General features: G+C 36.0%; 1 pseudogene; it reads right to left on the reverse strand.

Moving 5' to 3' along the window:
• Positions 1–12,700: 12,700 nt before the first annotated feature.
• Positions 12,701–60,519, reverse strand: LOC129053219 (deleted in azoospermia protein 1-like; annotated as a pseudogene).
• Positions 60,520–60,948: the final 429 nt, after the last annotated feature.

Consider the following 60,948-nt stretch of genomic DNA (forward strand, 5'->3'; position numbering starts at 1 on the left):
CAAATCCAGAGAAGGACACAACAAAAAAAAACAAAACTATAGACCAGTATCTCTGATTAACATAAACGCAAAAAACCTCAACCAAATACTAAGAAACTGAAACCAAATACTAAGCACATTAAAAAGATCATTCCCCATGACCTCAAGTGGGATTTATCCCAGAGATGCAAGGGATTCATCCCAATAGAGCAGATATACAAGGGAGAAAGGAAAAAGAATCAAACTTTGTCACCACAGGAAAATACTAAACTGCAATGATAAACAATAAGAAAGAAATCAACAAACGTTATACAAAACAACCAGAAAATAATTAACAAAATGACAGGATATTTCAACATATGCAAGCCACCTTAAATATGATACATCACATTGACAGAGTGAAGAACAAAAACCATTTGATCATCTCAATAGATGCAGAAAATGCATTTGATAAAATTCAACAGGACTTCATGATAAAAACTCTCCACAGGTCAGAGGTAAAAGGAATATATCTGAACACAATAAAGGCCATATATAACAAACCCACAACCAACATCACACTGAACAGGGAAAAATTCAAAGGTTTTCCTCTAACATATGGAACAGACAAAAATATCCACTTTCACAACTTTTATTCAGCATAGTACCAGAAGTTCTAGCCACAGCAATTAGGCAAGGGAAAAAAAAAAAAAAAAGAGCATCCAAATTGGAAAGGAAGAAGTCAAATTGTCCCTGTTTGCAGATGACATTATCTTATACACACAAAACCCTTAAAACTCTACCAAAACACTTTCAGAGGTGATAAATGAATTCTGTAAATTTGCAGTACACAAAATTAATATACAAAACCAGTAGAATTTCTGTGTACCAACAACAAGCCAGCAGGAAAAAATAATCAAGAAAGCGATCCCATTTACAATAGGTACAAAAAATAAAATAAAGTATCTGGGAATAAATTTAACCAATGAGATAAAAACCTCTACAAGGAAAACTATTTAAAAAACTTATGAAATAAATTAAAGATTACACAAAAAAGAAGAAAGACACCCCAACCTCATGTTCACAGGTTGGAAGAATTAATATTGTTAAAATAACCAATTCTGCCAAAAGTGATCTACAGATTTCATGCAATCCCCGTGAAAATACCAAATACTTCTTCATAGAAATTAGAACAAAAAAAAACTCATAAAATTCTATGGAACCACAAAAGACTCCAAGCAGTGAAAGCGATCCTGAGTCAAAAGAATAAAGCTGAAGGCATCACACTAGCAAATTTCAAAATGTACTGCAAAACTGTAGGAGTAACCAAAACAGCATGGCGTGTTGAAGGGATCTCTGCACTCTCATGTTCATCGCAGTACTATTCACAATATCCAAGATTTGGAACCAACCTAAGTATCCATCAACAGATGAATGGATAAAGAAAATGTGGTACATCTACACAATGGAGTACTACTGAGCCATTAAAAAGGATGAGATCCTGTCATTTGCAGCAACATGGATGGAACCGAGGACATTATTTTAAGAGAAATAAACCAGGCACAGAAAGACAAATGTCGTTATTCTCACACATATGTGGGAGCCAAAATAATTGATCTCATGGAGGTAAAGTGTAGAACAGTAGTTAACAGAGCCTATAGAGAGGGAGTGTTGGGGTTGGGGGAGGGGAATTAAGAGAGGTTGTTTACTGGATACAAAAATACAGTTAGAAGGAATAAGTTCTAGTGTTTGACAGCACAGGAGGGTGACTATAGTTAACAATAATTTATTGTGTAGTTCCAAATAGGTAGAAAATGCTCCCCACACAAAGAAATGATAAATGTTTGAGGTGATGGATATCCCAATTACCCTGTTTTGATCACCACACATTGTATGGAAGTATGAAATTGTCAGAGATATCCCATAAATGTGTATAATTATTATGTATTAGTGAAAATATTTCTGTATTTTGATTTGGAGAGTCTGCTATCTATGAGATAGTATAAAAAGCAATGGCCCAGATGTAAAGTCTCAGTTTCTTATTTATCTGAATCCCAGGGTATGAAAATTTAAGAAAATCACACCTAAAACCTAGACATGTCAAGCACTTCAAAGGAGTTGACGAAGACTGAACAAAATCATATATACGAAGCAGCTCTGAAAACCCTAAAATCCTATACAAATATCAGGGAGTATGCATGTGATAAGAAGAATGGGATATGAAATCCTGCCTGCCACCTCCAGCATTCCATGAAGGAAAAACAGAAATTGTGCTTAGGGAATGCTGGCCTATGTACCATTATTTCACTCATTTGTTAGTGTTCTACTCATTCAAGGCCCTCTCAGAAAAAGGGAACTATTCTAGAAAATATCCTGAAGAGCCTAGCATAATGAGCTCCTTCCTACCACCAAAGAAGATACACAAAAGACTACATTTCAGGACACAGTCATTCACCAAACCATGGCTGCTCTGTACATAGACCACTTGTGAAGTTCTAGTTACTGAAATGTAAAGGCTACAGAAAACTTAGGTGGGTTTGAGTGGGAGGCAGGTGGGTAGATTTGTGGATGGCAAGCTAACCACATTGATGCGTTGCCCAATATAATCTCATAGTAACACTATGAAGTAGATATTAGTATCGTTGTTTTAAAAAGGAGGAAACCAAGACTCAGTGAGAAGCTCATCCAAGCTTACTCAGGAAGTATTTGGGGCTGGGATTTAAAGTTCACTCTTTATTGTGACATTCAAGTACCTAAGTGATCAGAGGCATTTAACAATGTTCGTAGGAGCATAGTTTGTAACAGCAATCAACGAATCAACACAATTTACATTTAAAATTTTAAAATGAAGAATAAAATTCAATTGTCCCCCAGCAAGGGAAATAATAAGCCATAAAATATTCAACTGATACAACTAAAAAGCAGTGAAAATAAATACAACCTCCAAGTCAACACGGATGAGTCTAACAATGTGCCAAAAAAAAAAAAAAAAATTCAGTATATGTTCTCTTAAATTTCAAAATCTTGTGAAAAGAAACATTTTATTCAGTTGATGATTAAACCAAAATTCAATTTAGTGGTTTCTTCTTCTTGGGGAGGAAGAGGGTGTGATCAGGGAGGGCACTTTTTTTAATTAATGAAATTTTCTATTTCTCAAGCCAACTTGGGTATTTATTATTCTTTAAATAAATATTTTTATACTTTTGAGTGAATTAAATGTGAAATTTTAAAACACAAAGACACATACAAAAAGAATATGGGTATCAAATGCCTAAGGCTGTCTTTGGAACTTGATCTCAACATATTTTTTGATATTGATTTGTTATTATCATTCTTGCTTAAAGATGTAAAAGGTAGTAGTTAATTCCACAGCAGGAAAAGGAGCAATGTCAGGCCATACTTTTCTAAGAACCATGGGTAATACTATTTGTAAAGTTTGTCAAGTGAGTCAAAGGCATAGTTCTTCACTCCAGGAGGCAAACACAGTGTTTCTGTCCTCACGATATCCACTCTGCCCCCTCCCACTGGAGCCTAGTCCCTCACCCTTGGCTTGCCTGCTCTTGGCCTTGGAACCCAGCTTTGCCTCTGTAGTCACTCCCTCCTGTCACTGATTTCTGGCCACAAGTCTTGATTTTCAAACTTTTTGTTCCATCTATTTCAGCCCACTCATGAATTACTCTTGCCTGTGGACAGATGGCATTCCCAGGCACGGGCTTGGCAGGGAAAGATGAATTCGGTGAATTAAGCCAACGGAATCCTTTCTGAAAGTCATAATTGACCTGACAGGGCCGTTTCTATCCTAAATCCAGGGGTAGCTTGAGATGATATAATGAGAGCTCCACAACTGAGGCCATATTTCTCAAAGTATGTTACACTGGTCAGAATCACCTGGGGCACATGTTAAAAATGCAGATTACTGGGCCCATCCAGAGCATTAGCACAGGAGCATCTGAGAATGGGGCCCAGGACTTGGCCTCTGAAAAACACCCCTTATGATAGCTCTGATGCTCTTTGACTTCCCTGTAAAATTGGTATCTTGAGGAAACCTGCCCTATCAAATATTGAACTGATCTAAACATGGACACAACTTTGGATGGTGAGCATATGGGTTTGTGAAAAACACATCACCAACCAAAATGATGAGCAACAACCAAGTCATGTTCAGGGAAAAAAAAATAAAAAGTGCAGGTCACACTTTTCTCAATATAGCCATTTTACTGCTTAAACACTGTTCAGATTTTACTCACAATGAAGCTGCTCCAACACTAGGTAGGGGATCAGCATAGGTAAAAACGAAGAGAAAATGTCTTCTGCCTTTTAAATTACCTCTCTCCATTCTTATTGGCCTAGTCAGATTTATGGAGGGTGTGAAGGAGGTGGGAAGAGTCATATCAAAATTTTTAAACAAATGTAGAAGGGCAGAGGGGACATGTCCACTTAAACAGCTGGCCTGGTTGTATCATTATCAACTGCCTTTCTTCTGAAGTTTCATCTAAGATTGAGCCAGAACGGAGTGTGTCTCTATCCATTTTATTTTGGGCAAAGATAATAGATGTGATTAGAACCTTAGTGTATTTTTGCTAGATTTTTCTATAAAAAGATCTGATTGAGGATTATGAAACCTCCAGTTTTCCAAAGTGCTTAAAATGTTATACTATTGCTTCAAATTTATAAGGAGTGTTCATGACCTGAATATCCCAGTCATGCAAGTATTTCTTCTATTGTTAAAGACCTAGTGAACTGGTTGGTATCTTGAAGTTTCATGTGGAAAAAGGCACATTCCTGGCATGCAGCATTAATGAAGGTGCACATAAGATACAAAGCCTTGTCTTGGGAAAATGAACTAGAGACTTTAACTAGAAAACTGTTTCAGATCAGTTAAAAATGTAAAATATAGCGACCATAGAGTTTAATTGTACAGTGGTAGTTTCAACTTCTGTACCAAGAGACAATTTTTTTTTTTTTTTTTTGCATTTTCTTGGGATTGGCCCACAGCTACAGCCATATTGGACAGATGTTTTTAACTCTAAATGCAATGTTGAATTACCTATTATTTATTTGCTATGCAGACTGAATATTTTGCATGAGCATTCAAAAACATCTGTTCATAGTTTGAACTTATGTCTATTGTTTTCTACTACAAAATGTACTGTCTAAAGATGGAAAGTCCTGTCTTTGATGAGTGGTAAGGAATTGCTCACAACCACCAGTTACATACACAGACATACTACCCATGTTGGGAAGGGATAGATTACAGTTATCAAAATATGTACAGGAGCAATCCTTATCTAGGGACTCCAAATGATCATACTCAATAGCTGGCCCATTCGCAAGACGTGGTCAAGGGAAAATAATGCTACTTTTCTCTCCCTTATGTTTCCCCACTTTCTCTATTGGCATCTTTGTGAAAGCAAGGTGGCATGCTGCCTTATCGTTGCTGCTCCTTATTACCCTCAACTGACAGCAAGGGAAGTAGGCAAGGCGATTAAGCAATGTGGCAGCCCATTTTTATCAGTTTACCTTTTAAAAAAGCCAAGAAAAATTTCGTGAAGAAGGGCTAGAGGTGCTTTATAACGAGGGAAGTGCTGTGGAGTATTTATTTTTAAGAGTCAATGACTTCCCTGCAAGACAGGTACTATCAATTTTGAAGTTATTTTCCATTAAAGGTAATCTGATTTTACATGAAGAAAAAACCAACATGCAGAATACACTCTTGGAGGTGACCAACCTTTTTAGAGCTGATTTCGCCATAACTTGAACTTTTTACAAAAAAGTGCTCAACTGTTGTTTTTCAATTCCAAAGATTTTTGTGTTAATAATTTAATATGAAACTAGAAACAAGCTGGTGTAAAGCAACTATCTTAACGCATATGTAATCTAGTTTTGGGGTTTGAAAATACTGAAAACTTACTAGCTTCATCAGCTAGAACCAAATATTCTGGATAATCGGTAGTATGTATGTAACCACAGATACATGCAATCATAGATACATGCATATATAGACACATGTATACATATATACACATATGCACATAAAAGAATTACCAATTTTTAGCCTATTATTGGACACTAAACATCACAATTTAATCTTTGGTGACACACAAAGCACTGTTTGCTATCCTGCAGATCCTTGGAGTCAACTTTATGGTTATGAATCAGCAAGCTTACTAAGTAATGAAATACAAGAGTGTCTGAGGAGAGTTTCCTCTCCATTGGACTCAGCTTATAGAACTGAGTACCAACACTAGAGCTAGAAGAAGTGGTACTGATTTTTTTGATTGTATCCACATGAAGTACATGCAATATAAAAAATTTAAGCTCCATTAGGCAACTGCAATACCCCAAAATAAATGATCTAGAGACTAGGCCCAAAGTGTACAGTACACAAAATGCTTCATAGCATCCAAAATGTGAGGGACCTTAGCCGTGAGATAGCAGAGTTGGATGCGTTCATCAGCATTCCTATTCCGCACTGCTGTGGATGCACCTCTTAAATTTATCTTTGTACCTACATTTGATTTTATGGGCTAACTCAGACAGATTAGTAAATTGAACTTTATACTTCTGCATTTTGAGAATCTAAAGCTTGTTATACGAATTTACACCTTGTTACACAGTTCCCACACAACTCCCCACCATTTTACATTATTACATCAGAAAGCCAGAAACACTTTTGAAGAAAAAAAGTTTATTTTTATTCATTTATGCAAAGACAGTATCAGCAACAGGTAGCAGAAACATTTTTCTAAGTTCAGAATTAATTTTCCATTTTGAAAGGTTTAGGACTTAATATCTCTTTTACCTTACGCTTTTAAATACTTCACTCCAACAAAGACAAAAATTTATTCCCTTACTTTTCCTTAAGGTCATATCGGAATAATCCGAATTAGCTCTTTAGAATATAGGTATCATTTATAGAAATCTGGAGATTTAATCACAGAATGATGTACATCAGAATGTTAAAGCACTAAAAAAACTATGGGTGATTTTTAATGGACAAATTCATGGTGCTTTTGATTTCTGAGGTGTAATAAAGCCCTCTTGAGAATTCTAAAGTTAAAATACTCTCTCCTTCAGATTCAGAATGAAAATTTTGAGAAATCATAGACCCCAGTGGGCATTACTAATATGGCCCATAGTAACTACATTAACTTAAGAGTCTCCATGTTTTAGGGAAGAAGCCATTGAAAGAAGGGCCAGAAAGCCACTTTAAACTCATGTCCATGGCAGATCAAATGATACTGATACAAATGTTTCCCTCAGAAAGGTATTATATCCCATTGCTACCATTCCACGGCTTGGCCCTTGAACTGCTCATACAGCTACTTCCATTCTTTACATCACCAGTCCTAAGAGCAAACCTCCTGAAAGACTAGTAAAAAAGGCTGGGAAAAAAAGACTGTGAGTATAGCAAAAGGGTTCCGGTGCTCTAGCTGTGTGGTCACAATATAAAATGAGGACACTACCTAATCTAGAAACAACGTTAACTTTAACTCTAGCAGATTCTTAAGATATACTTACTAAACAACTTTCGTGATTTAGAAATATCAAAACTACCTATTTTGTCTCCTCTGGACATATTTTATTTTACAAAATGAAATATAACAGGCTAAACAACAAAAATAAAAATCTATTTATAGCAAGTAACTAATACTTCAATGTTTTTATAAAAGCAATTCCTGATTAATCTTTGAGTGACATAAAAAAGTTGCAGCGTTCTTTAATACCAGTTATTTTGCAAATTTCACATACAGCCATTAAGTTTAGCATTTCAAGGAACAATTTTTTTTTAATAAAAACGAAGAATGGTAACTCATTGAGAAGGTTATATACCTAGTAAAGTTTAGTTTGCCTTGGATTCTTTAAAAAATTAGGCCCAGAATTTTAGTTACCTAATTACTATCCCAATCGAATTGGATATATATATATATATATATATATATGTATGTGTGGATTCTAGATAAAAGATAACATACTTTGAACAAACATTATGATTCACTGACTGGACTGTTTGCTTAGAATCTGTTTTACTGGGTTTGGATAAGAAGACTTCAATAAAGCTAATTATACATTGAGTTCCACTGATTAAAAATGCAGTTTTAAAAATTCTGCTTTTCAGGTAAATTTCTAGATAAATCATAAATGCAAAGCTCAATACTGAAATACTGTACTGTTCACAGGTACTTCTTGGAGAAGTGAAATGCTTGTGTTCGGACTATCAAAATTCTTAGCTTTCAAATCAGGTTTTAAAAACTTGTTTTTGAAAATCAGTATTTGCTTTTAAACACTTAAAATGCAAATTTCATTTTTTTAAAAATCCTTGCAGATAAATCTTAACATTCTTTCAGTCTCAATTATTTTTTACTTTAAACTATATATTAAACACAGAACCAGGTTCTAAATAAACATCTAAGGAAGAACAGTTTCAATGTAAGATAAAACTAGAGAGTCTAATAATACAACTTATACAGAAAGTTTCAGTGTGATTTACCAAAATTCAGAATTTCTGGAACAGCGGAAAACTTTTAGCTTAATATTCAAAACCACCAACTTCCCACAGAACTAGACAGCTGAGAGGATCAAACAGATTTAAATACTGTCAAACTTCTTCTGAAGCGATGCACTCTTTTATCCTGGAAAAGACAGAAATAGTCCTTTTATTTTACCGAAAATTTCTGATGACTACTATGGGTCTGAAAGTCGTCAAAACTTAAACCGTTTGTTTTGAGTTTAAACATTACAAATAATAAGAAAAAAAGATGATTCTTTTCAGGAAGCATATTTGAACACTGGGATGATAAATGTACCAAGATGGCTAGTTTTATTAAACAGTTAAAAAAGAAATCAATAATTAAAGAAAACAAATTCCAGTAAACTCAGAAATAACAGGACTTAAACTCAGTATCATTTTATGTACTTCTTAGTTAATAATTTTGCAGTGATGTCCCAAAGACAGCTGGTAGAAAATGTAATTGTAAAAAATACTTTTTTTCACTAATTGAACTGCATTTAATAGCAACTACAGCTTGCGAACAGCTCTCCAATCTGAAAGTTCATGTTTTTAGATTAAAATATGTAAGTTTTGGCATTTAAAGACGTATCATTAACCTGTGAAGACATGCCATTCTTTAGAAAGGAAGATAAAACTTTAAAATACATGCAAAACTTTATTTTCACTCTATGTTGCCTACAGACATGCAAAGAGAAGTGAGAGGCCTTACAAGGAGGAATGGGAATGAGTAAATGAGTAATAACATTTCCTTTTCTACAAAGCTGTGCCCTTTTTTTAAGACTTCAGTTTCATTTTCAGCCTTCATTTTTAAGGCTTCAGTTTCATTTCAAGCCATAAAAGTGGCTTCTGGAAGTTACCTCATCTGTCAAAAGAGTGATAATCTATTTAGGTTAAAATCTAGAAAACTGGACACCAACATGTATCTTCAGAGGTCATGTAGGAAGCAAGATTGTGAAAGGGCTGGATAATTAAGACAATGAAGAGTGAAATCAGCTATGGAAATTGTAAATACATTCAAAAATATCTCAGGCATTCTAATTCAATATAACAACATGCAGTCAATCAAAATAGGTCTAGATGTTAGACAACTGCAGGATGCCAACTTCTGATTCCTCTCCCAAATAAGCAGAAAACTCTGCAAGTTTCAAAGGGAGTCTTTTGTCTAACACCAGACTTGAGTTCTCAAGTTTTAAACTTGAGAACTCAAGTTTAAAAAAATATTTTCTGGGCCGGACATGGTGGCACACGCCTGTAATCCCAGCACTTCGGGAGGCTGAGGCAGGAGGATCACTTGAGCCCAGGAGTTGGGCACGGTGGCTCACGCCTGTAATCCCAGCACTTTTGGAGGCCAAGGCAGGCATGTCACAAGGTCAGAAGATCGAGACCATCCTGGCTAACAGGATGGAACCCCATCTTTACTAAAAACACAAAAAATTAGTTGGGCGTGGTGGCAGGTCCTTGTATTCCCAGCTACTCACGAGGCTGAGGCAGGAGAACGGCGTGAACCTGGGAGGGAGCAGAGCTTGCAGTGAGCGAAGATCGCACCACTGCACTCCAGCCTGGGTGACAGAGTGGGACTCTATCTCAAAAACAAAAACAAACAAACAAAAAAACCTTTTTAACTAGCTAAGTGTGGTGGTGCATGTCTGTAGTCCTAACTATTCGGGACGCTGAGGCAGAAGGATCCCTTGAGTGCAGGAGTTTGAGGTTGTAGTAAGCTGTGATTGCGACACTGCACTCCAGCCTGGATGACCAAATGAGGTCACCTCAAAAAAAAAAAAAAAAAAAAAAGAAAACAATCTTTTTAACCAGCTAAGTGTGGTGGTGCAAGTCTGCAGTCCTAACTATTTGGGACGCTGAGGCAGAAGGATCCCTTGAGTGCAGGAGTTTGAGGTTGTAGTAAGCTGTGATTGCGACACTGCACTCCAGCCTGGATGACCAAATGAGGTCAACTCAAAAAACAAAACAAAACAAAACAAAAAAACAAAAACAAAACAAAACAAAACAAAAACACACGAAAGACTGTCTTCTGCTTTGAACATCATTTAAGTACTACTGCAGACACCAATGTAATCAGAACTTTGGGCAAGGTAAGCTGATGTACAATTCCAGTTCTTTCTTTTCTAAATTATACTATCTATGTAAAATGAAGCAACAAGAGAACAAATGTCAAATTTAAATATGTTTACTCCCTGTTGCAAAGATGTTAAGAACTTAATTCTGCTATGTGCCTCTACTCTTCTACATTATACAGATGATCCATAATACAACCTTTTAAAAAGTCTTAAGCTTCATCCCATATCCATTCACAGATGAAAAAAAGCTGGTTGTGTTTTAAGACACAAAGCGATGGTTAAACATTTTCTTTCTAATGTAAAGTGTGTAGCCAGTTTTGACAAATCTGGCAGTTCCACTAAAGGTTGAATATGACTTAGCAATTCCATTCCCAAGTATATACGCAAGAGAAGCAAGCACGTATGTCCACACAATAACTTGTACGTGAATGTTCACAGCATTATTTATAACAGCTAAAAAATGGAAATAATCCAAATGTCTTTAACAGATGAACACATAAACAGAATAAAGTAATATCTACAAATGAAAAGAAATGATGAAGTTCTGATAAGTGCTAGAATACTGACGAACCTTACAAACATTAAGCTGAGTGAAAACATCCAGTCACAAAATGCCACATCATTATGTGTGATTCCATATACAAGAAATGTCCGCCACAGGAAAATCCTTAGAGGAAGAAAGTAAATTAGTGGTTGCCTGGGGATACACAAGTTCTGGGAAAATAGCAGGTGACTGCTAAGGTAGTGGGGTGATTTTTGGGGTGATTTAAATATTCTAAAATTGATTGTGGACATGGTTGCACAACCTTGAATATACGAAAAAACAGTGAAGTGCACACTTTAAATACATAAATTGTATTACTGCTATTATTTCAATAAAATTGTTACTTAAAAAACACCTTCCCTTTATTAACCATAGTATTTTTCTCCCACTGGGCTGACCAGGTTAGTTCTTTTTCATATTTATAGACTTAAAACCACAAGAACCCAGAAACCTTTAGTCCTGTACCTTCTCATTCTAGACTTGTAAAAACTAGAACCTTAATAAAAGATTTATCTATCCAACATGGATAGAAAGTGGGAGCAGAAATCAGATCTTTCTGGAATTCAACTAGCCACATTCTCTTCCACTTCACCAACTCTGAATCAACCTTTCTTTCTTTCTACTGAACTTTTTACTGCTTCATTTTACCCCTTTTCTCCCTTCACACTGTTCAGGTGTATCATCTGAATAAACCATTTCTTTTCTTCTCTTTAGTCCAATACGCACGTGTTAAGTTCTACTTTTCTTTTCTTTTTTTTATTTTTATTTTTTTTGAGAGAAAGGTCTCTCACTCTGTTGCCCAGGCTGGACTACAATGGCACGATCACGGCTCGGTGCAGCCTCAACTTTCCAGGCTCAAGCAATCCTCCTGCCTCAGACTCCTCTGGAGTAGTTGGGACTACAGGCATGTACTATCACAACTGGATGATTTTTGTATTTTTTTGTAGAGATGGTGTTTTGCCATGTTACCCAGGGTGGTCTCAAACTCCTGAGCTCAAGCAATCCACCCACCTCAGCCCCCAAGTGTTGGGATTACAGGCGTGAGCCACTGTACCCGGCCAAGATCTGCTTTCTGCATCTAAAATTTTCTTTTACTATTTGGTCATGGTAGTCAACTAACTCTCTTCTCTAGTAAACCCTTTCAATTACAAATTTCTGCTGCAGGGTTCTTCCCTAAATTCGACTACATATATATATCAAGGTTTGGCAGCAGAAAATATACTGCCAAGTAAAACCCACACTGGTTTATTGGGTTACAGTCAAATGCCAACAGTTCAATTAAATGCTCTAGGCCGAGCGCGGTGGCTCACGCCTGTAATCCCAGCACTTTGGGAGGCTGAGGCGGGCAGATCACGAGGTCAGGAGATAGAGAACATCCTGGCTAACACGGTGAAACCCCGTCTCTACTAAAAATAGAAAAAAATTAGCTGGGCGTGGTGGTGGGCGCCTGTAGCCCCAGCTACTTGGAAGGCTGAGGCAGGAGAATGGCATTAAGTAAACCCAGGAGGTTGAGCTTGCAGCTTGCAGTGAGCCTAGATGGTGCCACCGCACTCCAGCCTGGGTGACAGAACGAGACTCCGTCTCAAAAAAAAAAAAAATTCCTCTAAGAAATCTCAAAATACATGTACCACAAGGAAAACAGCTAACTTGAGAGGGAACAAGTGGGCTTTTTAATTATGCATACCATTCCTTTCATACCTTGAAGTAGTCATCTTGAGTAACAACAGAATTTATCAGTCTGCTCTCTGGATTAAACAGACAAGATACCACCATCTGTATGCTTCGGTCCACAGATTTCTGAAACACACAAGTTTTCAGTAATGTAAAGACAACTCGTTCTTTCACTCGCTCTTAATAAGGGTGTGTGTTTCTTTTATTTTGATGGTTTACTGAACATATTAGTTTATTTCTAAAGAAACGCAAAAAATGCTAAAAGAGGCTGGCAACAGTGGCTCACACCTGTAATGCCAGCATTTTGGGAGGCCGAGGCAGACAGATCACCTGAGATCAGGAGTTCAAGACCATCCTGGCCAACACGGCGAAACCCCTTCTCCACTAAAAAATACAAAAATTAGCTGGGTGGCGGGCGCCTGTAATTCCACCTATTCAGGAGGCTGAGGTAGGGAGAATTACTGGAACCTAGGAGACGGAAGTTGCAGTGAGCCGAGATCACATCACTGCACTCCCAGCCTGGGTGACACCGGAAGACCCTGTCTCAAAAAAAAAAAAAAAAAAAAAATTCATAAAAATGTGATTTGTAATTCCTACCACATATCCTCAGTATGTAAGTTTTCTGACAAATCAAAGAATTATTTTAGAAACTTAGCGATACAATACTGGTTTAAAAAGCTCAGTTTGTTAAATCCCTAAGTGAACTCCAATGTTTCAAGAAAAAAAAAAAAAAAAAAAAAAACTCAGGACAAAACCTGCCAATTACACTGTAAGAGTATGTTTTAATATTTATTCACTATTTAAAATCCAATATCAAATCAAGGAATTTACACTCCAATGGGATTTCTTGGGTATTATACCTATTACCAGTATATCAACTACTTCCACACTCCCACCTATTTAACAGAACATATGTGATGCAAGAGTGACAGTACTGTTATTACAGAAATTTGCAGTAATGATAAAAAACAGAAACAACGCTATTTCAGTATTTGAATAATTACTCCTGACTTCACCACTGTTGGAAACTTCTGCCACATATAATGTTATGGAGAGAATGCTTATTTAAATAATATTTTTCACTGCTTAAGATCAAAACTGTGGTAAAAGAAAAGGGACATATAATTCATACGAATTCTTCTTTTGAGTAGAATTCTAGAGGAAACCCTCCCATAGCATTCTTCCAAATCATATTAATACAGTATTTATTAAAGAATGGCTTTTTAAATTTAGTGGAACTGAAATACAGGAAACGACTGCTGAATCAGAACCTTTATGTATATACTGAATATTTGGGGTATCTGAAATTTCAACAACCTTCACATTAACTTCTGAGTATCGGTCCATTATTTAAGCTCCATGATTTATGGCTAACATCTTAAAATTTGGGCAAAAATGTTTGCTTCTCAAAAAAAGTTATTAAAACTAGAAAAAAACACAAAATACATATTTTTAAAAAATTCAAAGTTAGATGTTTGCCTTCTGTGGGCCATTTCCAGAGGGTGTGGTAGCTTCATGAATTGAGCATTCATTTGGCACAACATCACCTCCTGTATCAACTTCTCCACAGTGATAGTTAAGAGCTGAATAAGGCCTATATTTAAAATAATGAAAGTGTAATTAAACAGATACACAGATACGTTTAAAAGCTACTTATTTATTCCTCAAAAAGGTGAGCTGGTATCAAAAGTTTCAACGTAGGTTGTGTTGAAACTCAATTGTGCTACTTCAGAAACCTTGTTTTAAACGAAATGTCGAAATACATTAAGGCAGCCTTTGGTTTTAAAATCTCTTCCAGGCATCAACATAATCAGAGGTAGAAGGATTCTAAGAAACAAAGGTAGTACGGGAGTGTTTGAGAATTTTAACACTTATTATATCCTTCAAATATCCAGTCGTGATGTAAGACAGCAGCTCTGGTGTATTCGAGGTAATACTCTAATTCCTCTTTAAGAGGAATTAATAGCAAAACATTTTATTCCGATTCCTCTTTAAGAGAAATTAATAGCAAAACATTTCGGTTTCTCTTCAACAAATTTTTTATGGCTAGTAAAGCCAGAGGCATATTCTAGGCAGATACATGCCAATTCTAAAGCCAAGTTAATACTACCATTCCTGGATTATATGGTCTATCAACAAGTAACTGAACACTTATCATTATGTGGACCAGCTACTGTTTCAGCACACAAAAACCTGAGAGACAAAAAGGCACTGTTGCTCCCATGGGAGTTTACAATTGGGTTAAAGTAACAAAACATAAAACATTAATATAAAGAACCATTTAAAAATATCTATAGGCATATATGGCATAGAAAAAAAAGTCAAGAAAGATGAGGAAGTATATGTTTCATTAATTTCACTTTACTCCATAACCCCTTTTGCTCCCCAACAGGCCACTGTGGTGGCATCTTAAAAAAAAAAAAAAAGAAGGAAACCAAAACTATTAAAATATTCTTACACATTTTAAAACACTCATGAGATACACAATATTGAAGCACTTATCATGCTGGCTCCTTTGTTACTAAAATGAAAGAAACAGAGTAGAAAAAAGAAGTACTTTATGTTTCTAACCCCTGACGTTCTTGTTACTTTTATATGTAAAACCTCGCCATTTTCCCAATTTTCTGGAGTTGGCATTGTGGAAATCTCAAGGATACGAGTTCTTTCAATTTATTACTTATCACCATAGATATGATTATGGGTCACAGATATAGTCACATCTATGAAAAGAGGCCCAGAGAACTACTATCATGAAGCAGCAAGCTAAAATAGAAATATAATTGGAATTCTGTGCTCTAAGAATGCGATGATAATTTTATTTCACTCTATCTCCCTAAACAATTGATGAAAGTCAGTCTGGATGTTTCAGCTATTTGACAGTGAAGATGAAAAACTACATGCTGAAATACAGAAGGGGACAATGAATCTCAGAAAACTGTTTTACAGAGAATCTCAGAAAACTGTTTTACAGAAAAGTTATCGCTAACTATATTCCTGTCACAATGTTAATCCATTACTTCTAAATAATACAGACGGCTTCATTCCAGACCAATTGCAAGTGTTTTCCTAAATTTTAGGTACACTTCACTAGTTTAAAATGACACACTATTCAGGAAATTTGTATAAACAACTTAAAGGGCTCAACAGTATCTGAAAATAAATCATTTTACTCCCTCTTCAGTTACCTGATAATTATATACAGGCAACTGATACCCAGTGGTGACCTGACCTGGTGAATCTGGGTAAGATATGTCTGAAAGTAAGTTTACAGAAAGAATGAATACGGTAAAACATCTTTTTAAATTAGAAAGAAATATTATTCCCAAAATTTAAAAAAAAAATGAAAAACTTTAAAATATTTGTTACTTTTCTAAATACAACAATGCGGAATTCTAAACGAATGAATCACTTTAGGAAGAAAGAAATATTCTCTATCAAGTGCTAAGCCCCTTTGGGTGGGGCAGGGGAACACACAAATGACAAAAGTAGTGACTATTTCACCAGGCAAAGTTTACCTAACTTACACTGTGTACTTACGCCCACCCAGAAGTTATTTCTTACGCTGCTGATAAGGCTCCATTAAGACAGATGTCAATGTAAGTTAAGTTAATACATTTGCTATTTCTTTGTCAATATACTTCCAGATAGTTTTGTGTTTGACAATACTACACGGTAATATGTAGTTCTCCTACAGATGTTATGTTTTTTTCTGTACTTCATTTCGAAAAACTAAGGGCAGTATACAATCCAAAACTGGAGAAGGACAGTACAATGTCTTATATGTTTCAATAAATACTTATTGTTTGAAAACATATAGGAAGCAGCATACATGAATACACCCAGATTCAGTAACGGCTCACTGTAAATGTTAGAAACAAGTAGGGCTTTTTCTCTAGCCATTGTTCAGAGAAGAAAAAAGAAGAAGAGGTATAATCCTACACATTTCAAGTACATGCAGAATGTCAATAAATGAGAGACACTGAAGAACTATTTCACTACTATTTTGTTACTTTATTTTCCATCAAAGAAAATGTCTTTTCAACTAACACATAAAGAGAATGGACTAAGAAGAAAATAAACGTTATTTATCACCAATAAGTGATAGAGTATGTCAAATCCTACTTTAAATATCAAAGTAATCAGGATCAGAGAAATTGCATGCCAGAAATTCACAGGATTTATAGGTATAGTAAATGACATCAGAAATCTATACATTCCAGAACCAGAATATACCCAGAAGTCAGCAGTTTATATGAGGTGGCATCTGGAAATCATTGCAAGTAAAGAAGAGCTAGATTAATCGCTATCCTTAAAGAATAAACTAGGCAGAAACATCAGAACAGCTGCTTTCTAATATTTTCGGAACTAGGTATAAGGGGGGAAAGAAGCTCAGGTGTTTTAGAGGTAATACTCTTTTTTATTCCTACTCTTATTTAAGAGTAATTAACAGCAAAACATTTCTGTTTCTCTTCAACAAGTTTTTTGTGGCTGGTAAAGCCAGAGGCAGACCCTAGGCAGATACATGCTAATTCTAAAGTAACATTAATACTATCTTTCTTAGATTACACAGTCTATCAACAAGTAACTGAACACTTATTATGTGGACCAGCCACTGCTTAAGCACACAAAAACCTGAGAGAGAAAAAGGCACTGTTGTGCCCATGGGAGACTGCAACTGGGTTAAAAAGAAAGTAACAAAATGTAACACATTAATATAAAGAACCATTTAAAAATACTTACAGGCATGTATGATATGGAAAATAATCCAGAAAGAACAGGAAGTGCATGGTAGGCTAATTCACTTTACCCGAGGTACAACCTACCTCCTTTGCTCCGCAACAGGCCACTGCAGTGGCATCTTAAAAAAAAAAAAAACAAACAAACAAACAAACAAACAAAAAAAACAGGAAATCAAAATTACTCAAATATTCCTAAACATTTTCAAAAACACATGATATATATAATATTGAAGTACTTATACTGGCTCCTTTGTTATTATAATAAAAGACACGGAATGGAAAAAAGAAGTGCTTTATGGTTCTAATCCCTGATATTCTTGTTACTTCCACATATAAATATAAAACCTCACCTTTTCCCCAATTTTTTGGATTTGGCATTGTGGAAATCTCAAAGATGTTACTACTTTCAATTTATTATGACAGATATGATTATTGGTCATAGATAGAGTCCTATCTACTATGAAAAGAGAACCAGACAACAACTGTGGTGAAGCAGCCTGCTAAAATGAAACTATAATTTGAATTACGTGCTCTAAGAATTGGGTAATAATTTTATTCACTCTATATCCCTAAAAAATTCATGAAAGTCATTCTGGATGTTTCATTCAGCTATTTGACAGCAAAGATGAAAACTATATCCTGAAATATAGAAGGGCCAAATCTCAGAAAACTCTTCTACAGAAAAGTTATTGCCAAGTATAGTCCTGTCAAAATATTATTCCATTACTTCTAAGTAATACATAGGTCTTCATTCTAGACTTATTCTAAGTGTTTTCTTAAATTTTACCTATACTTCACTAGTTTAAAATGACAAACTATTCAGGAAATTTGTATAAACAAGTTAAAGGCCTCTCTAATATCGGAAAGCAAATCATTTTACTTCCTCTTACATTACCTGATAATTATATACAGGCAACTGATATCCAGTGGTGACCTGAACTGGTGAATCTGGATAAGCAGGAAATGCCTGAAAATAAAGGTTACAGAAAAAAATGAATACGGTAAACCGTTTTTTAAAATTAGAAAGAAATACAATTCTCAATATAACAAAAATATGAAAAACTTTGAAACAGTAATTGTTTTTCTACGTACAGCAATGCAGATTTCTAAATGACTGACTTTATGAAGAAATAAAAATTCTCTTGTCAAGTGCTACCCTTTGGGTGGGGAGGGGGAAGAGACAAATGACAAAAGAAGTGACTATTTCACCAGCCAAAGTTTACCTTATATATATCGGGTACTTAAGCTCACCCAGAAGTTATTTCTTACACTGGTGATAAGGCTCCATTAAGACAGATTGCAGTGTAAGTTACATTAACACATTTGCTATCTCCCTGTAAAAATATTTCTAGACTGTTTTGTATTAGACAATATTATAGGGTAACATGTAGTTCTATAGATGTTATGGCTTTTTCTGCACTTCATTCCGAAAAACTAAGTGCAGTCTATAATCCAATAGTGGAGAAGAGAAAGTATGTCTTGTATGTTTCAATAAATTCTTATTGTTTGAAAACATACAGGCAGCAGCATACATGAATACACCCAGATTCAGTAATGGCTCACAGTAAATGACACAAACAAGTAGGGCTTTTTTTCTAGCCACTGTTCAGAGAAGGAAAAAGAAGAGGTATACCATACATGTTTCAAGCACGTGGAAAATGTCAACAAATTAGAGACACTGCACAACTGGTTCACTATTATTTTGTTACTTTATTTTCCATCAAAGAATATGTCTTTTAAACTAACACATAAATAAAATAGACTAAGAAGAATACAAACGTTATTTATCAACAGTAAGTGATAGAGTATGTCAAATCCTACTTTAAATATCAATGTAAGCAGGATCAGAGAAATCAGATGCCAGAAGCTCACGCGATTTATATATATATATCAAACCACATCGGAAATCTACCCATTCCAGAACCAGAACATATCCAGAAGTCAGCAATTTACATGAGGAGGCATCTGGAAATCATTTCAAATAAAGAGTAGCTAGATGAACTGCTAAACTTACAGAAGAATAAAGTGGACAGACACGTAAGGAGAGCTGCTTTCATGCACTTTAGGAACTGGTTATAAGGGGGGAAAGCAGCTCAGGTGGTTTAGAGGTAATACTCTTGTTTATTCCTATTCTTATTTAAGAGTAATTAACAGCAAAGCATTTCTGTTTCTCTTCTACAAATGTTCTATTGCTGGTAAAGCCAGAGGCAGATTCTACACAGATACATACTAATTCTAAAGCCACGTGAATACTACCTTTCTTTGATTATATAGTCTATCAGTATGTGGACCTGCCATTGCTTAAGCACATAAAAACCTGAGAGCAAAAAAGGCACTGTTGCTCTCATTGGAATTTATAATCGGGTTAACAAGAAAGTAAAAAAACAAATAAATAAAACATTAATATAAAGAATCATTTAAACATATTTATAGGCACACATGACATGGAAAAAAATCAAGAATGAACAGGAAGTGTACGTTTGGCTAATTCACTTAATGTCAAGTACAACACAATCCCTTTGCTCTCCAACAGGCCACTATGGTGGCATCTTTAAAAAAAAAAAAAAAAAAAAAAAAAAACGGACACCAAAACTATTAAAATATTCCTACACATTTTCAAAAACACATGAGAAACACAATATTGAAGTACTTATCCTGCTGTCTCCTTTTTCATTATAATAAAAGTAACAGAATGGAAAACTCAAGTACTTTATGTTTTTAGTCCATGACATTCTTGTTACTTTTATATATGAAACTTTACCTTTCTCCAAATTTTCTGGAGTTGGCAATGTGGAAACCTCAAAGATAGTAGCTCTTTCAGTTTATCACCATAGATATAATTATGGGTCATAGACATAGTCCTATCTATGAAAAGAGATCCAGAGAATTACTACCGTGAAACAGCCAGCTAAAATGAAAATATAATTGGAATTCTGTGCTCTAAAAAGTGGATCATAATTTTACTTCACTCTATCTCCCTAACAAAATTCAGCAAAGTCAACTTTGGATGTTTCATTCAGTTATTTGACAGCAAAGATGAAAACTACAATCCAGAAATGAAGAAGGGGACACCAAATCTCAGAAATCTGTTCTACAGAAAAGTTACTGCCAAGTATATTCCTGTCAAAATATTACTTCATTACTTCTAAATAAGACAGAGGTCTTCATTCTACACTAATTCTAAGTGTTGCCTTAAATTTTAGGTACACTTCACTAGTTTAAAATGACAAACTATTCAGGAAATTTGTATAAACAAGTTAAAGGCCTCTATAATATCGGAAAGCAAATCATTTTACTTCCTCTTACATTACCTGATAATTATATACAGGCAACTGATATCTAGTGATGACCTGAACTGGTGCATTTGGATAAGTACGATATGCCTGAAAATAAATTATACAGAAAGAATGAATTAATAAGGTAAAACTTTTTTTTTAATTAGAAAGAAATATTCCCAGTAGAACAAAAATATGAAAAACATTGAAATACTAATTGTTTTTCTATATACAACAATGCAGAATTGTGTATGACTGACTGATTTATGAAGAATGTATTATTCTCGGTCAAGTCCTACGGTTGGGCGTGGAGAGGGAACAGACAAATGACAAAAGAACTGGCTATTTCACCAGGCAAACTTAACCTTACTTATATTGTGTACTTATGCCCACCCAGAAGTTATTTCTTACACTGGTGATAAGGCTACATTAAGACAGAGTTCAATGTAAGTTAAATTAATACATTTGCTATTTCCCTGTAAAAATGCTTCCGGACTGATTTGTGTTTGACAATATTATAAGGTAATATGTAGTTCTACAGAATTTATGGCGTTTTCTGTACTTTACGTTGAAAAACTAAGTGCAGTATATAATCCAATACTGGAAAAGAGACAGTATAAAGTCTCATATGTTTCAATAAATACTAATTGTTTGAACACATATAGGTACGCAGCAGGCATGAATACACCCAGATTCGGTAATGGCTCACAGTAAATGTTAGAAGTAGGGCTTTTATTCTAGCCATTGTTCAGAGAAGGAAAAAGAAGATGAGGTATACCGTACGTGTTTCAAGCACAGGGAAAACGTCAACAAATGGGAAACACTGAATAACTATTTCACTACTATTCTGTTACTTTATTTTCCATCAAAGAAAATGTCTTTTCAACTAAGATATAAATAAAATGAACTAAGAAGGAAATAAGCGTTATTTATCACCAATAAGTGACAGAATATGTCAAATCTACTTTAAATAGCAAAGTAACAAGGATCAGAGACACTACACGCTAGAAACTGATGGGATTTACAGATATCTAAAACTATCAGAAATCTACCCATTCCAGAATCAGAATATATCCAGAAGTCAGCAATTTATATGCAGAGGCATCTGGAAATCATTTCAAATAAACAATAGCTGGATTAATTGCTAAACTTAGAAAAGAATAAAGTAGGCAGACACATGAGAAGAACTGCTTTCAAATATTTTAGTTACATGGGGGAAAGCAGCTCAGGTGTTATAGAGGTAATGCTCTTTTTAATCCTACTCTTCTTTAAGAGTAATTAACAGAAAAACATTTCTGTTTCTCTTTATCAAATTTTTTATGCTTGGTAAATCCAGACGCAGATTCTAATCAGATACATGCTCTTCTAAAGCCAAATTAATACTACCGTTCTTAGGTAAAGCCACATTAGGACTACCTTTCTTACATTAAATAATCTACCAACAAGTAACTGAACACTTGTCATTACGTGGATAAGCCATTGCTTAAGCATACAAAACCTGAGAGAGAAAAAGGCACTGTTGCTGCCATGGGAGGTTAAAAAGAAAGTAACAAAACGTAACACATTAATATAAAGGATGATTTAAAATATTTATAGGCACATATGACACATAAAAAATCAAGAAAGAGGAGGAAGTATATGTTTCACTAATTCGCTTTACCAGAGGAACAACATAACTCCTTTGCGCCCCAACAGGCCAGTGCAGTGGAATCTTTTTTTTAAAAAAAAAAAAAGTAACCAAAATTATGTAAATACTCCTACACATTTTCAAAAACCCGTGAGTTACATAATATTGAAGTATTTATCATGATGGCTCCTTTGTTATAATGAAAGAAACAGAATAGAAAAAAAGAAGTACTTTAGGTTTCTAATCCCTGAAGTTCTTGTTGTTACTTCTACATGGAAAACCTCAATCTTCCCAATTTTCTGGAAATAGAATTGTAGCATCCTCAAAGATATTAATTCTTTGAATTTGTTACCACACGTATGATTACGGGTCATAGATAAGAGTTGTATCGTTGAAAACAGACCCAGAGAACTACTACCATGAAGCAGCAAGCTAAAATAAAAATACAATTGGAATTCTGTGCTCTAAGAATTGGGTAAAGCTTTTATTTCACTTTATATCTCTGCAAGATTCATGAAAGTCAGCCTGGATGTTTCAGCTCTTTGACAGCAAAGATAACAAAATACATGCTGAAACAAAGATGGAAACACAAATCTCAGAAATTGTTCTACAGAAAAGTTATTGCTGAGTACACTCCTGTCAAAATCTTATTTCATCACTTCTAAGTAACACAGAGGTCCTCATTACACGAATTCTAAGTGATTTCTTAAATTTTAGGTACATTTCACTACTTTAAAATGACAAACTATTCCAGCAATTTGTATAAACAAGTTGAAGGCCTCAATAGCAGCTGAAGGTAAAACATTTTACTCCCTCTTCAATTACCTGATAATTATATACAGGCAACTGATATCCAGGGATGACAGAATTTATAGATATAAATTGATCTGGTGAATCTGGATAAGTAGAATAAGCCTGAAAATAAAGTTGACAGAAAGAATGGATCAATACGGTAAAACATTTTTTTTAAATAGAAAGAAATATCATACCCAATATAACAAAAATATGAAAAACTTTGAAACAGTAATTGTTTTTCTACGTACAGCAATGCAGATTTCTAAATGACTGACTTTATGAAGAAATAAAAATTCTCTGTCAAGTGCTACCCTTTGGGTGGGGAGGGGGAAGAGACAAATGACAAAAGAAGTGACTATTTCACCAGCCAAAGTTTACCTTATATATACCGGGTACTTATGCCCACCCAGAAGTTACTTCTTACACTGGTGATAAGGCTCCATTAGGATAGATTTCAACGTAAATTAAATTCATACATTTGCTATTTCTTTGGCAAAATACTTCTAGATTGTTTGGTATTTGACAACATTATAGGGTAATACTGTAGTTCTTCGACAGATGTTACGGCTTTCTCTATACTTCATTTCCACAAATTAAGGGCAGTATATAGCCATAACTGGAAAAGAGACAGTATAACGTCTTCTACGTTTCAATAAATTCTTACTGATTAAAAACATACAGGTAGCAGCATTCATGAATATACCCAGATTCAGTAATGGCTCACCGTAAATGCTAGAAACACGTAGGGCTTTTCTTCTAGTCATTGCTCAGAGAAGGAAAAAAGAAGAAGAGGTGTACCCTACACGTTTCAAGTACATGGAAAATGTCAACATATGAGAGACACTGAAGAACTATTTCACTACTATTTTGTTACTTTATTTTCCATCAAAGAAAAGGTGTTTTAAACACACACTGAAATAAGAGGAACGAAGAACAAAATAAATGTTATTTATCACCAGTAAGTGACAAACGATGTCAAATCTCACTTTAAACATCAAAGCAACCAGCATCAGAGAAATGACATGCCAGAAACTCACGGGATTTACAGACAGTAAAAGAGATCAGAAATCTACCCATCCCAGAACCAGAATATATCCAGAAGTCAGCAATTTATATGACGAGGCATCTGGAAAGCACTGCAAGTAAAGAATAGCTAGGTTAACCGCTAACCTTAGAGAACAATAAACTAGGCAGACACATAAGGAGAGCTGCTTCCAAATACTTTAGCAACTAGTTACATAGGGTGAAAAAGGAAGAGACAGGAAGAGATTTGTTCATGTGTCTAAAGAGGTCATTTCTGAGAGAAAGCCTTGCAAAGTATATAGAAGATTTTTAGCTCAAATAACCAACACTAAGAGTAAGAAATTTCTAACAAAAGTAACAAATTTCCCATTACTCACACTGTTTAAACAGGGATTCCATCGCCACTTACTATGGAAAGTGTAGATACAATTCCACAGACGCAAGGATGACTACAATAAACAAGAGAACAGGACCATAAGCAGTTCTTACCTGAACGTACTGAGTTATAGGATTCAGCGTGATTAGGGGCTGCAGGCAAGTTTCAGTGTTTGGATTCCTCCAGATGTTCTGAAACTGTGGTGGAGGAGGAGGATTTAATACCAAAGGACGTGGCTGCACAAGACGAGCGCCTTTTTGAAAAGCAAGAAGAAAAAAGCCTATTTTTAGTTATTTGAAAAGCTACCCGGGTCAAAAAAGAACAATTTCTTTTCCTACTCACAGAACTTTTGTTTCCTGATTGCAGGGCCCAGCTTCAGCTTTTTACCCTGGAGATGTATCTGTGACTGAAAAGAGAACAGTAACAAAACTAGAATCCATTTTCAAGTCTTAGCTTCCAAGACTTGGGTAAACACCTAAAGCTTTCTAAGGTTCCTATCATCATAGACGATCAGTGACAACTACGCACCAAATTAAATTTTGTCATCATGAAGCCACCTTATTTACCCTTGCCACTCTAATCAGTGTCAAGAGGCATCAAGGGAAAGTTCATCAAAAACTTTTCATCACCCTGTCTCCAACCTTTCCTGTCTGTAGTTCATGAACCTAGGTGTCCACTCAAAAATAAACATGATCTATCAAGTTATGGGAGGTTACTCTGAGTTTGGATTTTGAACAGGAAGTCTAACTTTCTCCAAATTTTACACAAGTCTGAGTATATCACTAACACTAAACGTCGTATCAGTAAGATAAATAAGAGACTTTTCCATTGAATTACTTACCTCTACTATCTTCTGGACATCCACGTCATCAACAAATGAAACAAATCCATAGCTATAAAGGCAGACAAATGAAGCATAAAATCACCATCATACAGTACATGGTTCAGAACTTCTACTATTCTATATACAGACGTGATCATGACCAAAGATGAATAATATACCATGATAAGTATTTGCTAACATGCACATGACAGATCCTCTACAAATACTACTTTTTCTTAAGTAGAACTATGTCAAAATGTGCTAGGATTAGGGTACTGTGAAAACTTCATTGATTAACAAAGAATTCACATCTGTGAACCTGAATTTAACTTACTATCTAAGACAAGGTGGTTAAAATTAAAGATGCTGTGCAGTGTATGAAGAAAACAACTATTTGAGAAAACTGATTAACTCATCTGTATGAAATAAAAATTGCAGACATTTCAAAGCAAACATTAGAAAAATGATTAAATAAAAGAACTGGTAATAACCTTTTATCCCCTACGTGAAAGAAATTAACACCGCAAACAGTTTCATTTATGCAAGGGTCAGAATATCAGTTTTGAAGTCTTGTCTCATACCTATAGAACAGGGGACTAGAGTTCAGATATTTTTGATAAAATTACTCACCCTTTGGACACACCACTTCGATTTGTGATTATCTTCACTTCTTTCACTGAACCGTATCTACCAAAGCAGCTTCTGATCTCAGTTTCATCCGTCTATGGAACAGAATTGAACGTCAGAGTAAAAATTCAGCATCCAAAAATTTCAACTTTACTACAATTTTACTACCATGAGGGAGAAATTTCTTCCCCATTTATCCCCAAATGACCAGTAGCTCTTCGTCAAAGATATTTTTAGTACCTATGGTTCAAACCTGAAAGCAATTCTAAACCTCCATGAAGTACAAAAACACATTAAGTTTGTAACAGGGCCCAAATCCCATTGTTCATGATGTACTTTAAGGTAACAATGAGGTATGAATACAATACCCTATCATCAATTCCACCAACGAAAACAGTGTTTGGCATGATTTTGCCTTCTGGTAAAACCCAGCCTTGGCTAGCCGCAGCTGATGAAGACTGGGTGCTGGCCTCTCTGCAGATGGTTGAGTTGGGAGTCTCAGGATTTGCAGCAGACTGTAATTTGGAAAGTAGACATCATAATTACGTATGCAGGCAAAACCCATACACAATGTGAAATATCATTTTTGTATTTTAAGTATAATATATTTTATATAAGTTATTTTCATTGTAAATTAGTCACCAGTGCAGCTCAGTGCAGGCTCAGGATTTAAACTAATCAGAGGACATCAGCATGGAATTTTAACCAAAGGATATACTACTTTCTTAAACCTAGTGTCGCTCATCACCGTGTCTTGTATAATGCTGTGGAAGAATACTCATTCAGTATTTGTGAAAATACTCTGTGAAGTAGTTAAAAAAGACACCCAAAACTAGAAAGTTTAGATTCGTAAAAATTAAAGTTTTAAAATCATCCTGTTCTACATTCATAAGCAACTTTTCACTTTACTGAGTAGACTAAAGATAAACCTTAAAAAAAAAAAAAAGCCGCACCAAAAACAAAATAAACCTCAATGTTTTAAACCAATTTCTTATAATCTTCTTCCCTAACGCTAGGGTGTTCAAAGCATCTTCTGAAATAACATTTTTCTTCCTGAGTAACACGAAATCAGTCCAACTGATAATTCTAATTTTCACAGTAGCCTGATAGATATAAATGAGTGAATTCATTTTGTACGTATAAAGTGGTAAAAGTGGAAAAGTGGTATGCCAATGTAAGTTAGTGTCCTGTTATTTGAATTTATTTTCAGCAGATTTGTTTTCAAGTTTCTTTTTTGGCTCCACTATTTAGCTGACTTATTTTGAAAAAAGTTTAATTAAGAACTAATCGAAACATCAGGAAACTATGACACATCATTAATTTAAAAATCACTGGTGAAGTGCTGTTGACTCTGAAAGCACAAAAAGCTGCCTAAGAGAAAGCTATTACACATACAGCTGTCTGAAAGAAAACAAAAGACGAAAGAAACTGTGTATCTTTTTGAACAACACAATAATGTTATAGTAGTAAGAAAGGAGTTCCTACTTTGTTAATTAGATGCTAGAAGTTACTGATTCTACACAGCTTTACTATACATGAAATCTAAATTGTGAAATCAACTGAAGCCGAGGTTACTGCACTTCTCTTTTCTTTCCTGCCTGTACTTACTATTTTGGGTTTGTAACTAATGCCTAATGCTTTCCTTTAACAGCTTTATTTCATGACAGTGTTGTGGAAGAAAAATTTAAAACACTATTTTTAAGTTTTTCCTTTCTAAAAATGTCTTCCATTATTGTTTTTTCCAAATGACATTAAGCTGCATTATCTTGAACTATTAGGAACCTGATTAGATTTCCCTTCCCTATACACAATTCACCAATTCCTTCTCAGTTCATTCAGAAATCCCAAACAGAATAAAACAAAAGAAATTCTGAAATTCTTGTAGTTCTTCTCTTTTTCAATTCCCCCTTGATTTGTGGATGAACTTTGGCTATGTTTTTCTTTGATAAACAAGCTACATTACAGTATTGTCTCTGCACCATAGTGTTTGGATGTATTTTAATTTAGAAATCTAACATCTGGCAGAAACCTGTATCAGATTATGAGAGGTTATGGAAATGCACTGATTCTCAACTGGGCAAGATTTTTGAGCCCCAGGGGCATTTAGCGACGTTTAGAGATTGGCTGTCACAACTAAGATGTATTCCTGGAATCTGATGGGCTGAAGCCCAGCCATGCTACTGCACATCCTACAATGCAAAGACAGCCTCCTACAATAAAGAATTATTTGGTGCCAAATTTGCAAAGGGTCTGGTTAAGAAACCTTGTGACAGTGACACAAGAATTGAAGAGGAAAATTCTTGTTTGGGAAGAACCTGATTTCCATTGCTCACAAAAGTGAATCTTTTCATGACCTCAGTTTCAGTTTCCTTGCTTCAAAACAAATGGCTGGAAAAGATCTCTGGTGTCTCTTCTGATTCTCATACTCATTTGGATACCCGAAACAACCGTAGTTTGGTAAAGAAGAAAAAAAAGGCATTTGGTTTTATAAGAAGTTTGACTTTAGCTTGGATCTTATAAACTGGCTGCCTGCTTAACTGGAATCGTACATATAAAATTCACCGAATCTCTTTAATAGAGTCATCATATTTTAAATTAAGGAAGTAATGATCATGTCCTAGTCCTCGGCCAGCAGGTGGCGATCAAAGCAAACAAAGTAAGCAATGTACTTCATTTTTTGAAATGTACTTCATTTTTTGAAATGTACTTCATTTTTGCCATGGCTCGATTAGCAGGGATTGTTCAATTCCCACTGTGTGTGTATTTATACATAATTATATAATGTATATATAAAAATCCACAATCAACAGACAACCTTTGGTTACTTCTAAACTATGGCCAAAAATATAAATCAATGCTTAGGATAAGAAAAGTTTAAGTTTAAAGAAAGTACCAACGTAACCGTCAATGGCATCCTGCAAACAAACTGCATTAAAGAAGTAATTTTCTTAATCATATCTTCAAGCGAGTTGTTGAATTTTGAAATTAGAAATGTTGGAATAGTAAACAGGAGTGAGCTTCAAGACCATCATATACACAACTCTCATTGCCACATAGAGCAAATACATTCCTTGTTACATGTGGACAACCAAGTGACGACGACAGCTAAAAGCTGCAAAAAAATTATCGTTATTTAAACTCCTGGGAGGTCAGCTCCTTTGCCAGTATTATCTAATTCAATTACTGTGTCAACATGTAAGCAAACTGGTATTTATATAAACTGACCAGGAAAAAGCCTATCATTTGTAGTCAGCAAAGTTACATTGGCAGCAAAAGAGGAGGAGCAAATAAAGAGAGTGATAAAATTTAGAAAATATGACGTGAAAATCAGAATGAAAACTTTAGTACATCAAAGCGCAGATTCTCGGGGAGTGGTGCGTGGGGAGGATGAAATTCAAGCAATAAACAAACCTGGCAAAACAAAGCAAGAAAACACAAGAAAGCAAAAGTATATATGAGACCTGAAAAATGGGTTGTGGCCACAGATAATAAAAGAATGCTATGCCGAAACTCTGTTTTCAAAGAGGAAGAAAGTATTTCTCAAAGCATTTTACAAAGCTAAAAGCATATAAGCAACAAAGCCTCACCCAGATGATCCATCCCTGCCCTCAACACAAATGGGAAATTCCAGCAGTATATAAAGAGTCTAAGTTTATATTGGGAATGCAAGAATACTCAATTTGCAGGACACATTACTTTAATTCATCACTGAAAATCATTTGACAAAATACAGCACTCATTTTTAAATTTTTTTAAAGCCCAAGTAAAATAGAGATAGAGGAATCTTCTTTTCGATCAATCTCATTCTACCCTATCATCAAGCTTACAAGTGAACTAGTTGAGTCAACTGAACTGAAAATAGGAATAAGGTAAGGGCACCAGGGCACCTCCTTATTACTCCTATATATTTTTTCCACTATGTATGACAAAAGTGAATACCAATACAAAGTCTTCTATGAATCAGTAAGAAAAATAAAATTAAAAACCTAATTTAAAAAGCTAAAGATCAATGATCAACTTCAATGATGATTTTAAAAAGTGGGCATCAACACAATGTAATATTTTCCAGCTATTAGGCTGACAATTTAAAAAATACTAGTAACTTTCACTGGAATGGGTGTGGAAAAGAGAGCGCTCTACACACCGTCAATGAGAAAATACCAATACGTGATTTACCAAGAGTACTGTGGAAAAGGTGCATCATGATTTGATAAGCGGGGATACTCACCAGTATACTAAAAAGGAGAATTAGTTATAAAATTGTTATAAAAGGGGCAAAGTGCTTTCACCTAGCTATTTCACTGATAGCAATTCATCTCAAGAAATTAATAGCAGAAGCGTGCCAAGATATTTACACAAAGATATTCATGGCATCGCTTTTTTTAAGACTGAGTCTCTCTTTGCTGCCTAGGCTGGAGTGCAGTGGCACAATCTCAGCTCACAGCAACCTGCGTCCCAGGATCAAGTGATTCTGCTGCCTCAGCCTCCCGAGTAGTTGGGATTACAAGTGTGCGCCACCACGCCTGGCTAATTTTTTTGTGTTTTTAGTAGAGACAGGAAACAAAAATCATTCAAATATTCCTTCACATTTTTAAAAATACATGAGATAACACAATATTGAAGTACATACGCTGGCTCCTTTAATTTGTTATTATAATAAAAGAAACGGAACAGAAAAAAGAATTACTTTAGGTTTCTAATCTCTGACGTTCTTGTTGTTAACTCTATTATGTAAAACCTCAACTTTTTCCCAATTTTCTGGGGTTGGTATTGTGGAAATCTCAAGGATATTAGTTCTTGGAATTTATTACCACAGATATGATTATGGGTCATATATACAGTCATATCTATGAAAAGAGACGCAGAGGACTATTATTGTGAAGCAGCCAGCTAAAATACAAATATAATTCAAATTCTGTGCTCTAAAAGGTGGGTAGTAGTTTTATTTCACTCTGTCTTTCTAAAAATTTGATAAAAGTCAGTCTGGATGTTTCAGCTATTTGATGGCAAAGATGAAAAAAAACCATGCTACAATATAGAAGGGGACACCAAGTCTCAAAAAACTGTTCTACAGTGAAGTTTTTGCTACGTACATTCCTGTCAAAATATTATGCAATTACTTCTAAATAATACGGAGGCCTTCATTCTAGACTAATTCTAAATGTTGTCTTAAATTTTAGGTACATTTCACTACTTTAAAATGGCAAACTATTCAAGCAATTTGTATAACAAAGGGCTCAATAATATCTAAAGTAAATCATTTTACTCCCTCTTAAATTACCTGACAATTATATACAAGCAAATGACATCCAGTGATGACGTGAACTGCTGAATTTGGATAAGTAGGATATGCCTATAAATAAAGTTTACAGCAAGAATGTATGAATACGGTAAAACATTTTGTTAATTAGAAATACTATTCCCAATATAAAAAACTATGAAAAAGTTTTAAAACATTACTTTTCTATATACAGCACCGCAGATTCTAAATGAGTGACTGATTTTATGAAGAAAGAAATATTCTGTCAAGTGAGGCCCTTTGGCTGGGGAGGAGGAACAGACTAATGAAAAAAGAAGTGACTATTTCACCAGACAAGTTGACCTTATTTATACTGTGTACTTATGCCCACCCAGAAGTTATTTCTTATTCTGGTGATAAGGCTCTATTAAGACAGACTTCAATGTAAGTTAAATTAATGCATTTGCTTTCTTTCTTTCTTAAAATACTTCCAAAGGGTTTTGTATTTGACAAGACCACAGGGTAATATGAAGTTCTCCTATAAATGTTACAGCTTTTTCTGTACTTCATTTCAAAAAACTAAGGGCGGTATATAATCCGCAACTGGAAAAGAGACAGTATAATGTCTTCTACGATTCAATAAATACTTAGTGATTGAAAACATATACATAGCATCACACATGAATACACCCAGATTACGTAATGGCTCACAGTAAATGTGAGAAACAGGGCTTTTTTTCTAGCCATCGTTCACAGGACGAAAAAGAAGCAGAGGTATACCCTACCCGTTTCAAGTACATGGAAAATGTCAACAAACGAGAGACACTGAAGAACTATTTCACCACTATTTTCTTACTTTATTTTCCATCAAAGAAAATGTCTTTTAAACTAAGACATAAATAAAACAAACTAAAAAGAAAATAAACGTTAGTTATCACCAGTAAGTGACAGAGTATGTCAAATCCTACTTTAAATATCAAGGTAACCAGGATCAGAGAAATTACATGCCAGACACTCACGGGATTTATAAATATAGTAAAACACATCAGAAATCTCCCCATTCCAGAACCAGAATATACCCAGAAGTCAGCAATCTATATGAGGAGGCATCTGGAAAACACTGCAAGTAAAGAATAGCTGGATGAATTGCTAACCTTAGAGAAGAATAAACTACGCAGACACATGAAGACAGCTGCTTTCAAATATTTTTGGAACTAGTTATTTGGCGGGAAAGCAGTTCGGGTGTTTTAGAGGTAGTATTCTTTTTTCTTCCTATTCTTATTTAAGAGTAATTAATAGCAAAACATTTCTGTTTCTCTTGAACACATTTTTTTTTTTTTTTTACGGAGGGTAAGGCCAGAGGCAGATTCCAGGCAGATACACGCTCATTCTAAGGCCACATTAATATTACCTTTCATGGACTGTATAGTCAATCAAAAAGTAACTGAATTCTTATCATTATGTGGACCAGCCATTGCTTAAGCATGCAAAAACCTGGGAGAGAAAAAGGCACTGTTGCTCCCATAGGAGTTTAAAATTGGGTTAAAAAGAAAGTAACAAAATGTGCCACATTAATACAAAGAACGATTTAAAAAAACTACAGGCACGTATGAAATAGAAAAAAATCAAGAAAGAACAGGGAGTGTACGTTTGGCGCATTCACTTTACCTGAGGTACAGCATAACTCCTTTGCTCCCCAACAGGCCGCTGTGGTGGCATCTTGGGGGGGAAAAAAAAAAAAAAAGGAAACCAAAATTATTCAAATATTACTACACATTTTCAAAAACACGTGAGACAGACAACATCGAAGTACTTCTCATGCTGGCTCCTTGGTTAATAGAACAAAAGAAACAGAATAGAAAAAATAAGTACTTTAGGTTTCTAATCCCTCAACTTCTTGTTCTTCCTTCTACATAGAAAATCTCACCTTTTTCCCAATTTTCTGCAAATTGCATTGTGAAACTCTCAAAGATACTAATTCTTTGAATTTGGTACCACACATATGATTATCGGTCACAGATATAGTTGTATCATTGAAAAGAGACCCAGAGAACTACTATCATGAAGCAGCAAGCTAAAATAAGAACACAATTGGAATTCTGTGCTCTAAGAATTGGGTAAAGCTTTTACTTCACTCTGTATCTCTAAATTCATGAAAGACAGTCTGCATGTTTCAGCTCTTTGACGGCAAACATAACAAAATACATGCTAAAACAAAGATGGGAACACCAAATCTCAGAAATTGTTCTACAGAAAAGTTATTGCCAAGTACCCTCCTGTCAAAATATTATTTCATCACTTCTAAATACTACAGAGGCCTTCATTACGCTAATTCTAAGCGTTTTCTAAAATTTCAGGTACACTTCACTAGTTTAAAATGACAACCTATTCAGGCAATTTGTATAAACAAGTAGAAGGCCTCAATGGTAGCTGAAAGTAAATCATTTTACTCCCTGTTCAATTAACTGATTATTATATAAAGGCAACTGATATCGAGTGATGACCTGACCTGGTGAATTTGGGTAAGTAGAATAAGCCTGAAAATAAAGTTTACAGAAAGAATGGATTAATACGGTAAAACACTGTTATTTTAATTAGAAGGAAGTATCATTCCCAACGTGACAAAAATAGGAAGAACATTGAAATAGTAATTGTTTCTCTACCTACAGCAATGCAGATTTCTAAATGAATGACAGACATTATGAAGAAACAAATATTCTCTGTCAAGTGCTACCCTTTGGGTGGGGAAGGGGAAGAGACAAATGACAAAAGAAGTGCCTATTGCACCAGCCAAAGTTTACCTTATTCACACTGTCTACCTATGCCCACCCAGAAGTAATTTCTGACACTGGTGATAAGGCTCTATTAAGACAGATTTCAACGTAAGTTAAATTAATATATTTGCTATTTCTTTGGCAAAATACTTCCAGACTGTTTTGTATTTGACAATATTATAAGGTAATACTGTAGTTCTTCGACAGATGTTACGGCTTTCTCGGTACTTCATTTACACAAATTAAGGGCAGTATATAAGCCACAAATGGAAAAGAGACAGTATAATGTCTTCGACATTTCAATGAATACTTACTAATTAAAAACATACAGGTAGCAGCATTCATGAATACACCCATATTCAGTAATGGCTCACCGTAAATGCCAGAAACAAGCAGGGCTTTTATTCTAGCCATTGCTCAGAGAAGGAAAAAGAAGAGGAGGTGTACCCTACACGTTTCAAGGACATGGAAAATGTCAACAAATGAGAGACACTGAAGAACTATTTCACTACTATTTTGTTACTTTATATTCCATCAAACAAAAGGTCTTTTAAACACACACAGAAATGAAAGGAACGAAGAACAAAATAAACGTTATTTATCACCAGTAAGTGACAGAGGATGTCAAATCCTACTTTAAATATCAAAGCAACCAGCATCAGAGAAATGACATGCCAGAAACTCACGGGATTTATAGACAGAGTAAAAGAGATCAGAAATCTACCCATCTCAGAACCAGAATATATCCAGAAGTCAGCAATTTATATGAAGAGGCATCTGGAAAGCATTGCAAGTAAAGAAGAGCTACAGAAATCTACCCATCCAAGAACCAGAATATATCCAGAAGTCAGCAATTTATACGAGGAGGCATCTGGAAATCATTGCAAGCAAAGAACAGCTAGGTTAACCGCTAACCTTAGAGAACAATAAGCTAGGCAGACACATAAGGAGAGCGGCTTACAAATACTTTAGGAACTAGTTATATGGGGTGAAAAAGGAAGAGATAGGAAGAGATTTGTTCATATGTCTACAGAGATCATTTCTGAGAGAAAGTCTTACAAAGTATATAGAAGATTTTTAGCTCAAATAACCAACACTAAGAGTAAGAAATTTCTAACAAAAGTAACAAATTTCCCATTACTCACACTGTTCAAACAGGGATTCCATTGCCACTTACTATGGAAAGTGTAGATACAATTCCACAGACGCAAGGATGACTACAATAAACAAGAGAACAGGAACATAAGCAGTTCTTACCTGAACGTACTGAGTTACAGAATTCAGCGTGATTAGGGGCTGCAGGCAAGTTTCAGTGTTTGGATTCCTCCAGACGTTCTGAAACTGTGGTGGAGGAGGAGGACTAACTACCAAAGGACATGGCTGCACATGATGAGCACCTTTTTGAAAAGCAAGAAGAAAAAAGCCTACTTTTAGTTATTTAAAAAGCTACACGGGTCAAAAAAGAACAATTTCTTTTCCTACTCACAGAACTTTTGTTTCCTGATTGCAGGGCCCAGCTTCAGCTTTTTACCCTGGAGATGTATCTGTGACTGAAAAGAGAACAGTAACAAAACTAGAATCCATTTTCAAGTCTTAGCTTCCAAGACTTGGGTAAACACCTAAAGTCTTCTAAAGTGCCTATCATCATAGACGATCAGTGACAACTACGCACCAAATTAAAATTTGTCATCATGAAGCTACCTTACTTACCCTTGCCACTCTAATCAGTGTCAAGAGGCATCAAGGGAAAGTTGATCAAAAACTTTTCATCACCCTGTCTCCAACCTTTCCTGTCTGTAGTTCGTGAACCTAGGTGTCCATTCAGAAATAAACAGGATCTATCAAGTTATGGGAGGTGACTCTAAGTTTGGATTTTGAACAGGAAGTCTAACTTGCTCCAAATTTTACACAAGTCTGAGTATATCTCTAACACTAAACATCGTAGCAGTAAGATAAGAAAGAGATTTTTCTATTACTTACCTCTACTATCTTCTGGACATCCACATCATCAACAAATGAAACAAATCCATAGCTATAAAGGCAGACAAATGAAGCATGAAATCACCATCATACAGTACATGGTTCAGAACTTCTACTATTCTATATACAGAAGTGATCATGACCAAAGACGAATAATATACCATGATAAGTATGGGCTAACATGCACATGACAGATCCTCTACAAACACTACTTTTTCTTAAGCAGAACTATGTCAAAATGTGCTAGGATTAGGGCAGTGTGAAAACTTCATTGATTAACAAAGAATTCACATCTGTGAACCTGAATTTAACTTACTATCTAAGACAAGGTGGTTAAAATTAAAGATGCGGTGCAGTCTATGAAGAAAACAATTATTTGAGAAAACTGATTAACTCATCTGTATGAAATAAAAATTGCAGACATTTCAAAACAAACATTAGAAAAATGATTAAATAAAAGAACTGGTAATAATCTTTTATCCCCTACGTGAAAGAAATTAACACCGCAAACAATTTCATTTATACAAGGGTCAGAATATCAGTTTTGAAGTCTTGTCTCATACCTATAGAACAGGGGACTAGAGTTCAGATATTTTTGATAAAATTACTCACCCTTTGGACACACCACTTCGATTCGTGATTATCTTCACTTCTTTCACTGAACCGTATCTACCAAAGCAGCTTCTGATCTCAGTTTCATCCGTCTATGGAACAGAATTGAACGTCAGAGTAAAAATTCAGCATTCAAAAATTTCAATTTTACTACAATTTTACTACCATGAGGGGGAAAATTTCTTCCCCATTTATCCCCAAAATGACCAGTAGCTCTTTGTCAAAGATATTTTTAGTACCTATGGGTCAAACCTAAAAGCAATTCTAAACCTCCATGAAGTACAAAAACACATTAAGTTTGTAACAGGGCCCAAATCCCATTGTTCATAATGTATTTTAAGGTAAAAATGAGGTATGAATACAATACCCTATCATCAATTCCACCAACAAAAACAGTGTTTGGCATGATTTTGCCTTCTGGTAAAACCCAGCCTTGGCTAGCCGCAGCTGATGAAGACTGGGTGCTGGCCTCTCTGCAGATGGTTGAGTTGGGAGTCTCAGGATTTGCAGCAGACTGTAATTTGGAAAGTAGACATCATAATTACATATGCAGGCAAAACCCATACACAATGTGAAATATCATTTTTGTATTTTAAGTATATTTTATATAAATTACTTTCATTGTAAATTAGTCACCAGTGCAGCTCAGTTCAGGCTCAGGATTTAAACTAATCAGAGGACATCAGCATGGAATTTTAACCAAAGGATATAGTACTTTCTTAAACCTACTGCCGCTCATCACCGAGTCTTGTATAATGCTGTGGAAGAATACTCATTTAGTATTTGTGAAAATACTCTGTGAAGTAGTTAAAAAAGACACCCAAAACTAGAAAGTTTAGACTGGTAAAAATTAAAGTTATTAAAATCATCCTGAGTTGAAAATTTAGGGGAGGAGCCAAGATGGCCGAATAGGAATAGCTCCGGTCTACAGCTCCCAGCGTGAGCGATGCAGAAGACGGGTGATTTCTGCATTTCCACCTGACGTACTGGGTTCATCTCACTAGGGAGGGCCAGACAGTGGGCGCAGGTCAGTGGGTGCGCGCGCTGTGCGCGAGCTGAAGAAGGGCGAGGCACTGCCTCACTCGGGAAGCGCAACGGGTCATGGAGTTCCCTTTCGTAGTCAAAGAAAGGGGTGACAGACGGCACCTGGAAAATTGGGTCACTCCCACCCGAATACTGCGCTTTTCCGGCGGGCTTAAAAAACGGCGCACCAGGAGATTATACCCCGCACCTGGCTCAGAGGGTCCTACGCCCACGGAGTCTCGCTGATTGCTAGCACAGCAGTCTGAGATCAAACTGCAAGGCGGCAGCGAGGCTGGGGGAGGGGCGCCCACCATTGCCCAGGCTTGCTTAGGTAAACACAGCAGCTGGGAAGCTCGAACTGGGTGGAGCCCACCACAGCTCAAGGAGGCCTGCCTGCCTCTGTAGGCTCCACCTCTGGGGGCAGGGCACAGACAAACAAAAAGACAGCAGTAACTTCTGCAGACCTAAATGTCCCTGTCTGACAGCTCTGAAGAGAGCAGTGGTTCTCCCAGCATGCAGCTGGAGATCTGAGAACGGGCAGACTGCCTCCTCAAGTGGGTCCCTGACCCCTGACCCCCGGTCAGCCTAACTGGGAGGCACCCCCCAGCAGGGGCAGACTGACACCTCACACGGCCGGGTACTCCAACAGACCTGCAGCTGAGGGTCCTGCCTGTTAGAAGGAAAACTAACAAACAGAAAGGACATCCACACCAAAAACCCATCTGTACATCACCATCATCAAAGACCAAAAGTAGACAAAACCATAAAGATGGGGAAAAAACAGAGCAGAAAAACTGGAAACTCTAAAAAGCAGAGGGCCTCTCCTCCTCCTCCAAAGGAACGCAGTTGCTCACCAGCAACGGAACAAAGCTGGACGGAGAATGACTTTGACGAGCTGAGAGAAGGCGGCTTCAGACGATCAAATTACTCTGAGCTACGGGAGGATATTCAAACCAAAGGCAAAGAAGCTGAAGCCTTTGAAAAAAATTTAGAAGAATGTATAACTGGAATAACCAATACAGAGAAGTGCTTAAAGGAGCTGATGGAGCTGAAAACCAAGGCTCGAGAACTACGTGAAGAATGCAGAAGCCTCAGGAGCCGATGCGATCAAATGGAAGAAAGGGTATCAGCGATGGAAGATGAAGTGAATGAAATGAAGCGAGAAGGGAAGTTTAGAGAAAAAAGAATAAACAGAAACGAGCAAAGCCTCCAAGAAATATGGGACTATGTGAAAAGACCAAATCTACGTCTGATTGGTGTACCTGAAAGTGATGGGGAGAATGGAACCAAGTTGGAAAACACTCTGCAGGATATTATCCAGGAGAACTTCCCCAATCTAGCAAGGCAGGCCAACATTCAGATTCAGGAAATACAGAGAACGCCACAAAGATACTCCTCGAGAAGAGCAACTAACTCCAAGACACATAATTGTCAGATTCACCAAAGTTGAAATGAAGGAAAAAATGTTAAGGGCAGCCAGAGAGAAAGGTCGGGTTACTCTCAAAGGGAGGCCCATGAGACTAACAGCGGATCTCTCGGCAGAAACTCTACAAGCCAGAAGAGAGTGGGGGCCAATATTCAACATTCTTAAAGAAAAGAATTTTCAGCCTGAATTTCATATCCAGCCAAACTAAGCTTCCTAAGTGAAGGAGAAATAAAATACTTTACAGACAAGTAACTGCTGAGAGATTTTGTCACCACCAGGCCTGCCCTAAAAGAGCTCCTGAAGGAAGTGCGAAACGTGGAAAGGAACAACCGGTACCAGCCGCTGCAAAATCATGCCAAAATGTAAAGACCATCGAGACTAAGAAGAGACTGCATCAACTAACGAGCAAAATAACCAGCTAACATCATAATGACAGGATCAAATTCACACATAACAATATTAACTTTAAATGTAAATGGACGAAATGCTCCAATTAAAAGACACAAGACTGGCAAATTGGATAAAGAGTCAAGACCCATCAGTGTGCTGTATTCAGGAAACCCATCTCACGTGCAGAGACACACACAGGCTCAAAATAAAAGGATGGAGGAAGATCTACCAAGCAAATGGAAAACAAAAAAAGGCAGGGGTTGCAATCCTAGTCTCTGATAAAACAGACTTTAAACCGACAAAGATCAAAAGAGACAACGAAGGCTATTACGTAATGGTAAAGGGATCAATTCAACAAGAAGAGCTAACTATCCTAAATATATATGCACCCAATACAGGAGCACCCAGATTCATAAAGCAAGTCCTGAGTGACCTACAAAGAGACTTAGACTCCCACACATTAAAAATGGGAGACTTTAACACCCCACTGTCAACATTAGACACATCAACGAGACAGAAAGTCAACAAGGATACCCAGGAATTGAACTCAGCTCTGCACCAAGCGGACCTAATAGACATCTACAGAACTCTCCACCCCAAATCAACAGAATATACCTTTTTTTCAGCACCACACCACACCTATTCCAAAATTGACCACATACTTGGAAGTAAAGCTCTCCTCAGTAAATGTAAAAGAACAGAAATTATAACAAACTATCTCTCAGATCACAGTGCAATCAAGCTAGAACTCAGGATTAAGAATCTCACTCAAAACCACTCAACTACATGGAAACTGAACAACCTGCTCCTGAATGACTACTGGGTACATAACAAAATGAAGGCAGAAATAAAGATGTTCTTTGAAACCAACGAGAACCAAGACACAACATACCAGAATCTCTGGGATGCATTCAAAGCAGTGTGTAGAGGCAAATTTATAGCACTAAATGCCCCCAAAAGAAAGCAGGAAAGATCCAAAATTGACACCCTAACATCACAATTAAAAGAACTAGAAAAGCAAGAGCAAACACATTCAAAGGCTAGCAGAAGGCAAGAAATAACTAAAATCAGAGCAGAACTGAAGGAAATAGAGACACAAAAAAACCCTTCAAAAAATTAATGAATCCAGGAGCTGGTTTTTTGAAAGGATCAACAAAATTGACAGAGAAGAATCAGATAGATGCAATAAAAAAATGATAAAGGGGATATCACCACCGATCCCACAGAAATACAAAAGGAATTTGTATTTCAATTCCTAGAAATTTCAAAAGAAATTTGAAAGGATCAACAAAATCGACAGAGAAGAATCAAATAGATGCAATAAAAAATGATAAAGGGGGTATCACCACTGATCCCACAGAAATACAAACTACCATCAGAGAATACTACAAACACCTCTACACAAATAAACTAGAAAATCTAGAAGAAATGGATAAATTCCTCGACACATACACTGTCCCAAGACTAAACCAGGAAGAAGTTGAATCTCTGAATAGACCAATAACAGGATCTGAAATTGTGGCAATAATCAATACCTTACCAACCAAAAAGAGTCCAGGACCAGATGGATTCACAGCCAAATTCTACCGGAGGTACAAGGAGGAACTGGTACCATTCCTTCTGAAACTATTCCAACCAACAGAAAAAGAGGGAATCCTCCCTAACTCATTTTATGAGGCCAGCATCATCCTGATACCAAAGCCGGGCCGAGACACAACCAAAAAAGAGAATTTTACACCAATATCCTTGATGAACATTGATGCAAAAATCCTCAATAAAATACTGGCAAACCGAATCCAGCAGCACATCAAAAAGCTTATCCACCATGATCAAGTGGGCTTCACCCCTGGGATGCAAGGCCGGTACAACATACGCAAATCAGTAACTGCAATCCAGCATATAAACAGAACCAAAGACAAAAACCACATGATTATCTCAATAGATGCAGAAAAGGCCTTTGACAAAATTCAACAACCCTTCATGCTAAAAACTCTCAATAAATTAGGTATTGATGGGACGTATCTCAAAATCATAAGAGCTATTTATGACAAACCCACAGCCAATATCATACTGAATGGGCAAAAACTGGAAGCATTCCCTTTGAAAACTGGCACAAGACAGGGATGCCCTCTCTCACCACTCCTATTCAACATAGTGTTGGAAGTTCTGGCCAGGGCAATTAGGCAGGAGAAGGAAATAAAGGATATTCAATTAGGAAAAGAGGAAGTCAAATTGTCCCTGTTTGCAGACGACATGATTGTATATCTAGAAAACCCCACTGTCTCAGCCCAAAATCTCCTTAAGCTGATAAGCAACTTCAGCAAAGTCTCAGGATACAAAATCAATGTACAAAAATCACAAGCATTCTTATACACCAACAACAGACAAACAGAGAACCAAATCATGAAGGAACTCCCATTCACAATTGCTTCAAAGAGAATAAAATACCTAGGAATCCAACTTACAAGGGACGTGAAGGACCTCTTCAAGGAGAACTACAAACCACTGCTCAAGGAAATAAAAGAGGATACAAACAAATGGAAGAACATTCCATGCTCATGGGTAGGAAGAATCAATATCATGAAAATGGCCATACTGCCCAAGGTAATTTACAGATTCAATGCCATCCCCATCAAGCTACCAATGACTTTCCTCACAGAACTGGAAAAAACTACTTTAAAGTTCATATGGAACCAGAAAAGAGCCCGCATCGCCAAGTCAAAAGAACAAAGCTGGAGGCATCACACTACCTGACTTCAAACTATACTACAAGGCTACAGTAACCAAAACATCATGGTACTGGTACCAAAACAGAGATATAGATCAATGGAATAGAACAGAGCCCTCAGAAATAACGCCGCATATCTACAACTATCTGATCTTTGACAAACCTGAGAAAAACAAACAATGGGGAAAGGATTCCCTATTTAATAAATGGTGCTGGGAAAACTGGCTAGCCATATGTAGAAAGCTGAAACTGGATCCCTTCCTTACACCTTACACAAAAATCAATTCAAGATGGATTAAAGACTTAAACATTAGACCTAAAACCATCAAAACCCTAGAAGAAAACCTAGGCATTACCATTCAGGACATAGGCATGGGCAAGGACTTCATGTCTAAAACACCAAAAGCAATGGCAACAAAAGCCAAAATTGACAAACGGGATCTAATTAAACTAAAGAGCTTCTGCACAGCAAGAGAAACTACCATCAGAGTGAACAGACAACCTACAAAATGGGAGAAAATTTTCGCAACCTACTCATCTGACAAAGGGCTAATATGCAGAATCTACAATGAACCCAAACAAATTTACAAGAAAAAAACAAACAACCCCATCAAAAAGCGGGCGAAGGACATGAACAGACACTTCTCAAAAGAAGACATTTATGCAGCCAAAAAACACATGAAACAATGCTCACCATCACTGGCCATCAGAGAAATGCAAATCCAAACCACAATGAGATACCATCTCACACCAGTTAGAATGGCAATCATTAAGAAGTCAGGAAACAACAGGAGCTGGAGAGGATGTGGAGAAATAGGAAAACTTTTCCACTGTTGGTGGGACTGTAAACTAGTTCAACCCTTGTGGAAGTCAGTGTGGCGATTCCTCAGGGATCTAGAACTAGAAATTCCATTTGACCCAGCCATCCCATTACTGGGTATACACCCAAAGGACTATAAATCATGCTGCTATAAAGACACAAGCACGTGTCTGTTTATGGTGGCATTATTCACAATAGCAAAGACTTGGAACCAACCCAAATGTCCAACAAGGATAGACTGGATTAAGAAAATGTGGCACATATACACCATGGAATACTATGCAGCCACAAAAAATGATGAGTTCATGTCCTCTGTAGGGACATGGATGAAATTGGAAATCATCATTCTCAGTAAACTATCGCCAAGAACAAAAAACCAAAATCCGCATATTCTCACTCATAGGTGGGAATTGAACAATGAGAACACATGGAAACAGGAAGGGGAACATCACACTCTGGGGACTGTTGTGGGGTGGGGGGAGCGGGGAGGCATAGCATTGGGAGATATACCTAATGCTAGATGACGAGTTAGTGGGTGCAGCGCACCAGCATGGCACAAGTATACATATGTAACTAACCTGCACATTGCGCACATGTACCCTAAAACCTAAAGTATAATAATAATAAATAAATGAATAAATAAATTTTTAAAAAAATCATCCTGTTCTACATTCATAAACAACTTTTCACTTTACTGAGTATACTGAAGATAAACCTTAAAAAAAAAAAAAAAGCCGCACCAAAAAGAAAATAAGCCTCAATGTGTTAAATCAATTTCTTATAATCCTCTTCGCTAACGCTAGGGTGTTCAAAGCATCTTTTGAAATAACACTTTTCTTCCTGAGTAACACGGAATCAGTCCGACTGATAATTCTAGTTTTCAAAGTGGGCTGATAGATATAAATCATACCATCTTTATTTTCAGATTAAAAAAACACATACATATAACTCATTCATTTTCTAGATTCTGATCAGAACTGTCTTTATTCTTTCCACTGTTGACTCTAAGGTTAATGTAAAATTTTCTGAAGTAGTATTCATAACTAATATATATGTTGGACAAACAATATAGCACAGTGAAACAAAAATTAATTTAGTCAGGAGATCTAGGTTTATGTCCCTTACAGGTAAGTGGTTATAAGCCACCTACTTACTTACCAGCTATGTATCTGTGGGCAAACTGCTTTGAGAATGAAATGAGATAACCTCTGTGAATTCATTTTGTATGTATAAAGTGGTAAAAGTGGTAATGCCAATGTAAGTTAGTGTCCTGTTATTTGAATTTATTTTCAGCCGATTTGTTTTGAAGTTTCTTTTTTGGCTTCACTATTTAGCTGACTTATTTTGAAAAAAATTTTAATTAAGAACTAATTGAAACAACATCAGGAAACTATGACACATCATTAACTTAAAAATCATTGATGAAGTGCTGTTGACTTTAAAAGGTAAGTACAAAAAGCTGCAAAAGACAAAACTATTACACATACACCTGTCTGAAAGAAAACAAAAGACGAAAGAAACTGTGTATCTTTTTGAACAACACAATAATGTTATCGAAGTTAATAAGAAAAGTGGGTTCCTGCTTTGCTAATTAGATGCTAGAAGTTACTGAGTCTAATTAGATGCTAGAAGTTACTGATTCTACGCAGCTTTACTACACACGAAATCTAAATTGTCACATCAACTAAAGCCGAGGTTACTGCATTTCTCTATTCTTTCGTGCTTGTACCTGCTATTTTGGGTTTGCAACTCATTCCTAATTCTTTCCTTTAACAGCGTTATTTCATGACAATGATGTGGAAGAAAAATTTACAACACTATTTTTAAAGTTTTTCCTTTCTAAAAATGTCTTCCATTATTGTTTTTTCCAAATGACATTAAGCTGCATTATCTTGAACTACTGGGAACCTGCTTAGATTGCCCTTCCCTATAGACATTTTACCGATTCCTTCTCACTTCATTCAGAAATCCCAAACAGAATAAAACAAAACAAAACAAAAGAAATTCTGAAACTCTTGTAGTTTCTCTCCTTTTCAACTCCCCCTTGATTTGTGGATGAACTTTGGATATGTTTTTCTTTGATAAGCAAGCTATATTACGGTATTGTCTCTGCACCACAGTGTTTGGATGTATTTTAATTTAGAAATGTAACATCTGGCAGAAACCTGTGTCAGATCATGAGAGGTTATGGAAATGCACTGATTCTCAACTGGGCAAGATTTTTGAGCCCCAGGGGCATTCAGCGACGTTTAGAGATTGGCTGTCACAACTGAGATGTATTCCTGGATTCTGATGGGCTGAAGGCCAGGCATACTACTGCACATCCTACAATGCAAAGACAGCCTCCTACAATAAGGAATTATTTGGTGCCAAATTTGCAAAGGGTCTGGTTAAGAAACCTTGTGACAGTGACACAAGAATTGAAGAGGAAAATTCTTGTTTGGGAAGAACCTGATTTCCATTGCTCACGAAAGTGAATCTTTTCATGACCTCAGTTTCAGTTTCCTTGCCTGAAAACGAAATGGCCGGAAAAGGCCTCAGGTGTCTCTTCTGATTCTCATACTCTATACACAAATAGTAAAATGGATACTTAGTTTGTTAAAGAGGAAAAAAGGCATTTGATTTTATAAGAAGTTTGACTTTAGCTTGGATCTTACAAACTGGCTGCCTGCTTAACTGGAATCGTACATATAAAATTCACTGAATCTCTTTAACAGCGTGGTAACATTTTAAATTAAGCAAGTCACCATCACGTCCTAGTCCTCAGCGAGCAGGTGGCGCTCAAAGCTAACAAAGTAAGCCACGTACTTCATTTTTTGCAATGTACCTCATTTTTACCATGGCTTGACTAGCAGGGATTGTTCAATTCCGACTCTGTGTGTATTTATACATAATTATGTAAGGTATATATATCTATATAAATATTATATATCTATGCAAATATTATGTATATATATTATATATATAAATATATCTATAATTATATATATTATACAAATGTTATATATACAAATATTATATAAATGTTATATATATTTTATATAAATGTTATATATATAAATATTTTCTACATCTATTTTTATATATAATATATTTATTTATATATAAATATTTTATATATATATATGTATATATATAAATCCACAATCAATAGATAGCCTTTGGTTATTTCTAAACTATGGCCAAAAATATAAAGGAATGCTTAGGATAAGCTAAAGTTTAATTTTAAAGAAAGTACCATCGTAACTGTCAATAGCATCCCGCAAACCAACTGCATTAAAGAAGTAATTTTCTTAATCATACCTTCAAGTGAGTTGGTGAATTTTGAAGTGAGAAATGTTGGAATAGTAAACGGGTGAGCTTCAAAACCATCATATACACAACTCTCACTGCGATTTCTAGCAAGCGTATTCCTTGTTATATGCAGACAATCAAGTGACAAAGACAGCTAAAAGCTGGAGAAAATTATCATTAAACTCCAGCGATGTCAGCTCCTTTGCCAGTATTATCTAATGCAATTACTAAGTGAACATGTAAGCAAATTGATATTTACATAAACTGGCCAGGAAAAAGGCTAGAATTTGTAGTCATCAAAGTTACATTCACAGCAACAGGAAGAGGAGCAAATAAAGACAATGCTAAAATTAAGAAAATATGACGGGAAAATCAGAAGTTAATGCAGCAGCAGATTCTTGGGGAGTGCTGCGTGGGAAGGACGAAATTCAAGCAATACGCAATCCTTGCAAAACTATGCAAGAAAAAGCAAAAATATATACGAGACCTGAAAAATGAGTCACGGCCAGCGGTTACAAAAGAATGCTACGTGCAATCTCTATAGGAATAAATTTATATTATACATATTATTTTTCTATAGGAATAAATATTTACATAAACTGATCAGGAAAAAGCCTATCATCTGTAGTCAGCAAAGTTACATTCACAGCAATAGGAAGAGGAGCAAATAAAGAGAGTGATAAAATTAAGAAAATATGACGTGAAAATCGGAATGAAAACCTTAAGTAAATCCAAGAGCAGATTCTCGGGGAGTGGTGCGTGGGGAGGATGAAATTCGAGCAACAAACAATCCTGGCAAAACAAAGCAAGAAAACACAAGAAAGCAAAAGTATATATGAGACCTGAAAAATGGGTTGTGGCCACAGATAATAAAAGAGTGCTATGCAGAAACTCTGTTTTCAAAGAGGAAGAAAGTATTTCTCAACGCATTTTACAAAGCTAAAAGCATATAAGTAACAAAGCCTCATCCAGATGATCCATCCCTGCCCTCAACACAAAGGGGAAATTCCAGCCGTATATAAAGAGTCTAAGTTTATACTGGGAATGCAAGAATACTCCATTTGCAGGATACATTACTTTAATTCACCACTGAAAATCAATTGATAAAATACAGCACTCATTTTTAAATTTTTTAAAACCCCAAGTCAAATTTCAGAGAAAGAGGAATCTTCTTTTCGATCAATCTCATTCTACCCTATCATCAAGCTTACAAGTGAACTAGTTGAGTCAACTCAATTGAAAGTAGGGATAAGGTAAGGGCACCAGGTCACCTCCTTATCACTCCTATATGTTTTCTCCACTATGTATAACTAAGAGTGAATACTATTAGTATTAGAATAGTGAATACTAACAAAAAGCTTTTTATGAATCAGTAAGAAAAATAAAATTAAGAAGGTAATTTAAAAAGCTAAACATCAATGACCAACTTCAACGATGATTTTAAAAAGTGCCCATCAACATAATGTAGTATTTTCCGGCTATTAGGCTGACAATTTAAAAAATACTAATAACTTTCACTGGAATGGGTGTGGAAAAGACAGCATTCTACACACCATCAGTGAGAAAACACTAATACGTGATTTACCAAGAGTACTTTGGAAAAGGTGTATCATAATTTGATAAGTGGGGATACTCACCAGTATACTAAAAAGGAGAATTAGTTATAAAATTGTTATAAAAGGGGCAAAGTGCTTTCACCTAGCAATTCCACTGATAGCAATTCATCTCAAGAAATTAATAGTACAAGCGTGCCAAGATATTTACACAAAGATATAGCAATTCATCTCAAGAAATTAATAGTACAAGCGTGCCAAGATATTTACACAAAGATATTCATAGCATCTTTTTTTTTTTTTTTTTTTTGAGACTGAGTCTCTCTTTGCAGCCTAGGCTGGAGTGCAGTGGCACAATCCCACCTCACAGCAATCTGCATCCCAAGATCAAGTGATTCTGCTGCCTCAGCCTCCCGAGTAGCTGGGATTACAAGTGTGCGCCACCACGCCTGGCTAAATTTTTTGTACTTTTAGTAGAGACAGGAAACAAAAATCATTCAAATATTCCTTCACATTTTCAAAAACACTTAAGATACACAATATTGAAGAACACATGCTGGCTCCTTTAATTTGTTCTTCTAATAAAAGAAACAGAACGGAAAAAAGAATTACTTTAGGTTTCTAATCCCTGACGTTTTTGATGTTACCTCTGTATGTAAAACCTCAACTTTTTCCCAATTTTCTGGGGTTGGTATTGTGGAAATCTCAAGGATATTAGTTCTTGGAATTGATTACCATAGATATGATTATGGGTCATATATACAGTCACGGCTATGAAAAGAGACCCACAGGACGACTAATGTGAAGCAGCCCGCTAAAATACAAATATAATTCAAATTCTGTGCTCTAAAAGGTGGGTAGTAATTTTATTTCACTCTGTCTTTCTAAAAAATTGATAAAAGTCAGTCTGGATGTTTCAGCCATTTGACAGCAAGATGAAAATAAACATGCTACAATATAGAAAGGGACACCACATCTCAAAAACCTGTTCTACAGTAAAGTTTTTGCTAAGTACATTCGTGTCAAAATGTAACGCAATTACTTCTAAATAATACAGAGGCCTTCATTCTAGACTAATTCTAAGTGTTGTCGTAAATTTTAGGTACATTTCACTACTTTAAAATGGCAAACTATTCAAGCAATTTGTACAAAAAAAGGGCTCAATAGTATCTGAAAGTAAATCATTTTACTCCCTCTTAAATTACCTGATAATTATACACAGGCAAATGATATCCAGTGATGACGTGAACTGCTGAATTTGGGTAAGTAGGATGTGCCTAAAAATAAAGTTTACAGTAAGAATGAACGAATATGATAAAACATTTTGTTAATTAGAAATACTATTCCCAATATAAAAAACTATGAAATAGTTTTAAAACATTATTTTTCTACATACAGCGTTGCAGAATTCTAAATGAGTGACTGATTTTATGAAGAAAGAGTCTGTCAAGTGCTGCCCTTTGGGTGGGGAGGGGGAACAGACAAATGACAAAAGAAGTGACTATTTCGCCAGACAGGTTTACCTTATTTATACTGTGTACTTATGCCCACCCAGAAGTTATTTTTTACGCTGGTGATAAGGCTCTATTAAGACAGACTTCAATGTAAGTTAAATTAATGCATTTGCTGTTTCTTTGTTAAAATACTTCTAAAGGGTTTCGTATCTGACAATATTATAGGGAATTATGAAGTTCTCCTACAAACCTTATGGCTTTTTCTGTACTTCATTTCAAAAAACTAAGGGCAGTATATAATCCGCAACTGGAAAAGAGACAGTATAATGTCTTCTACGTTTCAATAAATACTTACTGACTGAAAACACATACGCAGCATGACACATGAATACACCCAGATTACAGAATGGCTCACAGTAAATGTGAGAAACAGGGCTTTTTTTCTAGCCATCGCTCAGAGGACGAAAAAGAGGCAGAGGTATACCCTACCTGTTTCAAGTACATGGAAAATGTCAACAAACGAGAGACACTGAAAAACTATTTCACCACTATTTTCTTACTTTATTTTCCATCAAAGAAAATGTCTTTTAAACTAAGACATGAATAAAACAAACTAAAAAGAAAATAAACGTTACTTATCACCAGTAAGTGACAGAGTATGTCAAATCCTACTTTACATATCAAGGTAACCAGGATCAGAGAAATTACATGCCAGACACTCACGGGATTTATAAATATAGTAAAACACATTAGAAATCTACCCATTCCAGAACCAGAATATATCCAGAAGTCAGCAATCTCCATGAGGAGGCATCTGGATATCATTCCAAGTAAAGAATAGCTGGATAAACTGCTAACCTTAGAGAAGAATAAACTAGGCAGACACATGAAGACAGCTGCTTTCAAATATTTTCGGAACTAGTTATATGGGGGGAAAGCAGTTCGGCTGTTTTAGAGGTAATACTCTTTTTTCTTCCTATTCTTATTTAAGAGTAATTAATAGCAAAACATTTCTGTTTCTCTTTAACAGATTTTTCTTACGGAGGGTAAAGCCAGAGGCAGATGCCAGGCAGATACATGCTCATTCTAAAGCCACATTAATACTACCTTTCATGGATTGTATAGTCTATCAAAAAGTAACTGAATTCTTATCATTATGTGGACCAGCCACTGCTTAAGCATGCAAAAACCTGGGAGAGAAAAAGGCACTGTTGCTCCCATAGGAGTTTATAATTGGGTTAAAAGAAAGTAACAAAACGTGCCACTTTAATACAAAGAATGATTTAAAAAATTTACAGGCATATATGACATAGAAAAAAATCAAGGAAGAACAGGGAGTATACGTTTGGCGCATTCACTTCACCTGATGTACAGCATAACTCCTTTGCTCCCCAAAAGGCCACTGTGGTGGCATCTTGGGGAAAAAAAAAAAAAAAAAAGAAAGCAAAAAAAAAGGAAACCAAAATTATTCAAATATTCCTGTACATTTTCAAAAACACATGAGATACACAATATTGAAGTACTTCTCATGCTGGCTCCTTGGATAATAGAACAAAAGAAACAGAATACAAAAAAGAAGTACTTTAGGTTTCTAATCCCTGAAGTTTCTTGTTGTTACTTCTACATACAAAACCTCACCTTTTCCCCAATTTTCTGGAAATGGCATTGTGGAACTCTCAAAGATATTAATTCTTTGAATTTGTTACCACACATATGATTATGGGTCACAGATATAGTCGTATCGTTGAAACGACACCCAGAGAACTACTAACATGAAGCAGCAAGCTAAAATAAAAATACAACTGGAATTCTGTGCTCTAAGAATTGGGTAAAGCTTTTATTTCACTCTGTATCTCTATAAAATTCAGCAAAGTCAGTCTGTATGTTTCAGCTCTTAGACACCAAACAGAACAAAATACATGCTGAAACAAAGACGGAAACACAAATCTCAGAAATTGTTCTACAGAAAAGTTATCGCTAGGTACCCTCAACAGCAAACATAACAAAATACATGCTGAAACAAAGACGGAAACACAAATCTCAGAAATTGTTCTACAGAAAAGTTATTGCTAAGTACCCTCCTGTCACAATACTCTTTCATCACTTCTAAACGATACAGAGGGCTTCATTACGCTAATTCTAAGTGTTTTCTTAAATTTTAGGTACATTTCACTAGTTTAAAATGACAAACTATTCAGGCAATTTGTATAAACAAGTGGGAGGCCTCAATAGTAGCTGAAAGTAAATCGTTTTACTCCCTCTTCAATTACCTGATAATTATATACAAGCAACTGATATCAAGTGATGACCTGACCTGCTGAATTTGGGTAAGCAGGATAAGCCTGAAAATAAAGTTTACAGAAAGAATGGATTAATACGGTAAAACATTTTTTTTTTAATTAGAAAGAATTATCATTCCCAATATAACAAAAATACGAAAAACTTTGAAATAGTAATTACTTTTCTATACACAGCAATGTAGAATTCTAAAAGAATGACTGACTTCATGAAGAAACAAACATTCTCTGTCAAGCGCTACCCTTTGGGTGGGGAGGAGGAAGAGACAAATGACAAAAGAAGTGACTATTGCACCAGCCAAAGTTTACTTTATTTATACTGCGTACTTATGCCCACCCAGAAGTTATTTCTTACACTGGTGATAAGGCTCTATTAAGACAGATTTCAACCTAAGTTAAGTTAATACATTTGCTACTTCTTTGGCAAAATACTTCCAGACTGTTTTGTATTTGACAATACTATAGGGTAATACTGTAGTTCTTCGACAGATGTTACGGCTTTCTCTGTACTTCATTTCCTAAAAGTAAGGACAGTATATACACCACAAATGGAAAAGAGACAGTATAATGTCCTCGACGTTTCAATAAATCCTTACTAATTAAAAACACACAGGTAGCAGCATTCATGAATACACCCACATTCAGTAATGGCTCACCGTAAATGCTAGAAACAAGTAGGGCTTTTCTTCTAGCCACTGCTCCGAGAAGGAAAAAGAAGAAGACGTGTACCCTACACGTTTCAAGTACACGGAAAATATCAACAAATGAGAGACACTGAAGAACTATTTCACTACTATTTTGTTACTTTATTTTCCATCAAAGAAAAGGTCTTTTAAACACACACAGAAATGAAAGGAACGCAGAACAAAATAAACCTTATTTATCACCACTAAGTGACAGAGGATGTCAAATCCCACTTTAAATATCAAAGCAACCAGCATCAGAGAAATGACATGCCAGAAACTCACGGGATTTATAAATAGAGTAAAAGAGATCAGAAATCTACCCATCCCAGAACCAGAATATATCCAGAAGTCAGCAATTTATATGACGAGGCATCTGGAAAGCATTGCAACGCAAAGAATAGCTGGGTTAACTCCTAACCTTAGAGAACAATAAATTAGGCAGACACATAAGGAGAGCGGCTTCCAAATACTTTAGGAACTAGTTATATGGGGTGAAAAAGGAAGAGATAGGAAGAGATTTGTTCATGTGTCTAAAGAGGTCATTTCTGAGAGAAAGCCTTGCCAATATATACTTGGCAAGATTTTTAGCTCAAATAACCAACACTAATAAGAAGAAATTTCTAACAAAAGTAACAAATTTCCCATTATTCACACTGTTCAAACAGGGATTCCATTGCCACTTACTATGGAAAGTGTAGATACAATTCCACAGACGCAAGGATGACTACAATAAACAAGAGAACAGGAACATAAGCAGTTCTTACCTGAACGTACTGAGTTACAGGATTCAGCGTGATTAGGGGCTGCAGGCGAGTTTCAGTGTTTGGATTCCTCCAGACGTTCTGAAACTGTGGTGGAGGAGGAGGATTAAATACCAAAGGACATGGCTGCACATGACGAGCACCTTTTTGAAAAGCAAGAAGAAAAAAGCCTACTTTTAGATATTTGAAAAGCTACACGGGTCAAAAAAGAACAATTTCTTTTCCTACTCACAGAACTTTTGTTTCCTGATTGCAGGGCCCAGCTTCAGCTTTTTACCCTGGAGATGTATCTGTGACTGAAAAGAGAACAGTAACAAAACTAGAATCCATTTTCAAGTCTTAGCTTCCAAGACTTGGGTAAACACCTAAAGTCTTCTAAAGTGCCTATCATCATAGACGATCAGTGACAACTACGCACCAAATTAAAATTTGTCATCATGAAGCTACCTTACTTACCCTTGCCACTCTAATCAGTGTCAACAGGCATCAAGTGAAAGTTGATCAAAAACTTTTCATCACCCTGACTCCAACCCTTCCTGTCTGTAGTTCGTGAACCTAGGTGTCCAGTCAAAAATAAACAGCATCTATCAAGTTATGGGAGGTTACTCTGAGTTTGGATTTTGAACAGGAAGTCTAACTTGCTCCAAATTTTACACAAGTCTGAGTATATCACTAACACTCAACGTCGTATCAGTAAGATAAATAAGAGATTCTTCTATTAGACTACTTACTTCTACTATCTTCTGGACATCCACGTCATCAACAAATGAAACAAATCCATAGCTATAAAGGCAGATAAATGAAGCATAAAATCACCATCATACAGTACATGGTTCAGAACTTCTACTATTCTATATACAGAAGTGATCATGACCAAAGTTGAATAATATACCATGATAAGTATTTGCTAACATGCACATGACAGATCCTCTACAAATACTACTTTTTCTTAAGCAGAACTATGTCAAAATGTGCTAGATTAGGGCAGTGTGAAAACTTCATTGATTAACAAAGAGTTCACATCTGTGAACCTGAATTTAACTTACTATCTAAGACAAGGTGGTTAAAATTTAAGATGCGGTGCAGCGTATGAAGAAAACAATTATGTGAGAAAACTGATTAACTCATCTGTATGAAATAAAAATTGCAGACATTTCAAAGCAAACATTAGAAAAATGATTAAATAAAAGAACTGGTAATAACCTTTTATCCCCTACGTGAAAGAAATTAACACCGCAACAATTTCATTTATACAAGGGTCAGAATATCAGTTTTGAAGTCTTGTCTCATACCTATAGAACAGGGGACTAGAGTTCAGATATTTTTGATAAAATTACTCACCCTTTGGACACACCACTTCGATTCGTGATCATCTTCACTTCTTTCACTGAACCGTATCTACCAAAGCAGCTTCTGATCTCAGCTTCATCCGTCTATGGAACAGAATTGAACGTCAGAGTAAAAATTCAGCATTCAAAAATTTCAACTTTACTACAATTTTACTACCATGAGGGGGAAATTTCTTCCCCATTTATCCCCAAAATGACCAGTAGCTCTTTGTCAAAGATATTTTCAGTACCTATGGGTCAAACCTAAAAGCAATTCTAAACCTCCATGAAGTACAAAAACACATTAAGTTTGTAACAGGGCCCAAATCCCATTGTTCATAATGTATTTTAAGGTAAAAATGAGGTATGAATACAATACCCTATCATCAATTCCACCAACAAAAACAGTGTTTGGCATGATTTTGCCTTCTGGTAAGACCCAGCCTTGGCTAGCCGCAGCTGATGAAGACTGGGTGCTGGCCTCTCTGCAGATGGTTGAGTTGGGAGTCTCAGGATTTGCAGCAGACTGTAATTTGGAAAGTAGACATCATAATTACATATGCAGGCAAAACCCATACACAATGTGAAATATCATTTTTGTATTTTAAGTATATTTTATATAAATTACTTTCATTGTAAATTAGTCACCAGTGCAGCTCAGTGCAGGCTCAGGATTTAAACTAATCAGAGGACATCAGCATGGAATTTTAACCAAAGGATATAGTACTTTCTTAAACCTAATGCCACTCATCACCGAGTCTTGTATAATGCTATGGAAGAATACTCAGTTAGTATTTGTGAAAATACTCTGTGAAGTAGTTAAAAAAGACACCCCAAACTAGAAAGTTTAGATTTGTAAAAGTTAAAGTTATTAAAATCATCCTGTTCTATATTCATGAACAACTTTTCACTTTACTGAGTAGACTAAAGATAAACCTTACAAAAACAAAACAAACAAACAAAAAAAGCCGCACCAGAAAGAAAATAAGCCTCAATGTTTTAAACCAATTTCTTATAATCCTCTTCCCTAACGCTAGGGTGTTCAAAGCGTCTTTTGAAATAACATTTTTCTTCCTGAGTAACACAAAATCAGTCCATCTGATAATTCTAATTTTCACAGTGGGCTGATAGATATAAATCATGCCATCTTTATTTTCAGATTAAAAAAACACATACATATAACTCATTCATTTTCTAGATTCTGATCAGAACTGTCTTTATTCTTTCCACTGTTGACTCTAAGGTTAAGGTAAAATTTTCTGAAGTAGTATTCGTAAGTAATATATATGTTGGACAAACAATATAGCACAGTGAAACAAAAATTAATTTAGTCAGGAGATCTAGGTTTATGTCCCTTACAGGTAAGTGGTTATAAGCCACCTATTTGCCAACTGCGTATCTGTGGGCAAACTGCTTTGAGAATGAAATGAGATAACATCTGCGAATTCATTTTGTACGTATAAAGTGGTAAAAGTGGTAATGCCAATGTAAGTTAGTGTCCTGTTATTTGAATTTCTTTTCAGCCGATTTGTTTTCAAGTTTCTTTTTTGGCTTCACTATTTAGCTGACTTATTTTGAAAAAAATTTTAATTAAGAACTAATTGAAACATCAGGAAACTATGACACATCATTAACTTAAAAATCATTGATGAAGTGCTGTTGACTTTAAAAGGTAAGTACAAAAAGCTGCAAAAGACAAAACTATTACACATACACCTGTCTGAAAGAAAACAAAAGACGAAAGAAACTGTACATCTTTTTGAACACCACAGTAATGTTACAGAAGTTAATAAGAAAGGTGGGTTCCTGCTTCGCTAATTAGATGCTAGAAGTTACTGAGTCTACACAGCTTTACTACACATGAAATCTAAATTGTCACATCAACTAAAGCCGAGGTTACTGCATTTCTCTATTCTTTCGTGCTTGTACCTGCTATTTTGGGTTTGCAACTAATTCCTAATTCTTTCCTTTAACAGCGTTATTTCATGACAATGATGTGGAAGAAAAATTTACAACACTATTTTTAAAGTTTTTCCTTTCTAAAAATGTCTTCCATTATTGTTTTTTCCAAATGACATTAAGCTGCATTATCTTGAACTACTGGGAACCTGCTTAGATTGCCCTTCCCTGTAGACAATTTACCGATTCCTTCTCACTTCATTCAGAAATCCCAAACAGAATAAAACAAAACAAAACAAAAGAAATTCTGAAACTCTTGCAGTTTCTTTCTCTCCTTTTCAACTCCCCCTTGATTTGTGGATGAACTTTGGATATGTTTTTCTTTGATAAGCAAGCTATATTACGGTATTGTCTCTGCACCACAGTGTTTGGATGTATTTTAATTTAGAAATGTAACATCTGGCAGAAACCTGCGTCAGATCATGACAGGTTATGGAAATGCACTGATTCTCAACTGGGCAAGATTTGTGAGCCCCAGGGGCATTCAGCGACGTTTAGAGATTGGCTGTCACAACTGAGATGTATTCCTGGAATCTGATGGGCTGAAGGCCAGGCATACTACTGCACATCCTACAATGCAAAGACAGCCTCCTACAATAAAGAATTATTTGGTGTCAAATTTGCAAAGGGTCTGGTTAAGAAACCTTGTGACAGTGACACAAGAATTGAAGAGGAAAATTCTTGTTTGGGAAGAACCTGATTTCCATTGCTCACGAAAGTGAATCTTTTCATGACCTCAGTTTCAGTTTCCTTGCTTGAAAACGAAATGGCCGGAAAAGGCCTCGGGTGTGTCTTCTGATTCTCATACTCTATACATAATTAGTAAAATGGATACTTAGTTTGGTAAAGAGGAAAAAAGGCATTTGATTTTATAAGAAGTTTGACTTTAGCTTGGATCTTACAAACTGGCTGCCTGCTTAACTGGAATCATACATATAAAATTCACTGAATCTCTTTAACAGCGTGGCAACATTTTAAATTAAGCAAGTCACCATCACGTCCTACTCCTCAGCGAGCAGGTGGCGCTCAAAGCTAACAAAGTAAGCCATGTACTTCATTTTTGGCAATGTACCTCATTTTTACCATGGCTTGACTAGCAGGGATTGTTCAATTCCGACTCTGTGTGTATTTATACATAATTATATAATGTACATATATATATGTAAAAATACACAATCAATAGATAGCCTTTGCTTATTTCTAAACTATGGTCAAAAATATAAAGGAATGCTTAGGATAAGCTAAAGTTTAATTTTAAAGAAAGTACCATCATAACCGTCAATAGCATCCTGCCAACAAACTGCTTTAAAGAAGTAATTTTCTTAATCATACCTTCAAGTGAGTTGGTGAATTTTGAAATGAGAAATGTTGGAATAGTAAACAGGGGTAAGCTTCAAGACCATCATATACACAACTCTCATTGCAAATTTCTAGCAAGCACATTTCTTGTTATATGCGGACGGACAATCAAGTGACAAAGACAGCTAAAAGCTGGAAAAAATTATCATTAAACTCCTGCGACGTCAGCTCCTTTGCCAGTATTATCTAATGCAATTACTATGTGAACATGTAAGCAAACTGATATTTACATAAACCGGCCAGGAAAAAGCCCATCATTTGCAGTCATCAAAGTTACATTCACAACAATAGGAAGAGGAACAAATAAAGAGAATGCTAAAATTAAGAAAATACGACATGAAAATCAGAAGTTAATCCAAGAGCAGATTCTCAGGGAGTGCTGGGTGGGAAGGATGAAATTCAAGCAATAAACAATCCTTGCAAAACTAAGCAAGAAAAAGCAAAAATATATATTGAGACCTGAAAAATGGGTTGTGGCCCGTGGTTATAAAAGAATGTTATGCACAAACTCTATAGGGATAAATTTTGAAATCAACGACATGGTCAACTTGTACAGAAATTTTAATTTTTCCCAAACAATCTTGAAAAAGAACACCCAATGGTATTTGGCTTAGTTTCCCTGGGAGTTTTTTCAACTTGGGAAGAAACAGGCAACTTGGGTGTATGTGGTGTTTCAGAGGGAGGTGCACACAGATACCAGAAACCTGAAGTAAAGATAGAAGACACAGAAGAAGAGATTAAGAAATTTAAACTCTTTTCTTCAATTTTCAAAGAGGAAAAAAGTACTTCTCAATGCATTTTACAAAGGTTAACAGCATATAAGCAACAAAGCCTCATCAAGATGGTCCAACCCTCTCCTCAACACAAATGCAAAATTCCAGTAGTAAAGAATATAGTTTATACTGGCAATGCAAGAATACTCCATTCGCAGGATACGCTACTTTAATTCATCATTGAAAAAGTATTTAATAAAATACATCATTCATTTTTCAATTTTTTAAAAACCTAAGTAAAATAGAAATAGGGGATTCTTATTTTCTATCAATCTAATTCTACCCTATCACTAAGCTTACAGTGAAATACTACAGCCATCTCCACTGAAAAGAGGAATAAGGTAAGGGCACCACGGCACCTCATCGTTACTACTATATATATTTTCCCACTATGTATGACAACTGCGAGTATTAATACAGAGTTTTTATGAGTCAATAAGGGAAATAAAATTAAAAAGGAAATTTAAAAAGCTAATGATCAATGATCAACTTCATTGATGATTTAAAACAGTGCACATCAACATAGTGTAATATTATCCAGCTATTAGGTTGACAATGTAAAAAATCCTAATACCGTTCATTAGAAAGGGTGTGGAACAGAGATCACTCTACCCACCATCAGTGGGAAAATACTGATACATGCTTTACCAAGAGTACCTTGGAAAAGGTGTATCATAATTTGATAGGGGGATACTCACCACTATACTAATGAGGAGCATAACTTAAAATTGTTATGAAATGGCAAAGCACTTCCACCCAGCAATGCCACTTACAGCAATTCATCTCAAGGAATTAATAGTACAAGTGTGCCAAGATATTTACACAAGGACATTCACAGCATTTTTTTTTTTTTTTTTGAGACTGAGTCTCCCTTTCTTGCCTAGGCTGGAATGCAGTGGCACCATCTCAGCTCACTGCAACCTGCTTCCCAGGTTCAAATGATTCTCCTGCCTCAGCCTCCCGAGTAGCTGGGATTACAAGTGCACGCCACCATGCCTGGCTAATTTTTCGTATTTTTAGTACAGATGGGGTTTCACCATGTTAATCAGGCTGTTCTCGAAATCCTGACCTCCAGTGATCTGCCCACCTCAGTCTCCCAAAGTGTTGGGAATACAGGCGTGAGCCACGGCGCCCAGCCCATGATAGTTTCAATACTGAAAAAGTATTCATCATAAGGGAATTCAGTAAAACAACAGCATAATTTTTAACATGATATACTGAAAGTTATCTTCAGAATAATACCCACATTAACTGAAAGCTGCAAGTTGTAAAATAGTATTAAGCAGTACTATGTGACTTTTGTAAAAGTTGGCCTATCTATATGCAATCGCAATACACGCACAAAAATAAGCTGGAAGGGCATTCATGCATCAAAATTTAACTGTGGTTTTATGTGTTGGTATTAAGATGGACTGCTATTTTCTTACTGTGATTGTTTTCAAATGAGTAAATATACTACTTTTATAATCAGGAAAAAAACCTAATGAAACTGTAAGCATTTCTTCCCTTTACCTCTAAAAATGAAAAGTATTATTGTAAATAATTGTAACTTATAAATCAAGGTGACTTTTTATTAGCATGGATAACATGTTGCACACTTATGACACATAATAGTTGCTTATATATACTTAATGTTTATACATGGTAATATAAACCGTGTGTAAAACTCCTTTTATCTCTAAAAATGAAAAGACAGAATTATCAATGCAGACACACACACACAGAGCATGTAACACGTGTGTTTGACTCAGTGTTTGGTCAGCGTATTCAGAGCCACATCTGTGACGGCGCTCAACGAACGCTGGGCATTTACCAAACTCGCAGGAATGCACACCCAACATTATCTACCAATTGGACATTTTGTCAAAGATTCCTGGTTTATCTAGAAGGGAAAAATTGTGCCTGGAGTTTAAAAATTCTAAAATTCTCAACGGTAACTACTGAAGCCAACCTCTTGCCACAAAGATAGCGTCGAGTGAGCTTTTGTGCCTGTCGCCGCCGCAGGAGGGAGCCGCCATCAGCAAGTCCCCAGCAGCCGCTAGCCGCGAAAGGACCAGAGGCACTTCCCACCCAGCCCCCTCAGCTAGTGGGCCATGCCTTCAGGCCGCCCCACCCGCCACACTCAGGCCCCCACAAACCCCACCAACCCACCCCACCCAGTACAAGCACCAGGAGGGAACCACTTCCTGAAGAAGTTCCGGCCCTCCCAATTGAAGGGAGCCAAGTCCCTCAGCAGGCCCGCGGCCATCTTGCAGAGCCACCGGGAGAGCGTCAGAAATGAAGTTGGCGGGGTGGGGGCGCATGGGAGTGGGGGAGGGGGAAAGGGCGCCTAGGAGTGGAGGTGGGGACGCGTGGGGGTGGGGAACCCACACCCCAAATCGCTACCAGGAGAGAACCTGGGGCAGGAAATGGGTTCTGCACGAAGGCTGTGGCCCTTGCAAGCGAAC

Source organism: Pongo abelii, chromosome Y (assembly GCF_028885655.2).
Source record: "Pongo abelii isolate AG06213 chromosome Y, NHGRI_mPonAbe1-v2.0_pri, whole genome shotgun sequence".
Classification (NCBI taxonomy): Eukaryota; Metazoa; Chordata; class Mammalia; order Primates; family Hominidae; genus Pongo; species Pongo abelii.